General features: G+C 39.7%; 1 pseudogene; it reads right to left on the bottom strand.

The window, feature by feature from the left end:
• Positions 1–21,788: 21,788 nt before the first annotated feature.
• Positions 21,789–60,135, bottom strand: LOC148801317 (uncharacterized; annotated as a pseudogene).
• Positions 60,136–72,089: the final 11,954 nt, after the last annotated feature.

Here is a 72,089-nt window from a genome sequence, read left to right as displayed (position 1 = left end):
ACTAAATATCTTAAATAAAAAAATATTAAAATTAATATTTTAAATCAATTAATAAAATATTTTAAATACTTACTAAATAAATTCCAATTATAATAAATAGATTAAGATTTTAAATATTTAGTTAAATAACTATATATTTTAAAAAATAAAATATTTAAAATAACTAGATTTTAAATAGTTGAAATAAGAAAATTATGTATTAATAGTATTATACTTTTATGGATTATTAAATTCAACAAGTAATTAATATTTTAAAATTTAAATAATGATATTATTTCAATAAATAAGTAATATTGTAAATAACTAATTTCATTTATACCATTTAATAATTCTAGAAAATAACTTTCAAAAAATTAATGTTTATTAATAATACTTTTAAAAACTTAATCTATATTTATTATATATTTATATATACTAAAATTAATATTTATTGTATTTAAGTAATTATTTTTTGTTTTTTGTGATAAATATATTTTCAATAATTATGTATAAATCTATTTTTGTTTTGTTATTTAATAGAAAATTTTCAATAATTATTGGAGTTTAAACTAATGTTATTTAGCTTTTTAAATTTAATTTATTGTGTATTTTCGCTATAAATTTTTAATAATTATTGGAGATTAAACTATTGTTCACGAGTTGGTTCGGTTCAATTGTAGGTTGTTTGGCCAACCAAATTAACCTGGACAGGTTGGGGAGTTGGTCACTTAAGTTATATCGGTTTGGGTCAATTTTCGGTTTGGTTGGTTGGTTCAAAAGATTTAAACTTAAAAAGTTAAATTTAAAAATTAAGTTTAAATATTAAAAAATTACAATGGCTTTATTAAAAAAATAAATTTAAAAGTTAAATTTATGATATAAAATATTTTAGCCCAAGAAATATTGGAAATTTCCCACTTTCCTGTATTAAAATATATATTTAAAATATAAAATATTAATATAAATATATGGTCAGGTCATTTGATTTTAGCTAGTTTACAAATGACTAAAGCAAAACTGATCCGACCTAGTCAAGTTGGGAAATTATTGAACCAAAGCTAACTGGAAATACAAGAAATCGAGTTGGTTAGTTTCATTAGTTTGATTAGGAATGGCAATGGGGCGGGGCGGGGACAAGGAGCCTCTCTTCATCCCCATGCCCACAAAAATCCCTATTCCCGTCCCCGTCCCCATCCCCGTCTCCATGGGGATCCCCACTCCCTGTGATTCTTTATAATGTCAGCCATTATGTTTTTGTTTTTTATTTTATTTAAAATAATAAAAATAAAAATAAAATAATTAAAATTTACAATCCTATTAGAAAATATTTAAACATATTCAACCATATTTTTAAAAATATTAACATATAAACCTACATACCGTATATATACATATATATTAGTGGGGATCCCCATGGGGTAGGGATCGAGGTCCCCGCGGGGTAGGGAGTGCTCTCCCTGTCCCCGCCATTTGGGGCGGATCCCCACGGGGATCAGGGAAATGGGGAAAATTTACATCCGTAAGTTTGATAAACAACCCTATCTAACATTAATTATTGTTATTTTTGTATTGTAAAGAAATTATCAAAAGTAGTATATAAAATATAAGTGATTATTAATTATTATATAAAACAATTGTATACTCTTACATGTTTCTATTGTTTATCTTTAACTTAACAACTCTCGTGCATTACACGAGTCCCTGTTAGTATATATTAAAAGACTATAGTTTATAAATTTTCTCCTTTTTTGATTTTTTATTCCATGTCACTTTTGAAACAACTAATGAGATGCTCTTTCTTCCCATAAAAAATTACCTAAAATCTCTCTCTCTCTCTCACTCCACACATTCCCAATAATGTAAATAATATCCTCTCCTAAAATTTCTTCTAAACTACCTCCCCCCGCTATCCTCTACTTTCTCGTAAATTATCTCTAATTCCTATTTATCCTCTCCCACTAAAGAAACTTTGAATTAAAAAATTATAAATTATTTAAATGTTCTAACTAAGTTACATAATAACATTAAAATATTTATTAAAAACACAAGTAATAATTATAATATATTTAACAATAGACAAATTATTAATTATTTTGTATTTTTACAAAATTTATCATGAAATTATGTACTAACAATATAAATTATGATTTCCCAATTATTCTATTTAATGTTATTCAAATAATAAAAATTTAACATTAAAAAATAAAATTTTATTTAAATATTTCAATAACTAAATATCTTAGATAAAAAACATTAAAAATAACAAAATAATTACATAACAAAATTAAAATAAATAAAATTCAAATAACAAAAAATTTAAATATTTTATATATCGTTTAAATATTTAAATACATAAATATTTCAAATAATAGAATATTAAACATAATTAGATTTTAAATAGTTAAAAAAACGAAATTAGGTGTAACCCTTGGACTGAACCAAACCAGATTTGAACTAAAACTCAAATCGGCAATAACTAGTTTAGTCGATTTGATCAATATATATATATATATATATATATATATATATATATATATATATTGATATATTATAAAATTGTTCTATTATGGATTTTTGAAATCTTGGGCTGAAAATGTGATGGAGATTAAACTCTTGATGGTGGAAAGTTTTGTATACACCGAATTGATTAATTTGATTATGTGGTCTGTAATTTTTTTTCTTTTCTAGAAAGAATGTATTATGTTTTTTCTTATGTAAACAATAGAAAATAGGTCTTATCTATTTTTTTTACATTGTAAAAATCGTTGGAGCTTGTAGAGAAGACAGAGATTGCAGATGGAGATTGATCTGTAGATTGTAGTTTCGTAGGGATGCAGTTTTGTTCGGATTGGATTCAGACCATCACACTATTAGCCCTAGCCATTTATTTTTGATTATTTTCTATTTATTTGCTGATATTATTGTGAATCATAATTGAGAATTATAAATCATTACCTATGTGAATTGATGCATGTTTTGGACACCAAACCCTATGTCGATCTGACCTAGTATTGGTCCTATCTTGTTGGGCTGAAACTATGGTTCTTTGGGGTCTGGTCACAACCCTTGGGTCATTGTTTTAAGTGACCCAAAATCAATTTTAGGCCAGGGGTTTGGTGGCCCATTGCATGGACCAATTCGACCCATACTTGAAAACCTAGCATGGACTACTATATGGGTTGAACTGTTTTGTAGTTTAGCCCATATGGCAAGATAAAATTATTGGATAATTTGATCCATTGATGGGTTGGTCATGTGTTAATCTAAATTGATATGGGTTTTACAAGTTTTGAATTGATATGGATCAATTATGTATGTGTAAGTGGTGCGTTGAATGGATGTGATCCGTTCATGGGCCATAAGTGCTTGGCCCATGTGTAAGTGCGGTGGTTAGGCTATGTAAAAGTGGTCTCCTTAAAAGATAAAGGAAGACCAGAGGCAGGAAGTGGATTAAAAGCTAGGGCAAATGAGAATAATAAGGTGATAACACCGAATGAGTAATGGATTCATGAATCTATTATGAGATGAACCCTCATTTATAAAGAGGGATCTCGAGGCCCCGAAAGGAAGGAGCCAGAAGTGTTTGATTCCCACTAGGAAAGGGAATATTGGATTCGCTATCGGTTATCAAGGAGCACTGCTAGGGTTTCGCCACGTGCCTTATGAGATCTCTCAAGTACTAACTTTTCTTTCATCTGAGGATTCTCATAATCTGCGTGTGCTACTTCCTTTTGTGACCCATTTAACCAAATGGCACTAGTGACGTCATCATTTAGCGGGTACACCTTTATTAGACCCATGTGGAACCTTATCAAACATGTAATTAAAGACGCACGTGTAACCGATATTTATTCCCAGTTTACAGTGATCCTGTGGTCCTGTAATGGTCTCGAATTCATTGCAATTCAACGTGCGTCTAAAGTTCATTGCAAAACTGCGCACATCCGAAGTTCATCGTAGAACTGTGCGCACCTAAAGTTCATCGCGGGTTCACATTAGCCAAAGTTTATCATGACTCGTCTCGAGTACGGGTTTGTCGGGATCGTGCGATGAGTCATATATTCGTCATAGATGTTCGATGAGTTATAAGCTCATCACAAGCAACCGATGATTTGTGAACTCATCACAAGCATCCATGTAGTATCAATTCGGTATCCTCTGTATTTTGATGGCCTGAGTGATCACTACGTACCTACATTAGCCCCCTGCTTATCAGTAAGTGGAATCTTACTGATAAGCATAAGCATTTTGCCCTCAGATTTGCCTTGAGGTTTTGTAATGGGTCCATGTAGAGAGGGGTAAATGGCGTGTTGATTTTTGTGTGTTGGGTCCAATGATCATTCCTGCTTTGATTGGATCTTTTGTCAGCCCCTCTACTTGTTGACAAGCTTGGAGCCGATCAACAGGTAGTCCTGGATTTGGCTTATTGGAAACTTTGGATGGGAATTGGGTCCTCATTTTTGGTTAGCTTTCATCCATTCTATGATTCAGCCCCCCATCTTTTGACAATTTGCTTTCTATCAGTGGGAAATTCTATGCTCAGTTTGTGAGTTTCAACCCCCTACCTAATGGCATGAAGAAAATTGTCAAAAGACAAGTGAGGAATTGTAAGGTATGGGCATTCAGCCCCCCTGTGTATGTTGAAGTGGTGTCTACGCGAATACATAGTGTGAGTTGCCAATGTGGATTTTCACATTTGGCTACCATTGGAGAGACAAAAAGGATATTATGAGCCAATGACATGGCAGTCATCATTAGGACCTTTCCTAACCTTCGTATCTTCATAAATGTGATTTGTTTGTGCGTGTGGCTTGGATAAGAGATGTAATATTTACATTGGCAGTTGATGATGTGGTGCCCCCTTTTAAATTAATGCGCCGTTTTATTCCGCCCATATGAGGGTATAGTAGTAAATTTATATACCTTGCATTTTCGTTAAGCATCATCTGAAAGACTGTAATCATCTCTGTTTGTTTTTCCCGATGCTGTTTGGCATTCTGGACACGTGTGAGGGCTTTATAAAAGGGTGGTACACCTGCCTTCATTCTCTGTTATTCTTGATCGTTTGCCTTCTCTATTTCTGTCTTCATCTCTCTAGTGACCATTCTCTGTTAGTTTCTTTCCTTCTTCTAATCCTTGTTCGCTTGTTCTTTTAGCCATGGTTCCTCGTTAGAAGAAAACTGAGTGTCCATTTGTCGACTTCGTTAGAGTCGTTGATACAGCATAATTGCTGTTTGAGTGAAAGGCGGTCAGGATGGCCAACGGTGGGAAAGGTTTTTGGCTCCCAATGCCAGTAGCAAGGGGTGAAGGTGGGGTTTTTTATGCCATTGACGATAGTGAGCTGATGTGCCTTTACTAGCGCTTAGATCAATCGATGTCGTTCAAGTGTCAAGAACCGAGAACTAATACCTCAAAGTCCTCAGTGAGTTATTCAGATTGGGTGCACTATGTGCTGGAAAACCCAATGTATTGCCATCTACTGCAAGATGCTGGGCTTCTCCATTTCGTGGATTGCTACCTGGATCTTCCCGGTAAAGAGGGGGTAAAGTATGTGAAATCCCTTCTGGAACATTGGTGTTGCTGGACCCACACATTCATGGGGGCATTCGGTGAGTTTACTATTATTGTAGACGTTGTCGCCTTGTTGACATTGCCCGTCAGTGGGTCAGTGTCTGCCCACCACCTACAGTTTCCTAAGTCTCTCCCAATTGATTTATTGGGGCTCTATAAGGAGCTTTTTGGTGAGATCACTGCGTTCAAAGCCCAGGTTGATCAGTCAACTGCCCGGGGTAAGATGCCACTTAAGGCATGGGTGGAGTATTGGTTGAAGACCCATGGTAATGGGGATGTGATGGTATGGGGGGTAGAGAGCCACTGCCATCTTGCCGCCTTTGTTTTGTATATCGCATCCTGTTTTCTCTTCCCTGGGTTGCTCGATTACGGACTGCGCATGACATTGATTCTGCTTGCCATGCTCGCTGCCAGTGCTCATCAACTCCCGTTGGCGTCTATGTTCTTGGGGTATTTATACGAGTAGATGGACGACACAGTCTAGCAGTTGATGGATCCGAGTTGTAAGAGGCGGATCAACTACATTTTTGCCCCTTTTCTATTCATGTACATGTGCGAGCGCCATGACTTTAGCGTTACGCCACATCGTCTCTCTCCCATGCGTGTTACTGTTGTGAACTTGGAAGGGGATGAGATAGAGGATCAGACGGTGGAAGTGCTGGCTTCACGCTAGCAGGCATAAACTATTTGGGGTAAATGAGATTGAGCTAAAGTTGGCATCCCTTGAAGGATTCGTGTAGAGGTCTTACACTCACATTGTTTAACATGCAATGCTGTTCTACGTTGGCACCGTCGTTCCTAAGGATGGTGACCAGTAGTGTGTTGTGGAGGTGACGCATCCTATCGCAGGCATGGCGCATCTTATTCTCTGGCCAGGCGTCATCACATACTTGGGTCATGCCGGTGAAGCCCAAGTTGCTGCCTATCGCCCTGATAAGGTCCTTCGTCAATTTGGTTATGATGATATTGTTAAACAGTGTATGTCCTTAGCTCCAATCAGATTGATGTACTTTTTGACATTTTATTGTAAATGAATAAAGTGCATAATTGATTCATGTTATTATGGTGTGTTTCTGTGTAATACCCTTAAACTAGACACTTAAGAGACTCGTGTTAGTTTAGAATCTACACAGACGTTGGATAGACCTGAGGAGATTTATCCTACCAAGGCTTACACTAATGTGCTGCCATCGATTGGGGTGGCTTGTCTCAGATGCCAGGGTGAGATCTGAAGCACATGTAGTGTGGGTTTGCTTAAAACCCTGAACCAGACCATTTTCCAGTTATGCCTTGGACCTTGGAAACAGATGGGCAAAACTAGAAAGTTACACCTAACCCCTAGACTCGATTATGGTACTGCACTAGAGGTTAGAATGGGTTGTCTTTGATATGCCAATCAGTGAGATCCTTAACAGGGGTCAAAACTTGGCTATGTTGGGGCAGTCTGAGAATTCACCTGAGTGGGTGATCATAGTGACAGAATCAACCCCTTTGTCGGACAGAGTGAATGGTCGGGGAATGCACTCTCTCTAATGGAAACCTAAACTGCTGGCAGTTGATTTCAAACTTGTTGAGATTTGTTTTGCAAAATATATTTATATAGAGATATACATATATATTATGGTTTCACAAATTGTTTGCAAAAGGTTTTAATTCCCGGGATCCATGTGTCCAGAGAGTGCAACACTGTACCTTGCAACTGAGGGAGAGATCCTCTCTTGTCAGGCAGTGTTTGATCATTAAGGGCTGAGAGGTTAAGTGTAAGACCCTTTAAGGCTTTTACCTGATGGGTTAATCTCACTTAAGTCTATAGTCCTTGGGCCTTCATAAGGTGGTTGGACCTAAGGACCATTTAGTGTAAATGTTGTGCCTGCTAAGAGCCCATATTGATGGGATTAGGGGTTTATTGTCTTCAGTAGTGAATTCAGCCAGGCCTTGTAACAGAGGCTAGGCTAAACCCATATAGCTTTTCTGGAGATCAATGTTAAGGTCCCATGCCATACAAAGAGAGCCAAGATAGCAACAATTAAAAGGAAGTGAGCCTGAAAGCTTATTGGGCCTAATGTCCAATTCGAATTGGGTTTAATGAGATTAATTAAAAAGGGGAGAATTTGAAATTAGATATACTTCTAGATCAACAAGAGGATAAGATATGTCTTATCCACTTAGGAGTTCAGATCCAAATAAAGATTTGGATCAAAGAACCCTCTCCTGATATGATTAGGAAGCTGATCCAAGAAGGATTATAAATAGAGGGAGAAATCCTTCTGTTAAACACTTTTTGCAAATCTCAGATCTTCTCTCTGCTCTTGCCGCCTTACCCTATTCGATCTCCAGTTCTTGGATTGATCAAGATTGGATCTTGACATTGTTTCTTGCTGGAAGAAACAATCTTTAATTAGTTCATTCCATTTAATATAAGTGCAAGTGATATAATCATTCCATTTAATTATACCTTATTTGTTTAATTTCCTTTATCATGAACTAATCTATTTGTAGCTAGGGCTGTGGAAAGCCTAACCCCGACCATGGATTGATTTTTATTTAATTCAGCCAAGTTGTTTTTACTTTCATATTGTCTATGAGTTATTATGCGTAATGCAATTAGGAGCTTGGCCACCTCCTAGTTGATTTGGTTTATATGAATGAACCGGAAGGGTAATTCATATAAAAGACTAAATAATTCATAGTGTGAATTGAATGGTATATAGGAATATATATACATGATTCGTTTGATGACGCAGGTTTTTCATAGAACTTAATGCACTTTCTATCTCAAGAACTCTAATCGAGGGATCGAAGGGTTACTTGATAGAAGTAGGTCTGATATATCCTGGGAGGGAATATCAGATAACTTAGGAAAGACTTCAGCTTATGAAAATAATAAATCATCTTGGTTAATTTAATAAATTGATGTTCATTGGGATGGTTAGGTGGACCAATAGTCCTAGCGCTTTCAATTAAATCGTTGCAAGTTCAGTCGTTGATTGCCTTTGTTTTTATTTCTATTCTTTCTTTTTCTATCTTTAATTTTTAGTAGTTTAATGGGTTTGTCAAAGCCCTCAAAATTAGTAATAGTCCCACAATAAGATATTTGCAGTAAAAGTGGTAGTAGGTCGAATCCCACAGGGAGCTAATAGTAATCTCTTAGCTGAATGGATAATTGAGTGGGAAAATTTAATAACTAAAATTAAAAGAATAAAAAAAGCAATACCAAACTAAACAAACAAGAGAAAATCAGTCTTACCGAATTTTGGTTCAAGGGTTCGGGTTGAATCGATTGACCATTGATCCTAGGTACATTTCAGCATTCTTGCAATTCAAACTATTAACCTTAGATTTATTAGGATAGCCATAATAAACCTTGTGTTTTCCTAATTCAGTTGACCAAACCCAGCATTCGATCAACACTTATCACCACTCAACTGGGTACGATAGCGTTCCATGTTAAACAGGATAGCATTAAGATTTGTGAAAACAGTTAAACCAAAATAACAATAATTGAGATAGCTGCAATTACTGAATCTTGTTCCATCGATTCCTTTTAGGTTGAACCATGTTAAAACATTGGTCAAAGGCTGTCACGAACAATTGACCCAAAAAGATATTAACCTAATTGCTACTTGTATCATTATTCGGGACAATTACAGATCACCGAAATCATGGATAAAAGTAGGAAAATCAACATTAATTCAGTTTGTCAATGAATACTTGATTTAGAAAGCAAGAAAATAAATTAACTACAGAACCTCACAATGACACAATCGAACCTCCCCCCTTGAACCAGAAAAAGAAGCTTAGTTGCTCATGATCTGCGCAATCTCCATACTCTGCTTCTCCATGACCGAACTGCTTTATTGAGTTTCTTGATTTTCTTGATGATCTCTTGGATCTTAGAGTGAGTGATGCTAGAGCTGGTCTGCCCCCCTCTTTATATAGCCAAAGGAGAGGGCTTTTTTCCAACTCCTTCTAGGAGATCATCCTATCTTCAGGGAGTCTTGATTTTCTTTGAACTAATCATATCCTATCTCGTATCTAATGATCTATTCTCAATCTTCTTATCTCTCTAGGATTACATTCAAGACTTTAGATCTGATAAGACTCTCTCCTTGGAGATTACATTCGAAATTGGGACTTTTGACTCTTGATTTCGAGTTGGGCTGCTTTGATAACTTGGGCTGTTTCAAGGTACTTCTGGGAGTTGGGCTTCAGTTGTGAAATGGGTTTGGCTGCGAACTTGCTCCGACTTCGGGCTCGTTTTAGTACTCGATTCGGGCTGAATCTGTCAAAACCTAAAACATAAAATTTGTGGGCCTTCCTTTCATCTTTCTAATGCTTCTTGAATTGTCCAATTTGGAGTCCGTAATTGAGAGTTAGGCCCAGATTACTGAATGTCACCGAAACTGTGCAAAATCACCCGATTTGCCCTGTTTTCTTCCAATTGCCTTCTTTATTGCCCTGAATCGAAATACAAGAGTAATGAGTCCATTTAAGTGCTAAAGTAATGTAAAAAGATGAAAATTAGGGGACAAAAATAGGGTTCTTTTCAGTCTCATCATAGTTCCTATTGTTAGAATTCGGTTGTCCAAATAATCAAAGGGAAACTATTGTTTTAGTACTTATTTTGTTAAATCCTCGTGGGAACGATATTTTTATACTACTTGATAACTAGTGCACTTGCTAGGGTTATATAATTATCGCTATCACACAGCCCATGATCCTTCGTACTGTGCTGTGTCGGGCCAGTTCAAAATCGTGTCGGGCTGCCCATGGCCGGGCCCGATTTACACCTCTATGATCCCCGCCCCGTTTTCATTCCTAATGTTATGTTGGGCACTCAAACTGACATTGCTCAAGCCATCAGTGTTGTAAGTAGATATCAATCCACCCAGGACAAGAGCAATGTTTCAAAAGCAAAAGGCACAAGGGCCATTTTGCGCCTATGGCGCAAGGCGATCACACACCTCTTTCAAGCAAGGCGCACAATTTTTTGAAAATCAAAAAAAGAAAAAAAATAAAGGTACAATGAGAAAAACTGAAAAATAATGGGGAAAAGCCCTTGTTTTAATGAGAAAAACTAAAAAAAATAGGGCGGATACCCTATTTTTATGAGAAAAACTAAAATAACAGATGGGGCAGAGCCCCTATTTTTGTGCAAGAAACAAGACTGCAAGTCTGTAAGTCTCTATAGAAAGAAGAAGAAGAAGAAGAAGAAGAAGAAGAAAGAAGGGTGGAGCCCCTGTTTTTGTGCAGGTTGTATACGAAGAAGAAGAAGAATGGAGCTCCACCCTTGATTTAACATTAAAAACAAAAGAGAATGGGGCGACGCCCCTATTTTTGTGCAAGTTGTATACAAAGAAGAAGAATGGAGCTCTACCCCTGATTTAACATTAAAAACAAAAGAGAAAGGGGGGAGCCCCTACTTTACTAAGAAAAACCGAAATAAAATAAATGGGACAAGGAAGAAGAAGAAGAAGAAGAAGAAGAAGAGCCCCTATTTTACTGAGAAAACTGAAAAAAAAGGGGCGTAGCCCCTATTTTTGTGCAAGTTTTGTACGGAAGTAAGTATACATACCTGATATTTATAGCTCTGTTTGATTCAGGCTTGGAGTCTTGGACGAACTTGAGCTTGAACTGGACCTATCGATTCAGCTTCGTTTTCTCCCAAGTTTCCTATTTTGTGTTTTTTTTTTTATTTTTTACTATATTTTTTAATTTGATTTAGTTTGGAGTGACTTATAATTTAGACATCACCCAGGCACTTGCCTGGGCTAAGGCAAACGCCTAGGTGCAAAGGCGAGCGCCTATCCATTGGTTGTGCACCTTAGACTACGCGAGGCGCCCAACCTAGAAAGCGCTTCGCCTCTGTGCCTAGGTGTGCCTGAGGCATGCCTTTTAAAACACTAGACAAGAGCACTAGACAACTATGAAAAACATACTGAAATACCTGCAAAGGACTAAAGACTATTATCCTATCTTCAATGGTAGTTCACTATAGATGATCGGTTATGAAGAGATGAGAGATCCATCCTATGGACGCCCAAAGATTGCGGAATAAGGGGTGAATTTCAAAAATTTCTCTCCCTTCAACTGGGAATCGTATTCCCCATTTAGAAAATCATATTTTCAAGGATCAATCTTGAACCATAAACTGAACCAGATCTGAACCAAAAGGAGTAGGAGAGAATTATACCTGATACGAAGAAGTAGAATCTCCCAACGAAGGTGTTCACGCCCAAGGAAGGATCCAAAGACTGCTCCCATTGAAGATGGCACAGTGCAGGTGGAGCAGAATTAACAGTGTTCTTCTCCAAGAACTCTATCCTACGCAAGAATCAGCAAGATGGTACGTGAGCACAGCTTCCTTTCAATCCTTTCTCAAAGAACTGATGTCAAGATCCAATCTTGACTTCTCCCACAACTGGAGATCGAACTGGCAAACAGGGCAGCAAGAACAGGGAGGCGGCAAGAGAGTATTTGCAGGGAGCAGAATTCTCTTTTCTTTTCAGCACTAAAGAAAACCTCATAATCTGTGTATATTCACTAAAGGCTGCCGCCCCCTTCTTCTTTTATAATCTTAAAGGGATTAGCTCCTAATCAGATTAGGAGTTGCTAATCCAAATCACATTTGGGTTAAAAGTCCCTTTAAGTGATAAGGGATAATCCTTATCTTATCTAGAGATCAGATCAGCCATCTCCTAATCTAATTAGGAGGTTTCCAGATCTAAATCTTATTTAGATCTTGGACTCTCTAAGTGGATAGGGTTTATGCCCAATCCTATTAGCTGATCCACTTCAGAATTCGCCCCTTTATTAACTAAATAAACAACCCAGTTCGAATTGGGCTTTAGGCCCAATAAGCTTATGTGCTCACTTAACCCTCTTAACTGCTACCCAGTTGGGCTTCCTTGTATGGTGTGGGACCCAAGCATTGATCTACACATCAGCCACATGGGTTCGGCCCAGCCTTTGTTACAAGGCCTGGCCGAATACACTGTTAAAGACAGTGCACCCCCCGAAACCTATCAAATGGGCTCTACGGGCCCAACACTTACCCTAAGAGGTCCCTGGGCCAATCCACCTTGTAACACCCAGGGACTGTGGGCAGATGCAAGATTAGCCCATCAGGTATTGTCCTCAATGGTCTTACACTTAACCTCTCAGCCCATAATGATCATACACTGCCCGACAAGAGAGGACCTCTCCCTCGGCTGCAAGGAACAGTGTTGCACTCTCCACTCATATGGATCCCGGGAATTAAAATCTTCTTGCAAACATTTTAGAAACCATAAAATATATACTTTTATATCTTATATAAAATATATTTTGCAAAACAAATCTCAACGGTTGAAATCGGTTGCCGGTAGTCTTGGTTTCCATCAGTGAGAGTGCATCCCCGATCATTACCTTTGCCTGACAAAGGGGCTGATCCTGTCACTATGATCACCCACTCAGATGAATTCTCGGACTGTCCCAACATACCCAGGTTTTGACCCCCGCTAAAGATCTCACTGATTGGTACATCAAAGATAGCCCAATCCCACACCTTGTGTAGTATCATAATCGAGTCTAGGGGTCGGGTGTAACTTTCCAGTTTTGCCCATCAATCTCCAAGGTCCAGGGCAATACTGGAAATCTGGTCCAGTTCAAAGATTCAATTAATCCTACACTGTATGTGCCTAGGGTCTCACCCTGGCAGCTGAGACAGGCCACCCCAACCGACTTGGTGGCACCACAGTGTCAGCCTTGTCAGGATAGGTCTCCCCAGACCGACCCACTGGCTGTGAACATTCTAAACTAACACGAGTCTCATTAAGTGTCCAGTTTAAGGGTATTACACAGAAACATACCAAGGGAACATGAATTAAATATGTATCTTTATTCATTTACAATAAACTCATAAAGTACATCATTCTGATTGAAGCTAAGGGCATACAAAACTGTCTAACAGGTTATACAGATGCCAACTTCTAGTCTAACCCAAACGATAAAAAGTCTACATCTGGATACATCTTTATGTTGGGTCCTATATAGTCAATTGGAGAAGCAACAAACAAGGGTCCACAACAGATTCCATGACCGAGGTTGAGTACATTGCCGCAAGTGAGGCTACCAAGGAAGCGGTATGGATGAACAAATTCATCTAGGAATTAGGAGTCATACCATCCAACACATCACTCATTTCACTTTTATGTGACAACACTGGATTCATTGCTTAGGCTAAGGAGTCAAGAGCCCACTCGAAATCGAAGAACATTGAGAGGATGTATCACATTTTATAGGAGATTGTTGGTAAAGGAGACATCCAAATTCAGAAGGTAACATCAGCGGAAAATGTAGCATACTCATTAGCTAAGCCGTTGGCATAGAAAAGTGTTTGAAGGGCATGTGGATAGTATGGGACTGAGGTGTTGGACAATGTATGCCCTTAGCTCCAATCAGAATGATGTACCTTATGACATTTAATGTAAATGAATAAAGTACATATTTGATTCATGTTATTATGGTGTTTTTCTGTGTAATACCCTTAAACTGGACACATATGAGACTCGTGTTAGTTTAAAATCTTCACAGCCATTGGATAGATCTAGGGAGATTTATCCTGCCAAGGCTGACACTGATGTGCTGCCAAGTTGGTTGGGGTGGCTTGTCTCAGCTGCCAGGGTGAGACCTGAGGTACATGTAGTGTGGGTTTTCTTGAAACCCTAAACCGGACTAGAATTCCAGTATTGCCCTAGACCTTGGAGATTGATGGGCAAAACTGGAATGTTACACCTGACCCCTAGACTCGATTATGATACTGCACTAGGTGTTGGATTGGGTTGTCTTTGATATGCCAATCAATGAGATCCTTAAAGGGGGTCAAAACCTAGGTATATTGGGATAGCCTGAGAATTCATCTGAGTGGGTGATCATAGTGACAGGATCAGCCCCTTTGTCGGACAAAGGTAATGATCGGGGATGCACTCTCTCTGATGGAAACCAAAGCTGCCAGCAGCCAATTTCAATCGTTGAAATTTGTTTTTGCAAAATATATTTATATAAAGATATACATATATATTACGGTTTCAAAATGTTTGCAAAAGGTTTTAATTCCTGGGATCCATATGAGTAGAGAGTGCAACACTGTTCCTTGTAGTCGAGGGAGAGGTCTTCTCTTGTCGGGCAGTGCTTGATCATTATGGGCTGAGAGGTTAAGTGTAAGACCATTGAGGGTAATACTTGGTGGGATAATCTTGCATCTGCCCACAGTCCTTGGGTTTTTATAAGGTGGCTTGACCCAGGGACCACTTAGTGTAAGTGTTGGGCCCATTAAGAGCCCATGGTGATGGGCTCAGGAGTTCACTGATTCCTATAGTGAATTCGGCCAGGCCTTGTAACAGAGGTTGGAGTGAACCTATGTGGCTGATGTATAGATCAATGTTTGGGTCCCATGCCATACAAGGATACCCAACTGGGCAGCAGTTTGGAGGCTGAATGAGCACATGGACTTAATGGGCCTAAAGCCCAAATCGAACTAATTTAATTTGATTAATTAAAGAGGGGCGGTTCTGGGATTTGGATCAGCAGATAGGATAGAGAGTTATCCCTATCCACTCAGAGAGTCTAGATCCAAATAATGATTTGGATTAGGAAACTCCTAATTAGATTAGGAGGGCTGATCTTAATCTGCAAATAAGATAAGGGTTTATCCTTATCTCTTAAAAAGAGTCCAGATCCAAATACAGATTTGCATTAGGAAACTCCTAATGAGATTAGGAGCTGCTCTCTTTAAGGCTATAAATAGAGGAGGAGGGCGAACCCTACTTCACCCAACAAGATCTCAGATCCAAGAGAGAAGACAACCCTAGTAAGACTGACGCCATCTTCTACTCTTGCCTCCCTCTATTGTTGCCGCCATTGCGAGTTCGTTCTCCACCAGTAGGAGTGATTAAGAAGTGTTCTTGATATCAGTTTTTGGAGAAAAACTAATCTGAAGTCGTGCTCATTCGCCATCCATCAGATTCTTGGTGAAGAATCAGGTTCTTGCTGAAGGACCACCCTGCTGATTCTGCTCCACCCTACAGTATGTCATCTTCAGTGGGAGCAGTTTTTGGAGATCTCCTTGGGCGTGAACACCTTCATTGGGAGTTACTACTACTCTGTATTAGGTATATCCCTCTCCTACCTTTTGGTTTCAGATCTGGTTTGATTTAGGGTTCAAGACTGATCCTTGAAAATGTAGTTTTCTAAGACAGGGAATGTGATTTTCATATGGGAGAGAGAGAAAATTTTGAAATTTTGCCCTACCTTCCTGTAGGGTTTGGCTATCCATGTGATGGATCTCTCATCCCTTCATGAGGCTAATACCCAATTGGACCAAAGTGCAAGTGGGAATTGTTAGACAGTGTATGTCCTTAGCTCCAATTAGATTGATGTACATAAACATTTATTTGTAAACGAATAAAGTACGCTATTGTTTCATTTTCATATTGGTCTTTTTTGTGAATTAACCCTTAAAGTGGACACTTAAGAAACTCATGTTAGTCTAGAATGTTCCCAGCCATTTGATAGACTTGTGGAGTTTACCCTGACAAGGCTAACACTGGTGTGTTGCCTAGTGTGTTGCCAAACAGTTGGAGCAACTTGTCTTAGCTGCTAGGGTTGGACCCCAAGCACAACCAGTGGGTGTTTATAAGAAACACAGAACCCAAACAAATTTCTAATTATGCCCTAGATCTTGGAGATAGATGGGCAAGACTAGAAAGTTGCACTTTACCCCGTACTTGATGATGATACTATGTAAGTGTTGGATTGAACTGTCTTTGATATGTCAACCAATGAGATCCATCAAGGGTCAAATACCTAGGCATGTTGGGACAATTTGGAAAATCACCTGAGTGAATGATCATAGTGATAGGATTAGCCCCTTTTTCAGACAAAGTGAATATCAAGGTTTACACTCTCTCTAATGGAAACCTAAAATACCAATAGTAGATTTCAACTATATTTGAAATTTGATTAGCAAAATATATTTTTATGTTATATTACTATTTTATGAAAAAAGGTTTGCAAAAGGTTTTAATCCCAACAGAGAGTGTGACATTGCATTTTGTAATCAGGGGAGAGGTCCTTCCCTATGGGCAGTGTTCTGATGATTAAGGGACAAGAGGTTAAATGTAAGAGACCATTACAGGGTTGATTACCTGATGGACTTTATCTTATATAAGCCAATTATCCTTGGATCTTCATAAGGTGGTTGAACCCAAGTTCACTGCCCTGAACAGTGAATTCAGCCTAACCTCTTTCAGGGATAGGGCCAAATTCTTATGGACTTGTGTAAGACTTTTGTAGGGTCTCACGCCATACAATATTCAGGCCCAAAGTGGCCATGCAACACAAAAGGAGGTAAGCCATTGGAAAAAATGGGCCTTAGGCCCACTACTAATATAATTAATTAAGTGATCACATGACAACTTAAGTTGTCAAGTGACTTGGGTTGAAAATGGGCATAAATCTGGGTATGGAGCACCTATCCTCCTAAAAGGATAATGCTTATCAATTAAAGATAGAGTCCTGTTGGGTCAACTCCTAATTAGATTAAGAGAGTGCTCTATATAAAGGAGAAAGAGGGGAGAGTCCAATTCAGCTAATTCTCTCCTCTTCTCCCTTGCCTCCTAGAAACCCTAGCACAACCTAGCTATTGCAAGAACTGAATTTTTTTAGTTTTTTCACTTTGTTTTTGCAAGAAAAGCATTGGGGAAATCAGGCTCACAAATACCATTCAATCCAAGCAAACTGGATAGCAGTTTTGTTGAAACGGTTTTACTGAATCGGTTTCTTATACACACTACACCATTTTCAATTGGAGGCAGTTTTGGGACTGATATTGGGCGTGAACTACCACTCTAAGAGCTGTGATTTGTGGACTCCGTATCAAGTATAATCAGTTTTGATTTCCATTTCAAACCTGGTCTAGTTCAATGTAAGATCAATCCAGAAATTTCATATTTCAAAATCATTGGGAAATCGGTTCCTTGGTTGGGTTAGAAATTTTGATTTCTAACCCTACCAACACTTCTGAACCAACACCTCTTCCCCTGACAACACCCCTTCCTTTGCTAAAACCTCTTCCGTGAAGTCTGTTTATTTATCTCCCATATCACCAGCAACTGGAAAACAGCTCGATAGGTTCTCAACAATAGTGCCTCTTTCATTTTTTTCTTTCTATACACTCTTTTAAATTTTCTACTTGGGCCTGCACTTGTGAGCCCATCTTTCAGCCTAGAGGAGACTTTGTTAATGTGAATTAGATGCCCAGTAAGTATACATTTAAAAAATGTAATACATCTCTTTTAATGCAAGTTGTTAAATACTAATTAATGATAGCAAGAAAGAGGCAACATGTAATGTATATACCTCAGCCTCGGCCTTTTGAAGGTCAAAACATCTCTCTCAAGTCTTTGTTTGTACATCAATCCTATTCTCCTAAGTGAATTAGCTCCTTGGACAAATAGTGTGCATTGTGAGCTGAGATCATCCAACCTGAAGGGCAAACCAACATACGGCATTTTTTAACTTTGATCAAGTAAGTTCAATCTAAATGTGTGCATATGGAAATTAAATTCAGAGGAAAAGAAAATTCACGGGTCACTACATTGGATGTATATCATGTGAAAAGTGCTACTGCAAGAGGTAGATAAATTTGCAAAACCAAATAAGTAGAAAATAACGAAGAAATGTAAATAAAGGAACAAAGAATGAAGACCCATCCATCAAAATAGGGTTACCTAGGTGAGTCATGTTTGATGCTTGACAAGATTGCATGTGAAGAGAGGTTGGTCAAACTCAAGATTGTAGATAAACAGAACACTATGCAATAGATTCGAGAGCCCAAAAGTAAGCTCATCAAGTTCTCTCAACCACTACCTCTTTAGAGTTCTTTGACAATCTCTAAAGTATAAATGGTGGTATAGGACAAATTATCTGACCTGGACAACCATTGACCTAGGAGATTGGGTGTAGGTAAGATAAGCACAAACTTTAAACCTAGAATGCATCTTCTCAAAAATCAGGCAAAAAATATTTTGATTTTAAATAATTATCAAAAAATATTTTGTTTTTAAATATTCTCAAGTTAGATTTATAAATGGAAAGTTGGAAACAATATTTCATATAAGTTAATGGGAAAGTACCGTAGGTTATTCCTTTTGACAGTCTCTGCTACTTCGTGTTCAAAATCGGCAATAGATCTTGATATTGCTTCAATAGACATGATTGTGTATTCCATTTGCTTCTTGTGCTCTCTTTCTTTTGTTTTAACCATTGCTATAACATCTTGGTTCTCTTCAATAGTGGCATGAAGAATACTTCTCTCTTCATCTGCTGCACTTAGTTTTTCCATTGCTAGCTTAAGGTTTTGATCTAGCTTTTCAATTTCTTCCCAATATAAATCCAATTGCTCCAAAGCCTCCTTCAATTTCTTCTTCATTGTATTTGATTCCATCTTATTGTTGGAAATCAATCTCTCTTTGTGACTCATTTCATCTCTTAGTCTATTGAGCTCTTGCAAGACTTGGTCATATTGCTCCTGCACCTCCATCAATGTAGACTCTGCTTTTGTTGCCAGTTTCTCCTTATCTGTCACCAAAGCTGACAATGATAGTATCTCTTTCTTCATTTGTTCCTTTTCTTCAAGATTTAAACTTAGGGCCTTTTTAATATCTAGTACTGTTGCTCCAAGGGATATTACTCTTTCATTTCCCTCAAGGAGTCTCATCTTCATGGAATTCATTGTAGCTTCAGCATCCTTAACAGCTCCTCTGAAAATAATTTCACATATTTCACATATTTCTTTAGTCTCCTTGGAGATCATATCCAACTTCAAAATGATCTCTGACATCTTTTTCCTCAAGACATTAAACTCCTTACGCTTTCTCAAGTATGAAGAAGAATTCCTTTCTTTGAGAATTTCCCGCAAGTATTTGTAATACATCTCTGTTTCTTCCTACAACCAAGATTCATGATCTCTCTTCATCTTGATCAACTCATCTATCAGATCATCCTTTCACAGGCGCTTTAACTTCACCGGATCTGTAATGTAAGGCATTCTTCTTTTGGGCTCCTCATGTTCAGCACTTTTCTCATTAAGGGAAGCAGGCAGTCTGATGTGGTTAGTCAATCCCTTCTGATGGAAATCATGAGAGGATAGTTGCCCCACTTCAAGCCCAGAAAACATTTTAATCATGGCCTCTAATTCTCGACATAAACTTGAAATCTCGCTGATCTTTGTCAATTGGTTTATGTTTTGTCTATCACAAACTTGAGCATTTTGTAACCTCAACTTTGCTTCAAATTCCTCCTGCAAACTCCTAACTGAATTCTGAATTACCATTACTTCAATTTCTTCTTGAAACTCACGCTCCTACTGCCACTCATGAAGTGATGCCTTAGATAAGTAAATTATATCATCAACCTGTTCAAAGACAGTTTCTAATGTCTTCTTCAACATCTTGAGGCTTTTATCCATTGTCATCCATTTTCTCTCCTTTACATTTTCTATTTCGGTTGCCAGCCTCTGAAACTGCTCTTCTTCCACTATTCTTAGATTATCCAGATGGCTCTCTATACCATCACTTTCTGCAATGCATGGAAAGCTTGAATATTGAACATGCTTTCTCCTACTAGGAGCATTCTCCATTCTTGAAAGCCTCAGTCCATCAATTTTGTCCATATCTGATTTGCAGAATTGCAATTTTTTGTTCAACGACTCCATCTCCTTCACTTTCAGAACAAGTTTCTCAGAAACCTCTTCCATGGTTTCGTTAGCCATACCTTTGATGACAATGTCTGATGAGAATGCAAAATATCATATTTTTCTCCCTTAATGTTTAGTCTTTTATACTTATTTAGTGCCTAAATTGACTCATTATTCTTATGTTTTGATTTAGGGCACAAATGGAGGCGTTAAGTGAAAAACGGAGTTAATTGGACAATTCTGGATAGTTTTGGCATCGCTTCATAATCTGGGCATAATTCTCTCATCCGACCTCCGATTGAGATGATTCAAGATGCTTTGGAACGACAATCTATAACTTTCATGTTTTGAGTTTTGAGAGATACTAACTACATTGAGGTCGAAATCAGGCGCGAAGTAGCTGCAACCGCACTGCTGACGTGCTGGAAATGTTCCTTAGCCTACAAGTTTTCATATGCGGAAATCGCCACTCTCCCACTTGCATTAGAACTTTGTTTTATCTTATTTTTAATATTTTCTTGATAAGTCAGACTGGGAGACTGTTATCTAGAGAGAAATTTTAGGAGATTTTGTAGGCTTCTCTTGGGGAATGAGAAGTAGAGAGAAAAGAAAAGAAAAGAAGAAAAACAAAAAAAAAAAAGAAAAAAGAAAATAATCAGACCTGAGCTACCGCACCTCTTTTCTTCTTTTCCAATTCTTCCTTGAGTTTTCATCATGACCATGTGTGGCTAAATTCTGATACTTGGTCGAAGGAAACAGAAACCTCAGAATCAGCAAAACTGTGAGATTTAATTTAATTTTTACTATTTGATTTATGCTTTGAATATCGAATGTTCTTCTATGCTTATGTTCATGACTGTCTCGTCTAATCGCTAGGAGGCCTACTAGTTTATTATTTGTTGCAATCTACTATTGTGTTAGATATCAGATCTATAATTGTTTGATCCCTCTAATCTGAGAAGCAACTAAGGTTTAATGATTTATTGCGTCATAAATTGTTAGATCTTAGGAAGAACACTCGACTACATTAAATGCAATCGCTTGTGCTTGTGTTGTTTAGCTTCATCGATCTCCAATTCTTAAGGCTGCTACTGGATTAAATTCTGAACGCTTGTTTCGAGTTGTTTAGTAGTAAGGGTTAAGTAGATCGCTTGTTTTCTAATTAACTGCAAAAGGAAATATAGGAAAATAATTCCTACAGTAAATATTCAAGGTGTGAATTGATATATTTTTGCATCGATGATCAATAGTGAAATTCTGATGGTGGATGTTGACTTAAACCAAGATTTGTTCTTTTGATTAATTTTGGTACTTTAATTTGCATCACTCCTCATTTGATTTTCTTTCTTTTTAAATCTGATTTTCGTCACACTCAACCCCCCCCCCCCCCCTTCCATCTTTATTCACACAGCACAAAACTAGGCTAGATACTCTCTATGGGAACAATCCCTACTCGCACTACTGCATGTGTTTTTAGGAGTATAGATTTTATTTTGGGTGCTTACGACAGCACACCAATGTCACACACCATACTTGAGATAGTCAAACAGTCGGCCATTTCATCAAAATAAGAATCACAATTAGAAACGATCCCATCACCAATATTCTCACTCTCCTTACTACTCGGATGCCTTGACTTGTCATTTAACAAGACGATCTCCCAATTCCCAAAACCATCCAAAATCCCTGGATCCTCCATAGTAATTGATATTACTCCAAAGCCACTCCTAAAGGAGCATTAAAGAAGTTCCCCAATCAATACAATTCAAAGCAGAAGTCAACAAACTCAACTCAACTGGACAACCTACATAACCCAACCCAGAACCAAGCAGTGAAAAACTAGCAAAACTCGCGTGAATCACCAAACCAAAGTCTTACTTCTTTTCTACTGCATCTTACAGACTGGCTAATCCTAATCCAGAAGCAGAAACGAAAACCACCTTAACCAAAAAAACCGGAGTTTAATTCTCCAAACTGTTGACTCCAACCACAACAGCACACAGATTTACCTGCATATCAACTTCAATTTGTACTTCAAATTAGTGGAAAAAGGATGGCTTACACTTAATGGATTGAAAAACGCAATAGACAACTACTCAAAGATGTAAAGTCATCTCCGACCTTGTCCCCGTCCCCAACCGTTGCATTGCTGAAATATTTGCAGAGCCGACCGTTGAAACGTTTGAATTCTCCCGCTTCCCGCCAAATTTTCTTTCGATTTTGGCGGCAGAAAAGAGTTCTTTCCTCAAAGTTTGAACAACAAATCTTTGCCTCTCTTTCCCTCTGAGAGAAAGGATAGGCCGTGTAGTAGGAGGGAAGCGCAGAAGAAAAGAATCAGTTGAGCGGGAGCTTGAGGAAAGACTAAAAGGGGGCCCACGGCCCAGTGCCAGAGAAGAAAAGCTTGATTTTCAGAAATGCCCTTATTTGATTTCACACTTTTAAATGTGTCCTTGTGTTAATTTTCCTGTAAGGCTGTAAGCCCCTGATGACTTGATGAGTGATGATATCATTAACCATTGTTGGATAATCGAAAAGATTGGAGTTACCAAAAAAATGTATCACGTGGGGCCCGTTTAATCAGGCTGCAACAATTTTGTTTTGGGCACGTTATATACTTATGAATAATCATGATGTAGCTCCTAAAGGGCATGACGGAAATAGTGGGCCATTGATTACCCAAAATAATAGTGGAGCCCATGGTTGGAAGTGTCTGAGCAAATAATATAATTCATCAATTTAGATGAACATACAATAATATGGTAGAGGATGAAATTTGCTAAAAAAATAAAAGAATGAATCTCATTTGATTTGAATCAGGTTATCTTGCTTTTATTTTCATTTTGGAGCAGTGTGGGATTGGAAAATTATTCAATAATTGCACTGTTCTACATTTCACATTACTTAGAGAATGAAAACGAAGGTGTTGCTTTCACCTATATAAGGTTTTATTTAGGATGGCAATTTTCATATTTAAAATGATTTTATTTGACACAATATATATATATATATATATGCGAGTAAAAACGGGTTTAAAGTAATAATCCCAAGCTCGGCCCTGAATTTTTTGGGCTAGATACAGACCCGGCCAAATTGAATACAAAAAATCTAGGCCCAAGCCCAAAACTTTGTGGGCTTGATTGGGCCAAGAATGATCACCCCAACACTCGCTTTTATACATCACGTGGCAGCATCCGATCTGGAAGACTGGAACTTGGCATCTAATGGGTCCCATGGAAAAGAGATCTCATAGCAAAAAGATGATTACAATCAGATTATCAATAATCCACTATATTCCTTTTAGATGGTTGATAATTGCCCAAAAAACGATCTCAAAGATTTCGTACTTAAGAAGGCCCACATTTTGAGATGCAATAGTGAGAACTAATTTACAATAACACTCTCTTTTACTTTTTATCATTAACAATTGTTATCATGCTAACCAGGATTAAATGTTATTAGTGGGTATCTGTACGATGTACGGGTTTTATTGAGTGAAAGTGAAATAATGAAAATACATAATAATAAATACATTTTTTCTATTTTCCATTGTAACAATATGGACTAATATCATCATATGCAAGGATTATAATGTTTAAATTATATAATTTATAATTTATATAAAAAATGTATTTTAAATACACTATGAACCAATTACATTTATTTCTTGAAGATTATTGATAAAGCTTTTTTATCAAAATATAATTATTTAAATGTAATTTTCTGATATTTTCAGAAACATTGGTACTTTATTTTTGGTTATTTTCTTCACTAAAACTAATTTATGACAATTTTTGGTAATTAAATGTAATTTTCTGAAATTTAAGCTTAAACTATAATTACTGTTAATTATAGTTTATTAAAAATACTGTAATTATTAAAATACTGTTAATTAATAAATACTATAATGAATTAAATACTATAAATTAATACATACTTTATTAAATGAAAATACTGTTAATTGATAAATACAGTATTTATTAAAATACTATAATTATTTAAATGTAATTAAATACAACTTTATGATAATTACAGTTTAAAAATAAATATTGTAATTATTTAAAAATACCGCAAATGATTATAAAAAATACTGTAATGATTAAAATACTATTAACTATTAAAATTACTGTTCATTAATAAATACTGTAATTAATAAAATACTATTACTTATTAAAAATACTGTAGTTATTTAAAAATAATTTAATTGTTTAAAAATACTATAATTAATTAAATATTGTTAGTTTATAAGTACTGTAATTAACTAAATACTGTATTTATTGAAAATACTGTTAATTAATAAATATTGTTAATTAAAAAATAGTGTACACGTTAATTATTAAAAATACTGTAATTATTTAAATGAAATTTTCTGATATTTTCAGAAATTTTGGTACTTTATTTTGGTTATTTTCTTGGTAAACTAATTTATGACAACTTTTGGTAATTAAATGTAATCTTCTAAAATTTATAGGTTAAATTATAAATACTGGCAATTATAGTTTATTATTATTATTATTATTATTATGGAAATAAAATTGCAACAACAAATTGAAAATAGCAAAAGAAAATTTAATTACACAACAATCACATAAATAACATAAATAATCCAAACATTTTCAAATAGATGGCATATCAAAAACACAAAGTATTTAACAAAATTGCAACAAATTGAAAACACATCAATCATGTAAATGACATAAATAAACCAAAAAATTTCAAATAGATAGCAACAAAAAAAAACACAAATAATCTACAACATTTTCAAACATTTTAAGTACAATACTGTTAATTAATAAATATTGTTAAATAAATACTATTAATTTATAAATACCGTAATTAACTAAGTACTATATTTATTGAAAATACCGTAATTAACTAAGTACTATATTCAATAATTTTCAAAATTTTTTAATAAAATTTTGTTAATTTTACTTTTTTTTCATTATTTTCAGTATTTTAAATAACTTTTAGGTTTTTCATAATTTTTGGTATTTTTCAATATAATTCAGTAATTTTCAGAATTTTTTTTGCATTTTAGTATTTTTCATTAATCTTTAGCATTTTTTGGTATTTCTAGATGTGGTTGCAATGGTGATTGAAGTTGGTAAGACACATTAATTCAAGTACAAAGATGAAATTTTAGTGAAACGAGAAATCACTATATCTGATTCGAAGTACTTATGCTAAACTATAAATTATTGATTTCTTTTTATTACTAACACTGTACTCATTACAATTTCTCTAATAATTGATATGGTTCAAAGTCTGTTTTGTTGATACTATGGGGGCAATATGCAAAAGTAGAAGGTGCATTACTATTAGAAACTCTACCACACAAGCCAATAGTTGCATTCACATCTTTAATTGCTACAACATATGGAGGTAATAATCTTTTATAGTATAATTTAAATAAAATAAAACACAAATATATACACTTAACTCTTTCTTCTTATATTATAAGCGGTTCACTTTCTACAACATTTGTGACAACAATGCAAGTTAATCCAAGCATTCCTGAAGTAGAAAATATACGAGAATTGTAATATAAGCAAAATTTAGCATACTATTTTATGTAGTTTTAAAAGATAAACATCTATATATGCAAGTGCAAAACAATATGTCCTCAAAAAAATAATACTTTGTTGAATACAAAAATGACTTTGCTCAAGCAATCAAAAGAAGTTAAAATAAAGGACTTTATAGAATGTCATACATTTCAGGTAACTTGACAACTGTAGAAAAGCTTACTCATTTATACCTTTTATTTAAATAACACATTATTAAATTAAAGATCTACTATTTGTAGGTAAGTTACTTTTCAATCAAGCCAATAATAACTGATATCCTCAACTCTGATGAACCCTGGTACAATGCATGTGACAATTGCAATAAAAAGGTTGAGCTAACAGAAAAAAGAGCATATTGTGACAAATGTAAAGAAAATGATGTCAAGTACTCTAAGAAGTATGTGATAAATTAAAATATATCATTTAATAATAATATATTAAAAAGTTATTATTAGTAACCAAATCATATCGACACAGATATATATTCAAAATCAACATATCAGATGACACTGAGAAGGGTATTGTCACATTATTTGAAAAAACTGCTGAGATAATTGGATGTTCGGTATCAAAATTTATAAAGCTTTAAAGAGAGGTAAAGATTTTGTTATTAATTAATATTAATACTACAAATTAATTTAATACTAATACAATTCATATCATATTGCAGGGAAAATGTGACAAGTACATAGCTTGTCTAAAAGAGCTAAAAGGAAAGGTATACTTCATCATCATATGAGTTGATAAAAAAGGAAACATGGGTCGTAGATCTAGCAAATTTGTAGCAACTAACATGACCAAAGTAGATAGCTCAACAACATGGATAGAAAACGTCGACTCATTCGAGGACAAAAAAATTGAAAATGATTAAGATTGAAAAAGAATGAAGAAGTTTGGAAACCTTCAAAAGTCATGCAGTATTGCAAATAAGTCGAGAAAGATGTCATCATAGAAGACATTGCAATTATTTTCTTTTTAGTTCCATGTAATTCCCACATTAATATGAACTATAACCAATGAAACTTTATTTTTATTCATATTATTACTTTTCTTAATTTTCAAAATTTATTTTAAATATGATATATTCAAAATTTAATAAATTAAGATCGAGAGGATCGAGAGAATTTCCTTACGTGCAACGCATGTGCTTCATTACTTGTATATATATTTAATTTGTACTAAGGGTAAATTACAAAGATGGTCAATGACAAAGACCCTTTATATTTAATTTGTAACAAAGACCTTCTAAACTTTGACCATTAGAAAAAACCCCCTAACCGTTTAATTAAATAATAGAACATGGTAAATTATCAAAATACCCACTTAAACTTTCTTTATTTTCTTTTCATTGCCATTCTCTTAAACCCTAATCTAAGCTACCTTCGTTGCAAAGTGCATTAATTAGTAAGTTCCTAATTTCTTCTTGAAGTTGATATTCTATAATCCATATTGAGATTTTGAAGTATGAATACAATACCGACTTTGCCTTCTCAAAAGAAATCCAGTGCGTTAATTCCGAATTTGCATATAAAATCTCATCAACCTGTGTTTGTACTTGCATAAACCATTTTCGGTGCAACTATAAATGTAAATTTCTTTGAAAAAGGAATATCTTGAGAGCAAAAACCGTTTTAGTGTTGGACAGTTTTGTATGCCCTTAGCTTCAATCAGAATGATGTACTTTATGAGTTTATTGTAAATGAATAAATGTGCATATTTGATTCATGTTCCCTTGGTATGTTTCTGTGAAATACCCTTAAACTGGACACTTAATGAGACTCGTGTTAGTTTCGAATGTTCACAGCCAGTGGGTCGGTCTAGGGAGACCTATCCTGATAAGGCTGACATTGTTGTGCCACCAAGTTGGTTGGGGTGGCATGTCTCAGCTATTAGGGTAAGACGCTAAGCACATACAGTGTAGGATTGTTAGACAGTTTTGTATGCCCTTAGCTTCAATCAGAATGATGTACTTTATGAGTTTATTGTAAATGAATAAAGATACATATTTGATTCATGTTCCCTTGGTATGTTTCTGTGTAATACCCTTAAACTGGACACTTAATGAGACTCGTGTTAGTTTAGAATGTTCACAGCCGGTGGGTCGGTCTGGGGAGACCAATCCTGACAAGGCTAACACTGTGGTGCCACCAAGTCGGTTGGGGTGGCCTGTCTCAGCTGCTAGGGTGAGACCCTAGGCACATACAGTGTAGGAATAATTGAATCTTTGAACTGGACCAGATTTCTAGTATTGCCCTAGACCTTGGAGATTGATGGGCAAAACTGGAAAGTTACACCCGACCCCTAGACTCGATTATGATACTGCACTAGGTGTCGGATTGGGCTATCTTTGATGTACCAATCAGTGAGATCCTTAGCGGGGGTCAAAACCTGGGTATGTTCGGACAGTCCGAGAATTCATCTGAGTGGGTGATCATAGTGACAGGATCAGCCCCTTTGTCGGACAAAGGTAATGATCGGGGATGCACTCTCACTGATGGAAACCAAGACTGCCGGCAGCCGATTTCAACCGTTGAGATTTGTTTTGCAAAATATATTTTATGTAAAATATAAAAGTATATATATATGGTTTCTAAATTGTTTGCAAGAAGGTTTTAATTCCCGGGATCCATATAAGTGGAGAGTGCAACACTGTTCCTTGCAGCTGAGGGAGAGGTCCTCTCTTGTCGGGCAGTGTATGATCATTATGGGCTGAGAGGTTAAGTGTAAGACCATTGAGGTTAATACCTGATGGGCTAATCTTGCATCTGCCCACAGTCCTTGGATGTTACAAGGTGGCTTGGCCCAGGGACCTCTCAGGGTAAGTGTTGGGCCCGTAGAGCCCATTTGATGGGTTTCAGGGGGTGCACTGTCTTTAACAGTGTATTCGGCCAGGCCTTGTAACAAAGGCTGGGCCGAACCCATGTGGCTGATGTGTAGATCAATGCTTGGGTCCCACGCCATACAAGGAAGCCCAATTGGGCAGCAGTTAAGAGGGTTAAGTGAGCACATAAGCTTAATGGGCCTAAAGCCCATTTCGAACTGGGCTGCTTATTTAGTTAATAAAGGGGCAAAATCTGAAGTGGATCAGCTAATAGGATTGGGCTTAGACCCTATCCACTTAGAGAGTCCAAGATCTAAATAAGATTTAGATCTGGAAACCTCCTAATCAGATTAGGAGATGGCTGATCTGATCTCTAGATAAGATAAGGATTATCCCTTATCACTTAAAGGGACTTCTAAACCAAATATGATTTGGATTAGCAACTCCTAATCTGATTAGGAGCTGATCCCTTTAAGACTATAAAAGAAGAAGGGGCGGTAGCCTTTAGACACAATACACACAGATCATCAGGTTTCTTTGGTGCTGAAATCTAGAAGATAGAATTCTGCTCCCTGCAAATACTCTCTTGCCGCCTCCCTGTTCTTGCCTCCCTGCTTTCCAGTTCGATCTCCACTGGTGGGAGAAGTCAAGATTGGATCTTGACATCAGTCCTTTGAGAAAGGATTGAAAGGAAGCTGTGCTCACGTGCCATCCTGCTGATTCTTGCGAAGGACAGAGTTCTTGGAGAACACTACTGATTCTGTTCCACCTGCACTGCGCCATCTTCAGTGGGAGCAGTCTTTGGATCCTTCCTTGGGTGTGAACACCTTCGTTGGGAGATATTACTTCTCCGTATCAGGTATAATCCTTCCCACTTCTTTTTGGTTCAGATCTGGTTCAGTTTATGGTTCAGAATTGATCCTTGAAAATATGATTTTCTAAATGGGGAATACGATTCCCAGTTGAAGGGAGAGAAAAATTTTTGAAATTCGCTCCTTATTCCGCAATCTTTTGGGCGTCCATAGGATGGATCTCTCATCCCTTCAAGGATTAGTTGAATCTTTGAACTGGACAAGATTTCCAGTATTGCCCTGGACCTTGGAGATTAATGGGCAAAACTGGAAAATTACACCCGACCACTAGACTTAATTATGATACTGCACTAGGTGTCGGACTGGGCTGTCCTTGATGTACCAATCAGTGAGATCCTTAGCGGGGGTCAAAACCTGGGTATGTTGGGACAGTCTGAGAATTCATCTGAGTGGGTGATCATAGTGACAGGATCAGCCCCTTTGTCAGACAAAGGTAATGATCGGGGATGCACTCTCACTGATGGAAATCAGGACTGCCGACAGCCGATTTCAATCGTTGAGATTTGTTTTGCAAAATATATTTTATATGATATAAAAAGTATATATATTATGGTTTCTAAAATGTTTGCAAAATGTTTCAATTCCCGGGATCCATATAGGTAGAGAGTGCAACACAGTTCCTTGCAGCTGAGGGAGAGGTCCTCTCTTGTCGGGCAGTGTTTGATCATTATGGGCTGAGAGGTTAAGTGTAAGACCATTGAGAGTAATACCTGATGGGCTAATCTTGCATCTGCCCACAGTCCCTGGGTGTTACAAGGTGGCTTGGCCCAGGGACCACTTAGGGTAAGTGTTGGGCCCATAGAGCCCGTTTGATGGGTTTCAGGGGGTGCACTGTCCATAGCAGTGTACTCGGCCAGGCCTTGTAACAAAGGCTAGGCCGAACCCATGTGGCTAATGTGTAGATCAATGCTTGGGTCCCACGCCATACAAGGAAGCCCAACTGGGCAGCAGTTAGGAAAGGCTAAGTGAGCACATAAGCTTAATGAGCCTAAAGCCCATTTCGAACTGGACTAATTGAATAAGTTAAATATGGGCGAATTCTAAGATGGATCAGCAGATAGGATAGGGTCTTTACCCCATCCACTCAGAGAGTCCAGATCTGAATATGATTAAGATCTACAAACCTTCTAATGAGATTAGGAGAAGGTTGATCTAATCTGCAGATAAGATAAGGGTTTATCCTTATCACCTAAAGAGATGTTTGATCCAAATATGATTTGGATCAACAGCTCCTAATTTGATTAGGAGCTGATCCTTTAGGGTTATAAAAGAAGGAGGGGGCGGCAGCCTTTAGAAGACACACATACTCACATCATCTTCAGAGCTGAAATCACAAAAGGAAGAATTAAGCAACCCTACAGAATTCCTTCTTGCCACCTCCATGTTCTTGTCGCCTAGTTTGCCAGTTCGATCTCCAGTTGTGGGAGAAGTCAAGATTCGATCTTGACATCAGTTCTTTGTGAAAGAATTGATAGGAAGCTGTGCTCACGTGCCATCCTGCTGTTTCTTTCGAAGGACAGAGTTCTTGGAGAAGAATATTGCTGATTCTGCTCCATCCTACACTGCGCCATCTTCAGTGGGAGCAGTCTTTGGATCCTTCCTTGGGCGTGAACACCTTCGTTGGGAGATATTATTTCTCTATATCAGGTATAATCCTCTCCTACTCCTTTTGGTTCAGATCTGGTTTAGTTTATGGTTCATGATTGATCCTTGAGAATATGATTTTCTAAATAGGGAATACGATTCCCATTTGAAGGGAGAGAAAAATTTTTGAAAATTGCCCCTTTATACCGCAAGATTTGGGCGTCCATACGATGGATCTCTCATCCCTTCTGTGGTATCAGAGCCATGGTTCAAATCTTGAACCATTTTGTTTCAGATCTGAACCTGCGCAAATGGGCAGAAGGCGTTCTACCCAATTTGCGTAGATATGGGTTTTGGGAAATTTATTCCCAAAATTATGGGCAAATAATCTGAAATTATTTTCATATAAATCTGATTATTATTTAGAATTGTTCTTTATGATTTTCTGGATTTATGGGCTGTTATTACATTTGGTCTGTAAAATAATTTTTTTTTTTATTTATTTTTTAGACTAAATGTATAGGTATTCGATCTGATGTAATTATTAATAGAAATTAGGATTTCTATTTATTTTTTTTGGATCGAAGGTGGCGGCGCAAGGAAGGAGATTTCGCAGATGTGAGAATCGCAATCTGCGATTTGTAGTTTATGAAACTGCAAACTGTGATCTAACCTCTGTTTTGTAGGATGGATTGTGCGAACAACCCAGTTTGACTGATTCTTGATTTTCTTTTCTCAGTATTTAATTTCAGATTATTTTCTTGAATTAAAGATTTAATTAAAGATCAAACCCTAGACCCATTCAAACCAAGACTGGTTCAAATTGTTTGGACCAAATCTAGGGTTCGATCAAGCCTGAAAGTCAGCCCTAATTTTCCCACTAATGGGCCTGATGATTGATATTTAATTAAATGGTTAATTCGGCCCAACCTATAAAGACCCAGTTTCAAATGGTTAAAACTGCTAAAAGCCCAGTATGCGGATAAAGCTATATGGGCCGAACCCATTAACCCTAATTCGGCCCATATACCTAGATAATATTAATGGTTAATATTATGGATTCAAAATGGGCTTCAAATGGGCTTTACAGATAATTAATTGATTGGATCAATTTGTCTTTGCATGTGATGTATGGATGTGTGATGTGCTACGTACATGGGCCATAAGTACTTGGCCCATGCTCGATCGACAGTGGCTCTTGAGCACACCATGGGTGAATGCACATCATTGCGCACACCTCCCTCAGTGGTGGGCTCCACACCTCATCGAGAGGTTACGTGCGGAACCCTAGCTGATTTAGGCCCATCGAAATCTGGCTTTATGAAAGTCAGTGGGAGCCACTTTGGTTTGACCAAGATCAAACTAGGGCGTGATTAACTGTTCCCTCCAGCTAATATGAGTGCATGTGATAGGGAGATTCATATGATGAACTCTCTAAAGGCCTTCCATCATTAGCATGAGGATGGCTCCTTCAGTAATGAGGAAACACACCAGAAAATGGGCTATCTATTTGTTGTTGAGCTTGTCTGAGTGTTTCATAAGATGATAGGGGCGTCATAGACCGATGTGGGAGGGGCTTCACCAGAAAATGGGAACTCTCTCACGGTACCTTGGAGTTCACGAATATGATGGGTAAGCACTCACTGGACAGAAAGGTTTACCTGAAAACTGCTCTGAACCTTGTCTGATAGAGGCCAAAGGGAAAACTCATATGATGAGTGGATATGATCCTTCACAGAAAGGTGGTGGGGTTATGCAGCCGAAACAGTTAGCTCCATGCACCCTATGTGATTTCCCACATTTCCAGAGACAACCCACAGTCTCTGTCACTGAGAAAGGAGCGAAATCTCAGAGACGAATAAATGGGAATGGAACGTAGATTAAAATCCATATCTATGTAATGAACATGAATCAAATTAGGTTGTGGACTGATGTTTGCTCTTTTATCAGAAAATGGCAAACGGACAATTTGCAAAGTTGCTTGATGACAACAAGTTGAAGGGCCCAAACTATGCCGACTAGTGCAGGAACCTTATGCTGGTCATAACTTCTAAAAAGTTAGACAAAGTGGCAAAGAATCCTGCCCCAGAGCGTCCGGGTGATAGGGCTTCTGAGGCCCGAAGGAGAGACTATCAAGAATGGGAGGAGAAAAACTCCCTTGCCCGGTGTTACATCATTGCCTCCTTGGACAACCCAATATGGAGGCAGTTCGATCAGATCGAACTTGCCAAGGATATATTTGACAGTCTCAGGACGGTGTATGAAGAGCAGAATTGTTCTACTCTACAGAAGGTCTTGAAACAGTTCATGACCGCACAAAGGATGAGCCTGTAGCTATGCTTGTTGAAGCTGAATGTCAGTTTGCAAGAGCTCAGCAATATGTTGCAAAGAGGTGAAGAACTGATTAAAAAGGATGAGCCTGTAGCTATGCTTGTTGAAGCCAGCAAGACAGGCAAGAGAAAGAGGAAGACAAAGAAGCCTCAGAAGAAAGCCACTAAGGACAAGAAGCAAAAGAAAGACAAAGCATCGGATGCCTGTCAGTTCTGCAAGAAGACCGGCCACTGGAAAATGAACTGTCCTGCATACCTGGAATCCAAGAAAGGTAATTTAGAAACTTGTGTTATAGAAACCAATTTATTGGTAGCTTCTGTGTCCTAGTGTATTGACTCTAGGGCTTCAACTCATGCGTGTAACTCACTGTAGGGGTTCAAGGTAAGCAGAAGGCTGAGTGAAGGAGAAGTCACGCTCTACCTGGGGACTACTGTGGACTACTGCAACTGTTGCAGCCGCGGCCATAGGAACCGTGGAATTACTTTTTAGTGAAGGAGAAGTCATGCTCTACCAGATTTCAATTCAAAAGCTACCTCAAGAGTGGGATATGTTATACATAAGGGCTGTTGGTTCATAATCGGTGCAGCCAACTCCCTTAATATCTTCTCTCTATCAGCCATTCTTTCTTCTTTTTCGAAAATGGATAGATCACAAGCTGGTAAATCGCAATCTGAGTTCACCCTTTTAGGTGAACGATCCTTCCTTTGCTTTGCCTCCTTCCTTAAACAACGGGTGGTCCTCTTAATTTTGGGGTTGTACTCGAGTTCACCTCGTTGAGAAGCACGAGTCATAAAACAAGAAAGTTAACAAAAATAAGGTAATAACTAAGAAATTAAAGTAGTTCACCGGTAGTGGCACCAAAATTTTGATGGGTTGTCGAGGCCCTCAAAATTAGTACTAGTTCCACAATAAGATATTTGCAGTAAAAGTGGTACTAGGTCGAATCCTACAGGGCGCTAACAATAATCTCTTAGCCGAATGGATAATATTACTGAGTGGGAAAATTAAATACTGAAATTAAAAGAAGAAATAGGAAACTTAAACAAACCAGAGAAATCAGTCTTACCGAATTCTGGTTCAGGGGTTCGGTTTAGCCAATTGGCCATCGTTCATAGGTATCCCTGGAAATCTTGCAATTCAAGCATTTAACCTTAGATTTATAAGGATATCCACAATAAACCTTGTGTTTTCCTAATTCAGCTGATCAAACCTAGCATTTGATCAACACTTATCACTACTCAACTGGGTACGATAGCATTCCATATTAACCAGTGATAGCATTAAGATTTGTGATAACAGTTAAACCAAAACAACAATAATTGAGATGGTTGCAATTATTGAATCTTGTTCCATCGATTCCTTTTAGGTTAAACCATGTCAATACATTGTTCAAAGGCTATCACGAACAATTGACCCAAAAAGATATTAACCTAATTGCTACTTGTACCATTATTCGTGACAATTACGGATCACCGAAATCATGGATAGCAGTAGGAAAATCAACATTAATTCAGTTTGTCAGACTAATTAACATTAACATCCAACGAAAATATGCACAAGAATCAATGAATACTTGAATTAGAAAATAACTTAAATTAAATACAGAACAATGACTCAAACCTCCCCCCTTGAACTAGAAAAGAGAAGTTTAGCTGCTCATGATCTTCGAACCCTCCATGCTTTTCTTCTCTGTGACCGAACTGCTCTCTTGGTAGCTTGAGTTGCTTGGAGATCTCTTGGATCTTGGAGTGAGTGATTCTAGAGCTGGTCCGCCCCCCTCTTTATATAGCCAAAGGAGAGGGTTGTTTTCCAACTCCTTCTACGAGATCATCTTATCTTCAGGGAATCTTGATCTTCTTTGAACTAATCCTATCCTATCTCTTTTCTAATCCCCAACCTTATTATCTTTATAGGATTACATTCAAAATTTAGATCTAATAAGACTCTCTCCCTCCTTGGAGGTTACATTCGAATGAGGACTCTAGGCTCTTGCATCCGAGTTGGGCTTCTCTGATAACTTGGGCTACTTCCTGGTTCTTCTGCGAGTTGGGCTTCAGTTGTGAAATGGGCTTGGCTACGAACTTGCTCCGATTTTGGGCCCCGTTTCATACTCGATGCGGATCGAATTTGCAAAAACCCAAAACGTGAACATTGTGGACCTTCCTTTAATCTTTCTAATGCTTCTTGAATTGTCCAATTAGGAGTCCAGAATTGAGAGTTATGCCCAGATTACTGTCTATTGCCGAAACTGTGCAAAATCACCGGATTTGCCCTGTTTTCTTCCAATTGCCTTTTTATTGCCTTGAATCAAAATACAAGAGTAATGAGTCCATTTAAGTGCTAAAGTAATGTAAAAAGATGAAAATTAGGGGATAAAAATAGGGTTCTTTTTAGTCTCATCACTTAACTAATTCCATATATGGATCGATTGAGTTTACCTACCACATGTTCCTGACCCGCAGCTATGAAGCCTTGTGGTTGCTGCATATAGATATTTTTAGTAAGATCTCCATTCATGAATGTAGTTTTGACATCCGTTTTCCAAATCTCATAGTCATGGTATGCTGCTACAGGTAGCAGGATCCTAATGGATTTAAGCATGGCCACAGGCAAGAAGGTTTCCTCATAATCAATTCCCTCTTTCTGAGTATACCCTTTTGCCACAAGACGAGCCTTGTAGGTCTCAACTTTACCATTGGGGCCCTTCTTCCTCTTATAGATCCATTTGCAACCAATTGCCTTTACCCTAGGGGACGGATCTACTAGAGTCCAGACTCCATTGATCTCTATGTTCTACATCCTTCTCTAGAAACTAACATAACCGAAACTACGTCGGCTGAAATCCCCAAGAAGAGAGCTCGTGATACAGTTAATCCCACGTGTCTGTGGAATTACCGACTTGGCCACATCGGTGTTGACCAAATCACAAGGTTGGTAAATGATGGTCCTTTGGATTTTGTAACTGTAGAAGATCTTCTCACCTGTGAGCCTTGCCTACAAGTCAAGATGACGAAACGGCCATTTAACGGTAAGCCTGAAAGATGTACAGGCACACTTGACCTAATACATACCGATGTATGTGGTCCCCTGAGTGTTAGGACACGCAATCAACATGTGTATTTCATCACCTTTACAGATGATTTTTCATGATATGGTTACGTGTACTTAATGAGACACAAGTCTGAATCTTTTGAAAATTTCAAAGAGTTCAGTCTGAATCTTTTGAAAAGCCCTTCGATCAGATCGAGGTGGCGAGTATCCCTATGATGAATTCAGGGACTACTTAAAGGACAATGGGATATTATCACAATTAGCTCCTCCTGCTACACCACAACTTAACGGTGTTTTAGAGAGGAGGAATAGGACCTTATTGTATATAGTCCGGTCACTTCTCATACACTCAGAGTTACCCACATCCTTTTGGGGTTACGCATTAGAGACTGCGATTTACGTGCTGAATCGGGTTCTAACCAAATCGGTTCCGAACACTCCATATGAACTTTGGACCGGAAAGAAACCAAGTGTCAGACACTTGAAGATTTGGGGTTGTCTAGCACATGTTAAAAGAACAAGTGCAGACAAGTTGGAATCCAAGACCAGCCGTTGCCTAGGCTACCCAAAAGGCTCTGTAGGTTACCTATTTTATGACCCAAGTGAGCAGAAAGTGTTCTACAGCCGAAATGCACAATTCTTGGAAACCGATTACATCTTGGACACCCATCATCAGGAAGTTGTTCTTGATGAGGAGAGCTCAGGAGCAGTGGGAGATGTCCCACAAGTTCCAGGTAGTGACCAACCTATAAGATCCACTCGGGTATCCAGGCCACCAATCCGTTGTGGTTATTACCAGGATAGTTACCTGGTGGAAACCTTGACTAGTGAGGAGGATCCCGTGACTTACGCGGAAGCTATGTTGGACATAGATTCCCAGAAGCAGGTGGAGGCCATGAGAGCAGAGATGGACTCAATGGAGACCAATGGAGTCTGGACTCTAGTAGATCCGCCCTCTGGGGTAAAAGCAATCGGTTGCAAATGGATTTACAAGAGGAAGAAGGGCCCCAATGGTAGGGTTGAGACCTTCAAAGCTCGTCTGGTGGCGAAAGAGTACACTCAGAAAGAGGGCATCGATTACGAGGAAACCTTTTCGCCTGTGGCCATGCTTAAATCCATTTGGATCCTTTTAGATTTAGCAGCATACCATGATTATGAGATTTGGTAGATGGATGTCAAAATTGCATTCCTGAATGGAGATCTTACTGAAGATATCTATATGCAGCAGCCGCAAGGCTTCATTACTGCAGGTCAGGAAAACATGGTATGTAAACTTAATAGATTCATTTATGGACTTAAGCAAGCTTCTAGGAGTTGGAACATCTGTTTTGACTCTGCTGTCAAATCGTTTGACTTCAAGCAGAATTTGGATGAACCCTGTGTCTACAGGAAGTATAGTGGGGATACGGTTATTTTCTTGGTTCTATATGTAGATGACATTCTACTCATTGGGAATGATGTAGGAATGTTAACTATGGTGAAAGTATGGCTTTCACAGCAATTCTCCATGAAAGATCTTGGAGAAGCCTCCTATATACTCGGTCTTCGACTATATAGAGATAGATCGAAGTGGATAATAGGATTGTCCCAATCTGCTTACGTTGACAAAATAGTCAAAAGATACAACATGGAAAACTCCAAAAAAGGAAATGTTTCTTTTAGGCATGGAGTCACTCTCCCCAAGAAAATGTCTCCCAAGACTTCTGAGGAGATTGATGGCATGAAAGGCATTCCCTATGCCTCTACCGTAGGGAGCATCATGTATGCCATGCTGCGCAGTCATCTTGACATTGCTCAGGCAATGATAGGATCATGTGTTGTTTGCTGGAAATGCAGCAAACAGGGGTCAACTACAGACTCCACAACCGAGGCCGAGTACATTGCCGCAAGTGAGGCTGCCAAAGAAGCCGTGTGGATGAAGAAGTTCGTTCACGAGTTGGGAGTAATTCCATCCAGCACATCACCCATCCCGTTGTTGTGTGACAACAATGGAGCCATTGCTCAGGCTAAGGAGCCACGAGCCCACTCGAAGTCGAAGCACATCAAGAGAAAGTACCACGTTCTGCGAGAGATTGTTGGTAGTGGGGACATCCTGATTCAGAAGGTAGCGTCAGCGGAAAATGTAGCAGACCCACTGACAAAGCCACTATCACAGAAAGTGTTTGAGAAACACGTAGAAAGCATGGGACTCTGGCTTGTACCTGATTGGACCTAAGTGCAAGTGAGAGCTGTTGGACAGTTTTGTATGCCCTTAGTTTCAATCAGAATGATGTACTTTATGTGTTTATTGTAAATGAATAAAAGTGCATATTTGATTCATGTTCCCTTGGTATGTTTCTGTGAAATACCCTTAAACTGGACACTTAATGAGACTCGTGTTAGTTTAGAATGTTCACAGCCAGTGGGTCGGTCTGGGGAGACCTATCCTGATAAGACTGACACTGTTGTGCCACCAAGTCAGTTGGGGTGGCCTGTCTCAGCTGCCAGGGTAAGACCTAGGCACATACAGTGTAGGATTAATTGAATCTTTAAACTGGACAAGATTTCCAGTATTGCCCTCGACTTTGGAGATTAATGGGCAAAACTAGAAAGTTACACCCGACCCCTAGACTTGATTATGATTCTGCACTTGGTGTCGGACTGGGTTGTTTTGGTGTACCAATCAGTGAGATCCTTAGCGGGGCTCAAAACCTGGGTATGTTGGGAGAGTCTGAGAATTCATCTGAGTGGGTGATCATAGTGATAGGATCAGCCCTTTTGTTAGACAAAGTTAATGATCGGGGATGCACTCTCACTGATGGAAACCAAGACTACCGGCAACCGATTTCAGTCGTTGAGATTTGTTTTGCAAAATATATTTTATATGAGATATAAAAGTATATATATTATGGTTTCTAAAATGTTTGCAAAAGGTTTCAATTCCCGGGATCCATATAGGCAGAGAGTGCAACACTGTTCCTTGCAACCGAGGGAGAGGTCCTCTCTTGTCGTGCAGTGTTTGATTATTATGGGCTGAGAGGTTAAGTGTAAGACCATTGAGGGTAATACCTGATGGGCTAATCTTGCATCTACCCACAGTCGCTGGGTGTTACAAGGTGGCTTAGCCCAGGGACCACTTAGGGTAAGGGTTGGGCTCATAGAACCCATTTGATGGGTTTCAGGGGGTGCACTGTCTATTGCAGTGTATTCGGCCTGGCCTTGTAACAAATGCTGGGCCGAACCCATGTGGCTGATGTGTAGATCAATGCTTGGGTCCCACACCATACAAGGAAGCTCAACTGGGCAGTAGTTAGGAAAGACTAAGTGAGCACATAAGCTTAATGGGCCTAAAGCCCATTTCGAACTGGACTAATTTAATAAGTTAAATATGGGCGAAATCTGAGATGGATCAGCAGATAGGATAGGGTCTTTACCCCATCCACTCAGAGAGTACAGATCTGAATATGATTCAGATCTAGAAACCTCCTAATGAGATTAGGAGAAGATTGATCTAATCTGCAGATAAATATGTTAGGACCCACCTACCTAGGCCCCAAGTGCCCAAATCCTATGAAGAAATTGATGATGCCACAGGCTTCTATATTTCTCAATTCTTTCCTTTTAGTTTCGATTTCACTCTCTAGCTATAGCATTGACAGTGTATTTCTTAAAGGCTTTCAATTGGATCATCACATTCAACAGTATACTTTCCTCTCGGTATTCCCAAGATTTGGTTTCTATGTCCTGGTTTGCCCTTTGTTATATACAAGTGAGTAGTGAATGACCCCATACTAAGTAAGGGGAATCAGTGATGTTAAATTTACATTATGGAATGATTTAAATAATTATTAAAACTTAAAGAAATATTTATTTCAAAAAATAGTTTTTCAATAATTATTAGAATATGGTTAGTTTTATTTTGGTAGGATATGTAGAGGATTAATGATTAAATGAGATTGATAGAATATAGGCAGAAGTGGTTGTGCATAACCACTTTTGCATTTTCAGCATTTTTTTAGAATTGGATTGAAAATGGTGGTAGTGGGTTGTGGGCTTTAGCAGCAATTTCTCAGAAAATGTCACATGTCAAGCTTTCCAGAAAAATGAGAAGCCCATGTGTCTGAATGGTGGGAGACTATAGCCTGGTAGAGGATTGTGGGCTTTAGCAGAAATTTCTCAGAAATTGCCACGTGTCTAGCTTTCTAGAAAATGAGAAAGCCACTTGCCTGAATAGTGGTAGTTGGCTGTGTCTACCTTTCTAGAAAATGAGAAAGCCACTTTCCTGAATGGTGAGAGTTAGCTGTGGGCTTTAACAGCAACTTCTCAAAAATATGTCTAAAACAGTGGTGGGTGTCGAATCCAACCAAAGATAAAAAGTCTTGCTCTAAGTGAATAATTTGTATATAGTGATGAGCAAGGTCGTCTCCACAGGGATTGGGTGGAATTATTTCCAAGTAATCGAAGTAGGGGGGTTGTGTAGATAAGGAAAATAAGATGAAATAAGGAAAATAATAGGAAATACCAGAAAGCAAGAGATCAAATCGATGGGAGGTAGCTTCCAGTTGAAGGGACAAGTTCAGCTTTGATTCTTATCATCGATCATCAATGCAAAGATAGATTCATATGTTTATGAATAAATTGGTTATAGTCATTAACAAGCACTAACAGCCAGCCTCTACTCGTATTATTCGACAACCAAAACAAGCTCTTTGATTGCTTCTCTTATTAATAGACAGTCCTAAACAAGCTCTTAGGATTTAATATATTAATAGCATTAAGAGGGGAGAGACCCAATTCTGGTCAGCGATTTCACAAGCTCGGACCGTTTAAACCAAATCATACATTTTCCTAACATAGATCGAAAACTTTTTTGCAATCAATTTCTTTTAGTTGCCACCATGATCAAACCTACCAATAATATACGAAACCGGAGGATCAATCGGCCATAGATTATTTGCATTGAAAGAGCAAGGGGCCCTTCTTGCTTAATCAATAAAAATAATCCTCACAGTTAATCGCAGAAAACATATGAATACCTTTAAACAATGAACTAAAATAAAAATCAATTAGATCTCACAATGTTTATAGAATCAAAGCTTCCCTAACCCTTCAACCAGAAATAAAAACCTTATAGACACTTCATGATGAAATCGCAACTTCCAGATGAGAGGGGGCGAACACTTCTTCTTCCTCCTTGGTTGTTGATTTCTCTTCTTGAAGGCTGAAGCTCTCTTGGAGGATTTGATGATGGCCTTGGGTGCTAGTCCGCCCCCCTTTATATAGAATTAGGAGGGAGCTGTCTCCTTCTCCTCTAAGGAGTTCTTTCTCCATTGGGAGATCAGTTCTCTAATAGATAATGCTTAGATTAGATCTAATCTACTCCTTTCTTTTAACTGGTAATCCTAATCTCTTTTATGTTTCTAAAAATACAACAGAAAATTGAATTTGCTTAGACTTCGGACCCGATTGTGACCTCGATGCAGTCCAAATTTATCAAAACTCAAAACATGAAAGTTGTAGAGTTTTTCCTTATCTTTCCAATGCATCTTGAAGCTTCTCAGTCAGAGTCTGGATGTGAGAGTTATGCCCAGATTATCTCGCTGTGCCGAAACTATGTAAAATTACCCGATTAGCCTTGTTTTTACCCCAACGCCTTCTTTCGTGCCCTAAATCGAAATACAAGAATAGTGAGTCCAATTAGGTGCTAATTAAGTATAAAAGACTGAATATTGAGGGATAAAAATATGATAATTTTTATTTTCATCAAAAAGCCATTTGTCTGAATGATGAGAGTTGTAGCCTGAAAGCCTTCCTTTAATATATATATATATATATATTAGATTTCTACGAGGTCTCAAATTGCCACAACATTTCCTGCCTTTGCAAAAGACACATGATTTAAACCTTAACCCATCACTAGATACAAGGACTGTAGCTATGATTTCTGTACATGATTCTTCATCAATTACCCTCTCAATGGATCATATAAAGATGACAACACAAGTATTTTTTTTATAATGTTAAATTGTGCTACACAAGACGGGGTAGCACGCCCCCAACAGTCTGCCATACAAATAGAACGGAGATTAGGAGGGAGAGAATGAATACTTAAATTGAGTTGAATATTTGAAGAGTGAAGAGCCTCATCATGTGCCAATCAATCCGTCGCTTGATTTGAAGTAGGCACTTTTGGCAACAATGCGTCCGCAGGGTGGAGGTCGGCACCCAGCATTGGACCAATGGCGCGACCACACGTGGTGAGCTCAGATAGCTGCCCGCCCAGGGCTGTGCCGCATCTTGACCATCTGTGTGGTCCGCTGTCAAATGACCTCAAAGATAAATAGGGCGCTCCCCCTTCCAAGTAAAGTATCCGAAACTTGATCCTAGATACTCCTCTCCAAGCTCTACAGCTCTCTAGTTTCCTAGTGACCTAGTTCGAGCTCCTCGGACCTCGTCCCCCCTTTTTCTTTTTTCTATGCCCCTACTAACTAGACCATCAGAGTCCTCGCCTCAACCGGCCTTAGGTAGACTTCACCAGCCCTCGGCCATAGCACACCTTGGTCTTGGCAGACCTCAGCATCAGCAGCTGGTGGGTGTCGAATCCAACCAAAGATAAATGTCCTCCTCAAATTAAATATTTGTATATAGTGGTGAGCAAGGTCATCCCTTGGAGGATTTGATGATCCCCTTGGGTGCTAGTCCGCCCCCTTTATATAGACTTAGGAAGGAGCTGTCTCCTGCTCCTCTAAGGAGTTCTTTCCCCATTTGGGAGTTCAGTTTTCTAATAGATAATGCCTAGATCTAATCTACTCCAATCTCTTAACTGGTAATCTTAATCTCTTTTATCCTTCTAGAAATACATTAGAAAATTGAATCTGATAGGACTCTTTGATGTTTCTTATTCTTGCATTCGTATTGGGCTTCTTCAACGAATTGGGCTGCTGCAAGGCTTCTCTACGAACTGGGCTTCATCTGCGAACTGGGCTTCTCTACGAATTCACTTAGACTTCGGGCCCGATTTTAATGTTGACACAGTCCGAATCTATAAAAACACAAAACATGAAAGTTCTAGAGGTTTTCCTTAGCTTTCCAATTCATCTTGAATCATCTCAATCAAAGTCCGGATGGGAGAGTTATGCCCAAATTATCACGCTGCGCCGAAACTGTGCAAAATTACCCGATTAGCCTTGTTTTTCACCTTACGCCTTCTTTCTGCCCTAAATCGAAATACAAGAATAGTGAGTCCAATTAGGTACTAATTAAGTATAAAATACTGAATATTGAGGGATAAAAATATGATAATTTTTATTCTCATTAGCAGCCCCCAGCTTCTTTAGCTAGCCAGCTCGTTAGGAAGCAGAACAAAATTACCTTGTTGTCCTCGACCTACCCGAGCATCAACAACTGGCGCCATCTATGGGAAGGATTATTAAGACTTCCCCCCAGCACTACAACTCAGCTTCCAGCGGAATGGCTAGAAAGAAAAAGCTACCCAAAACTTGGTCACAAGGGACCAACTTTAAGCAGTTCTCGACCAGCTTGACGACCTCTCGAAAAGACTGGAAGAGGTGGGGCGACTGGCAGGAGGCCGCCCATAGGGTGGCTGCCCCGCTGGAAGCCTAGGGTACCACCGCAGATGCTCCTCACAAGCTTGCCTGCCCAATACCCTGTCAGACCTTCCTAGGCCAACCCCTCGACATCTAGCAAAAGCGGCTGAAGTGTGAGTCAGCCGTCGAGGACCCCCCAACCTCTCAGCCGAAAGGGAGAATGAATCTATATAGTCTTGCGACCACCGCTGAAGCCAAGGACACCACTGCCGACAAGAAGCACCACCTCCACCTTGCGCCTCAGACCTCCAAGACTACCTCAACGATAGACGAGCCAAAAGGAATCATGAAGCATCTGCATCCGCCAACCTAGCAAGCAAGGCCAGCCCGTCCCACTTCCAAGGAGACCTGGATAAGGCCGAGATGCCTATCGGCCAGAAGATCGTCGAACTGCATGTGCAGCTCGGTGTGGTAAAAGACAAAATTTGGCAAGTAAGGGAGAGCCGAGGTGACACCTCGGCAGCTCAGTATGCATCTAATAGGTTGGATGCCTTCACGACCACCATCACCTCAAAACCCCTTCGACATCATTCCAAAGCTCCTATGCTAAAGATATACGTTGGTACCTGAAGGGATGAGAGATCCATCATATGGATGGCTGAACCCTGCAGGAAGGTTGGGCGAAATTTCAAAAATTTCTCTCTTCCATGTGGGAATCATATTCCCTATTTGTAGAAAATAGAGAATTGAGTGTTATACCCAGATTATTGTCTGTCATCGAAACTGTGCAAAATCACCCGATTTGCCCTATTTCCTTCCAATTGCCTTCTTTATTGCCCTGAATCGAAATACAAGAGTAATGAGTCCATTTAAGTGCTAAAGTAATGTAAAAATATGAAAATTAGGGGATAAAAATAGGGTTCTTTTTAGTCTCATCAAATCCCCCCACACTTAAACTTTGCCCGTCCTCGGGCAAGGCAAAACTCAAGCAAAACAAGAGAAACTAACTATTGAATCTCTCTTCTTTTTCTCTATATGAGGCCTTGTCCATTGCATGCTTCAGTCCAGTCTTGGTAACCTTCCCCCTTTCATCTCTTTCTCCCCTTCTTCTCGTCCAAGAGTGATCGCAAATCACCATTGAAGGGATGAGAGATCCATCCTATGGACGCCCAAAGATTGCGGAATAAGGGGCGAATTTCAAAAATTTTTCTCTCCCATCAACTGGGAATCGTATTCCCTATTTAGAAAATCATATTTTCAAGGATCAATCTTGAACCATAAACTAAACCAGATCTGAACCAAAAATAATGGGAGAGGAATGTACCTGATACAGAGATGTAATATCTCCCAATGGAGGTGTTCACGCCCAAGGAAGAATCCAAAGACTGCTCCCACTGAAGATGGCGCAGTGCAGGGTGGAGCAAAATCAGCAACGTTCTTCCAAAAGAACTTGACCCTTCTCAAGGATCAACTGGACGACTTGAGTACAGCTCCAACCAATCTTTTCCCTAAAAGATTGAAATCAAGATCCAATCTTGATTGCTCCCAAGAACTGGAGATCGAACTGAAGGAATGGCAAAAGCAGGAAGGTGGCGGCAGGAGAGAATTCGCAGTATGCAGGAAATCTCTCAATCTCTCTTTCTTCAAAGAGAAGAATGCTATGGATGTTGTTGTTTAGTAGGCTGCCGCCCCCTTCCCCTTTTATATTCTCAAAAGGGATCAGCTCCTAATCAGATTAGGAGCTGCTAATCCAAATCATATTTGGGTTAGAAGTCCCTTAGTGATAAGGGATAACCCTTATCTTATCTGCAGATAAGATCAGCTGTCTCCTAATCTAATTAGGAGGTTTCTAGATCTAAATCTTATTTAGATCATGGACTCTCTGAGTGGATAGGGTCTAAGCCCAATCCTTTTAGCTGACCCACTTCAGAATTCGCCCCCTTTAAATGATTGATCAAATCAGCCCAGTTCGAAATGGGCTTAAGGCCCATTTAAGGTTATGTACTCAAAAGGCTTCCAAATTGCTGCCCAGTTGGGCTTCCTTGTATGGCGTGGGACCCAAGCATTGATCTACACATCAGCCACATGGGTTCGGCCCAGCCTTTGCTACAAGGCCTGGCCGAATACACTGTTAATGACAGTGCACCCCCTGAAACCCATCAAATGAGCTATATGGGCCCAACACTTACACTAAGTGGTCCCTGGGCCAAGCCACCTTGTAACACCCAGGGACTGTGGGCAGATGCAAGATTAGCCCATTAGGTGTTATCCTCAATGGTCTTACACTTAACCTCTCAGCCCATAATGATCATACACTGTCCGACAAGAGAGGACCTCTCCCTCGGCTGCAAGGAACAGTGTTGCACTCTCCACTTATATGGATCCCGGGAATTAAAACCTTCTTGCAAACAATTTAGAAACCATACATATATACTTTTATATCTTATATAAAATATGTTTTGCAAAACAAATCTCAACGGTTGAAATCGGCTGCCGGCAGTCTTGGTTTCCATCAGTGAGAGTGCATCCCCGATCATTACCTTTGTCCGACAAAGGGGCTGATCCTGTCACTATGATCACCCACTCAGATGAATTCTCGGACAGTCCCAACATACCCAGGTTTTGACCCCCGCTAAGGATCTCACTGATTGGTACATCAAAGACAGCCCAATCCGACACCTAGTGTAGTATAATAATCGAGTCTAGGGGTCTGGTGTAACTTTCCAGTTTTGCCCATCAATCTCCAAGGTCCAGGGCAATACTGGAAATCTGGTCCAGTTCAAAGATTCAATTAATCCTACACGGTATGTGCCTAGGGTCTCACCCTGGCAGCTGAGACAAGCCACCCCAACCGACTTGGTGGCACTACAGTGTCAGCCTTGTCAGGATAGGTCTCCCCAGACCGACCCACTGGCTGTGAACATTCTAAACTAACACGAGTCTCATTAAGTGTCCAGTTTAAGGGTATTACACAGAAACATACCAAGGGAACATGAATCAAATATGTATCTTTATTCATTTACAATAAACTCATAAAGTACATCATTCTGATTGAAGCTAAGGGCATACAAAACTGTCTAACAGCTCCCACTTGCACTTAGGTCCAATCAGGTACTAGTCGGAGTCCCATGCTTTCCACGTGTTTCTTAAACACTTTCTGTGATAGTGGCTTAGTCAATGGGTCTACCACATTCTCCGCTGATGCTACCTCTTTACACTATCCTCCCGTAGGTCCAGCGTTGTCATACAACAGTGGAATGGGTGATGTGCTGAATTCCAAATTCAGGAATGAACACCTTCATTCATAAGGCAGCCTCACTTACGGCAATGCTTTCGGCTTGGGTTGTGGACTATTAATTTGCTACTTAGGACCCCTGTTTGCTGACATTCAGAAAACAGCACACGATCCTATCGTGAAAACATATCCAGATGTAGACTTTCTATCATCTGGGTCTGACTGGAAATCGACATCTGTAAACCCCTGGATCTGTAGTGAGCTACCGTCGAACACCAGACAAAACTCTTTTGTCCTTCGAAGGTACTTAAGTATGTTTTTCACAGCAGTCCAATGCTCCTGCCCTGGGTTGGCCTGAAATCTGCTTACTACACTCACTGCCTGAGCTATGTCAGGACGAGTGCACAGCATGGCATACATGATGCTCCCTACGGCTGAGGCATAAGGAACGTCTTTCATGCCATCAATCTCCTCAGAAGTCTTGGGAGACATCTTCTTGGAGAGAGTGACTCCGTGCCTGAAAGGAACATTTCCTTTCTTGGAGTTTTCCATGCTGTATCTTTTGACTATTTTGTCAATGTAAGCAGATTGGGATAATCCTATTATCCGCTTCGATCTATCTCTATAAAGTCGAAGACCCAGTATATAAGAGGCTTTTCCAAGATCTTTCATGGAGAATTGCTGCAAAAGCCATACTTTCACCGTAGTTAACATTCCCACATCATTCCCAATGAGTAGAATGTCATCTACATACAGAACCAAGAAGGTAACCTTATCCCCACTGTACTTCCTGTAGACACAGGGTTCATCCGGATTCTGCTCGAAGTCAAACGATTTGACAGCAGAGTTAAAACGGATGTTCCAACTTCTAGAAGCTTGCTTAAGCCCATAAATGGATCTGTTAAGTTTACATGCCATGTTTTCCTGACCTACAGCAATGAAGCCTTGCGGCTGCTGCATATAGATATCTTCAGTAAGATCTCCATTCAGGAATGCAGTTTTGACATCCATCTGCCAACTCTCATAATCATGGTATGCTGCTACAGCTAGCAGGATCCTAATGGATTTAAGCATGGCCACAGGCGAAAAGGTTTCCTCATAATCGATGCCCCCTTTCTGAGTGTACCCTTTCGCCACCAGACAAGACTTGAAGGTCTCAACTTTACCATCGGGGCCCTTCTTCCTCTTGTAAATCCATTTGCAACCGATTGCCTTTACCCCGGAGGGCGGATCTACTAGAGTCCTGACTCCATTGGTCTCCATTGAGTCCATCTCTGCCCTCATGGCCTCCACCCACTTCTGGGAATCTATGTCCAACATTGCTTCCGCGTAAGTCACGGGATCCTCCTCACTAGTCAAGGTTTCCACCAAGTAACTATCCTGGTCATAACCATAACGGACTGGTGGCTTGGATGCCCGAGTGGATCTTCTAAGTTGGTCACTACCTGGAACTTGTGGGACATCTCCCACTGCTCCTGAGCTCTCCTCATCAAGAACAACTTCCTGACGATGGGTGTCCAAGATATAGTCGGTTTCCAAGAATTGTGCATTTCGACTGCAGAACACTTTCTGCTCACTTGGGTCATAGAAAAGGTAACCTACAGAGCCTTTTGGGTAGCCTACAAATAGGCAACGGCTGGTCTTGGATTCCAACTTGTCTGCACTCGTTCTTTTAACGTGTGCTGGACAACCCCAAATCTTCAAGTGTCTGACACTTGGTTTCTTTCCGGTCCAAAGTTCATATGGAGTATTCAGAACCGATTTGGTTGGAACCCGATTCAGCACGTATATCGCAGTCTCTAATGCATAACCCCAAAAGGATGTGGGTAACTCTGAGTGTATGAGAAGTGACCGGACCATATCTAATAAGGTTCTATTCCTCCTCTCTGAAACACCATTAAGTTGTGGTGTAGCAGGAGGAGCTAATTGTGATACTATCCCATTGTCCTTTAAGTAGTCCCTGAATTCGTCAGAGAGATATTCGCCACCTCGATCGGATCGAAGGGCTTTAATTTCTCTCCCTAACTGTTTCTCGACCTCTTGTCTAAACTCTTTGAACTTTTCAAAGGATTCAGACTTGTGTCTCATTAGGTACACGTAACCATATCGTGAAAAATCATCTGTGAAGGTGATGAAATACACGTGTTGATTTCGTGTCCTAACGCTCAGGGGACCACATACATTAGTATGTATTAGGTCAAGTGTGCCTGTACATCTTTCAGGCTTACCGTCAAATGGCCGTTTCGTCATCTTGCCTTGTAGGCAAGGCTCACAGGTGGGAAGATTTTCTACAGCTAGAAAATCCAAAGGACCATCCTTTACCAACCTTGTGATTCGTTCAACACCGATGTGGCCAAGTCGGTAATGCCACAGACACGTGGGATTAATTGTATCACGGGCTCTCTTCTTGGGGTTTTCAACCGACGTAGTTTCGGTTATGTTAGTTTCTAGAGAAGGATGTAGAACATAGAGACCGTTCTCCAGTTCCCCGTATGCGATGAATCTGTTGTTTCTTATAATAGTAATCGTATTACTAAAGAAGATAGAATAACCATCTGCACACAGTTTTGAGACAGAAATCAAATTTCTTCTTAAATTTTGTACATAAAGGCAATCTTTGAGTACAATTATTCCTTCTCTAAAACATAATTCCACGGTTCCTATGGCCGTGGCTGCAACAGTTGTAGTAGTCCCCAAGTAAAGTGTTACTTCTCCTTCACTCAGCCTTCTGCTTACCTTGAACCCCTGCAGTGAGTTACACGCATGAGTTGAAGCCCCGGAGTCAATACACCAGGACGCAGAAGCTACCAACAAATTGGTTTCTATAACACAAGTTTCGAAGTTACCTTTCTTGGATTCCAGGTAGGCAGGACAATTCCTTTTCCAGTGGCCGGTCTTCTTGCAAAAATGACAGGCATCTGATGCCTTGTCCTTCCTCTGTTTCTTGGGTTTGGCAGCCTTTTTCTGGGGCTTTCTCTTTGCCTTCATTTTGTTGCCCGATTTGCCAGTTTCAACAAGCATGGCAATGGGCTCATCCTTTTTAATCAATTCTTCGGCCCTCTGCAACATATTGCTGAGTTCCTGCAAGCTGACGTTCAGCTTGTTCATGTTGTAGTTCATGATGAATGGATTAAAGGATGGAGGTAGAGAGTTGAGAATAGCATCGATCTGAGTTACCAGATCCAGCCCGGATCCAAGAGCCTCTAGTTCATTGATATACCCCATCATCCGGAGACAATGGTCGTGAACTTGTTGGCCCTTGGTCATCTGCGCGGTCATGAACTGTTTCAAGACCTTCTGCCGAGTAGAACGATTTTGCTCTTCGTACATTGTCCTAAGACTGTCCAATACGTCTTTAGCAAGTTCGATCTGATCGAACTGCCTCTGAATTGGATTGTCCAAGGAGGCAACGATATAGCAGCGGGCAAGGGAGTTTTTCTCCTCCCATTCTTGGTATTCTCTTCTTCGGGCCTCAGAAGCCCTATCTCCCGGACGGTCCAGGGTAGGATTATTGGCTACCTTGTCCAATCTCTCAGAGGTCAAGACCAACATAAGGTTCCTGTACCAGTCAGCATAGTTTGGGCCTTTCAACTTGTTATCATCAAGTAGCTTTGCAAATGATCCGTTTGCCATTTTCTGATAAAAGAGCAAACATCAGTCCACGACCTAATTTGATTCATGTTCATTTCATAGATATGGATTTTAATCTACGATCCATTTCCATTTATTCGTCTCTGAGATTTCCCTCCTTTCTCAGTAACGGAGACTACGGGTTGTCTCTGGAAATGTGGGAAATCACATAGGGTGCATGAGGCCAACTGTTTCAGCTGCATAACCCCACCACCTTTCTGTGAAGGATCATATCCACTCATCATATGAGTTTTCCCTTTGGCCTCTGTCAGACAAGGTTCAGAGCCGTTTTCAGGTAAACCTTTCTATCCAGTGAGTGCTTACCCATCATGTTCGTGAACGCCAAGGTACCGTGAGAGAGTTCCCATTTTCTGGTGAAGCCCCTCCCACATCGGTCTATGACGCCCCTATCATCTTATGAAACACTTAGACAAGCCCAACAGCAAATGGATAGCCCATTTTCTGGTGCGTTTCCTCATTACTGAAGGACCCATCCTTGTGCTAATGATGGAAGGCCTTTAGAGAGTTCATCATATGAATCTCCCTATCACATGCACTCATATTATCTGGAGGGAACAGATAATTGCGCCCTAGTTTTATCTTTAGGTCAAACCAAAGTGGCTCCCACTGACTTTCATAAAGCCAGATTTTGGTGGGCCTAAATCGGCTAGGGTTCCGCACGAGACCTCATGATGAGGTGTGGGGCCCACCACTGAGGGAGGTCATCCAATGACCAAAAGGGACACCATGGCAATGATGTGCATTCAGCCATGGTGTGCTAAAGAGCCACTGTCGATTGAGCATGGGCCAAGTACTTATGGCCCATGTACGTAGCACATCACACATCCATACATCACATGCAGGGATAAATTGATCCAATCAATTAATTATCTGTAAAGCCCATTTGCAGCCCATTTTAAATCCATAATATTAACCATTAATATTATTCAGGTATATGGGCCGAACGGTTCAACCCATATAGCTTTATGTGTTAAGTGGGCTTTTAGCAGTTTTAACTATTTAAAACTGGGCCTTTACAGGTTGGGCCGAATTAACCATTTAATTAAACATCAATCCTCAGGCCCATTAGTGGGAAAATTAGGGCTGACTTTCAGCCTTGATTAAACCCTAGATTTGGTCCAAACAGTTTGAACCAATCTTGGTTCGAATGGGTCTAGGGTTTGATTTCTAATTAAATCTTTAATTCAAGAAAATAATCTGAAATTAATTACTAATAAAAGAAAAACAACAATCAGTAAATCAGGGCTGTTCGCACAATCCATCCTGCAAAACAGAGGTTAGATCATAGAATGCAGTTTCACAAACTGCAAATCGCAGATGGCGATTCTCCCATCTGCGAAATCTTCTTCTCTGCGAAATCTCCCTTTCTGCGCCGCCATCTTCGATCCATAATTAAAATAAATAGAAATCCTATTACAACAGATCGAATACCTATACATTGAGTCTAGAAAAAAAAAATATTTACAGACCAAATGTAATAAATAAATCAAGAAACTGCAAATCTTGCAGGTTCCCTGCGCAAACCAAGATTTCGATCTCCTCTTGTACGAACAGCCCATAAATCAAGAAAATCATAAAGAACAATTCTAAATAATAATCAGATTTATAAAATTAATTTCAGATTATTCGCCCATTATTTTTGGGAACAAAATTTCCCAAAACCCATATCTGCGCAAATCGGGTAGAACACCTTCTGCCCATTTGCGCAGGTTCAGATCTGAAACAAATTGGTTCAAGATTTGAACCATGGCTCTGATACCACTGAAGGGATGAGAGATCCATCCTATGGACGCCCAAAGATTGCGGAATAAGGGGCGAATTTCAAAAATTTTTCTCTCCCTTCAACTGGGAATCGTATTCCCTATTTAGAAAATCATATTTTCAAGGATCAATCTTGAACCATAAACTAAACCAGATCTGAACCAAAAATAATGGGGGAGGAATGTACCTGATACAGAGATGTACTATCTCCCAATGGAGGTGTTCACGCCCAAGGAAGAATCCAAAGACTGCTCCCACTGAAGATGGCGTAGTGCAGGGTGGAGCAGAATCAGCAACGTTCTTCCAAAAGAACTTGACCCTTCTCAAGGATCAACTGGACGACTTGAGTACAGCTCCAACCAATCTTTTCCCTAAAAGATTGAAATCAAGATCCAATCTTGATTGCTCCCAAGAACTGGAGATCGAACTGAAGGAATGGCAAAAGCAGGAAGGTGGCGGCAGGAGAGAATTCGCAGTATGCAGGAAATCTCTCAATCTCTCTTTCTTCAAAGAGAAGAATGCTATGGATGTTGTTGTTTAGTAGGCTGCTGCCCCCTTCCCCTTTTATATTCTCAAAAGGGATCAGCTCCTAATCAGATTAGGAGCTGCTAATCCAAATCATATTTGGGTTAGAAGTCCCTTAGTGATAAGGGATAACCCTTATCTTATCTGCAGATAAGATCAGCTGTCTCGTAATCTAATTAGGAGGTTTCCAGATCTAAATCTTATTTAGATCATGGACTCTCTGAGTGGATAGGGTCTAAGCCCAATCCTTTTAGCTGACCCACTTCAGAATTCGCCCCCTTTAAATGACTGATCAAATCAGCCCAGTTCGAAATGGGCTTAAGGCCCATTTAAGGTTATGTACTCAAAAGGCTTCCAAATTGCTGCCCAGTTGGGCTTCCTTGTATGGCGTGGGACCCAAGCATTGATCTACACATCAGCCACATGGGTTCGGCCCAGCCTTTGCTACAAGGCCTGGCCGAATACACTGTTAATGACAGTGCACCCCCTGAAACCCATCAAATGAGCTCTATGGGCCCAACACTTACACTAAGTGGTCCCTGGGCCAAGCCACCTTGTAACACCCAAGGACTGTGGGCAGATGCAAGATTAGCCCATCAGGTGTTATCCTCAATGGTCTTACACTTAACCTCTCAGCCCATAATGATCATACACTGTCCGACAAGAGAGGACCTCTCCCTCGGCTGCAAGGAACAGTGTTGCACTCTCCACTTATATGGATCCTGGGAATTAAAACCTTCTTGCAAACAATTTAGAAACCATACATATATACTTTTATATCTTATATAAAATATGTTTTGCAAAACAAATCTCAACAGTTGAAATCGGTTGCCAGCAGTCTTGGTTTCCATCAGTGAGAGTGCATCCCCGATCATTACCTTTGTCCGACAAAGGGGCTGATCCTGTCACTATGATCACCCACTCAGATGAATTCTCGGACAGTCCCAACATACCCAGGTTTTGACCCCCGCTAAGGATCTGACTGATTGGTACATCAAAGACAGCCCAATCCGACACCTAGTGTAGTATCATAATCGAGTCTAGGGGTCGGGTGTAACTTTCCAGTTTTGCCCATCAATCTCCAAGGTCCAGGGCAATACTGGAAATCTAGTCCAGTTCAAAGGTTCAATTAATCCTACACGGTATGTGCCTAGGGTCTCACCCTGGCAGCTGAGACAAGCCACCCCAACCGACCTGGTGGCACTACAGTGTCAGCCTTGTCAGGATAGGTCTCCCCAGACCGACCCACTGGCTGTGAACATTCTAAACTAACACGAGTCTCATTAAGTGTCCAGTTTAAGGGTATTACACAGAAACATACCAAGGGAACATGAATCAAATATGTATCTTTATTCATTTACAATAAACTCATAAAGTACATCATTCTGATTGAAGCTAAGGGCATACAAAACTGTCTAACAACCATTCCCCATGGTCCCAGGTTAAATTGATAGTCAAGGAGACAAGCCTTCCCGGGCTGAAACTCCTTGGACTGTACAGGTGCTCATTGCTTTTAACAAACCAATTCAGCCAGACTCAATTACCTTTCTTTAAATCAAAACAAGGTGTGCTTATTGCCATAAGCTTGCTATGTATCACATCTCCACCACTTAGTATGAATTCCAAGGATCTGAAGGTGAGAACGGGGTTGGGGTTCTAGGGTGAGTGCATTTTATGCTCCATCTCACCCTTGCTTTTGTTTCTAGATGTGAGTGCATTTTATGCTCCATCTCACATTAGTCACAATTTTATTTTCTCTCTCTCTCTCTCTCTCTCTATATATATATATATAAATTTTTTTTTTGCACAAGAATCACAGGGTCTCGCCGCCTGATCCATAAATTCATTGATCATGGTCTCAATATGCCTAACACAGCAAGTTCTAGAATAACCAAACCATGTTTGACAAATATTTATATGGAAATCAATCAAACCTTTATGCATCTTGCCTATTGATCGATTAAAATCATGAGGTACCATATGCAGCCAAGAACAATTCAGTTAGTCATGCTTGCATCCTATCCCATCTATTCAGCTTAGGCACATGATTCCTGATAAGTTGAAACCGTTCAAGGATAAGCTTCTAGGGAGCAGAAATTTCAAAAGGCAAGGTTAAAAAAAGTGATGATCGAAGCATGCTAGGGTTATCCAAATTCCATCAGATTTCCCTAATCCCCCCACACATAAGTTGTACATTGTCCCCAATGTATGTGATTATGCATGAAGTAGAAGGATTTGGGGGTACTTCCCTGTTCGTCTTGTTGGGTTCCTACTAAACACAAAAATCAAAACTAAACAAAATAACAAAACTAACTGAACACAATGGGTTTCCTCCCACAAGCGCAATTGTTTAACGTCGTTATGCTCGACGTTCTCCTCTACTCCTTTAATCCAATGAATACCGAGGAATGTCCAACGAGATGTCTACCGTAGAGGTGACATTTGCATCCTCGTGGAACAACTTCAATCAATGCCCATTCACCTTGAAGATCTTACCTGTGTCGAGACTTTTGATCTCTACTGCACCATAAGGAAATACATTAGTCACAATAAATGGACCCATCCACCTGGAACGTAGCTTACCTGGCATGAGTTGGAGTCGAGAATTGTACAATAAGACTTTTTGTCCAATTTTAAATTGTTTTCTTAAGAGTACATTGTCATGGAATAATTTGGTCTTTTCTTTGTAGATTCTTGAATTTTCATATGCCTCTAGCCTCAACTCTTCCAGCTCTTGCAACTAGAGCTTCCTTTCCTTCCCTGCTTCTTCCATATTCATGTTGCATCGCTTGATTGCCCAATAGGCCCTATGTTCAATTTCGACCGGCAAGTGGCATGATTTGCCAATAGGCCCTATTGGGGTCTTGTAAGCTGTTCGATATGCCCAGAGAGCATCATCTAGACGTAGGTTCCAATCCTTCATTCCCGGATTCACCATCTTTTCCAAGATGGACTTTACCTCTGTATTGGAAATTTCAGCTTGCCCGTTAGTCTGCGGGTGATAGGCAGTGGCGATTCGGTGATGTACCCCATACCTTCTCAACAAGGCTTCGACGGTTCTATTGCAAAAGTGGGTCCCTTGATCGCTTATGATGGCTCGAGGAATGCCAAACCTACTGAAGATGTTAGACTTGATAAATCCTACAACACATTTAGAATCATCAGTCTTGGTGGCTTTGGCTTCCACCCATTTTGAGACATAATCGACTGCCAAAAGTATATAAGAAAAACCACAAGAAGGAGGAAAGGGTCCCACGAAATCAATACCCCAAACATCAAATATTTCACATATAAGAATGGGGGTTTGGGGCATCTCATTCCTGCGAGATAGTGTACCTGTTTGCTGATATCTTTCACAATTTTTACAGAACAAGTATGCATCTCTAAATAGGGTTGCCCAATACAGCCCACTATCCAAGACCTTTCGAGCAGTCCTCTTTGGCCCAAAATGGCCACCACAAGCATAATTATGACAAAAAATTAGAATTGACATCTGCTCTTCCTCAGGGACACACCTCCTAATCATTTGATCAGAACAAAATTTCCATAAATAGGGTTCGTGTCCCATACATAATATTTTGCCTCATACCTGATTTTGTTTTTCATGGATTTGCTAAGGTCATTAGGCAAGAATCCAGTGACCAAGTAGTTCACAATATCAGCATACCATGGAACCATACCTCTCATGTGAAACAACTGCTCATCAGGAAACAACTCACAGATGGGTGAGGAGTCCTCATCTTTCACCAACCTACTTAGGTGATCCGCCACCGACTTTTCAGCTCCCTTTCGATCCTTGATCTCTAAATCAAACTCTTGAAGCAAGATTATCCACCTTATCAGCCTCGGTCTTGACTCCTTCTTCGCTAGTAGGTATTTCAAAGCTGCGTGGTCAGAAAATACAAGTACTTTAGAACCAAGAAAATATAATCTAAATTTTTCTAAAGCAAACACAATAGCTAGTAGCTCCTTTTCAGTAGTTGTGTAGTTGCTTTGGGCAGCATTCAACATTTTGGAAGCATAGTAAATGACGGGGCTCTTCCCATCTATTTGTTGACCTAGAACAGCCCCTACCGCGTAGTTGCTTGCATCGGTCATGATCTTAAAGGGCAAGTTCCAATCGGGTGGTTGAATAATGGGTGCAATTGTTAATAAATTCTTAAGATTGTCAAATGCTTCCTTGCACTCATCACTAAAATCGAAAGGCACATCCTTTTGCAGCAAATTGGACAATGGCAGGGCAATTTTTGAAAAATCTTTGATAAACCTGCGATAAAGGCCTGCATGTCCAAGAAAAGAACGAACCTCCCTAATATTTGTAGGGTAGGGTAAGCTCACAATCGAATCAATTTTGGCCTTGTTGACCTCTATTCCTCTAGCTGAAATTACATGTCCCAACACAATGCCTTCCTTCACCATAAAATGACATTTTTCATAGTTTAAGACAAGATTTGTTTCCACACACCTATTTAGAATTTTACTTAAACTATTTAGGCAGTCATCAAATGAATCACCATAAACAGTAAAATCATCCATGAACACTTCAATGCATTTTTCAATAAAATCAGAAAATATACTCATCATGCATCTTTGAAAAGTGCCCGGAGTGTTACACAAACCAAAGGGCATTCATCTGTAGGCAAAGGTGCCGAATGGGCAAGTGAATGTTTCTTTCTCTTGGTCCTCTTGCGCAATAACAATCTGATAATATCCTGAGAACCCATCGAGAAAACAAAAAAAAGCCTTACCTGCTAATCGCTCTAGCATCTGATCGATGAAGGGTAGGGGAAAATGGTCCTTTCGAGTGGCTAGGTTAAGTTTTCGAAAATCTATTACCATTCACCAACCACCTTGTACCCTCATGGGAATTAATTCATTATTTTGATTTTTTACTACAGTAATCCCAGTTTTTTTAGGTACAACATGAATAGGACTTATCCATTTACTATCTGAAATTGGATAAATTATCCCTTCATCTAACAGTTTAAGCACTTCTTTCATTACTGGGTTGAGTTTTCTTTGTGGTTCTCTAACCGGTTTGGCACCATCTTCCAAAAGGATCCTATGCATGCAAATTGAGGGGCTGACCCCCTTTATGTCAGCTAGGGTCCAGCCAATTGCCGCCTTATGGTCCTTTAGGACTTTGATGAGCCTCTCCTCTTGCTCCTCAATCAACCCTTTTGCAATGATCACGGGCAGTGTCTCTTTTTCGCTCAAGTATGGATATTTCAGATGATCAGGTAGGGTCTTCAGTTCCAACTCCGGAGCCTACAAAACAGAAGGCAGCAATTTTGTGTGAGAAATTTTTGATGGAATATCAGAAGTACTTACCTCTTGTTCCGGTTCCGGAGTATCACAGGATGCATCAAACTCCTCCTCCCTGTTCGATTGTGCCTTGTAATCTAGTTCATCATCCATGTCCTCCTCTCCAAAGACTTCCTGCACAATCGAATCAATGGTATCAATAGAGCAGATCGAATGACATTCACTAGGATATTTCATTCCTTCAAAAATATTAAATTTTACAATCTCTCCGTCGAATTCGACGGAGAGGGTACCCTCATCCACATCTATTTTGGTTTTGGCCATTTTCATGAATGGCCTGCCTAATAGAAGTGGGGCTGAACTTGTGGCTGTGTCCTCCTCCATCTTCAGGATGTAAAAATCAGCTGGAAAGATTAAATTGTTAACCTGCACCAATACATCCTCAACAATCCCTTTTTTGGTAGGCATTAGAACGGTCCGCTAATTGAATAACAACTCTAGTCTCCTTCAAAGGACCTAGTCTCAATGCACAGTAAATCGAGTATGGCATGACATTAATAGATGCACCTAAGTCTAGCATGGCATGCTCGATTCATTTATTGCCAATCACAGCTGAAACGTTCTCTCCAACTCTTACCTTCTCATCAATTCGCAGCCTTCTCTTGTTAGTGCATAATTCCTTCAAAAATTTTGAATATTTTGGGATTTGTTTTATTGCATCTAACAAAGGAATGTTGATCTCCACCTTCCTAAAGGTTTCTAGCACTTCTTGCTCATATTCCTCTTTCTTAGACTTTTCTAACCTGCTCGGAAAAGGTGGTACAACAGCATTAGTAACTTTAGGGAGAGGGGGGTCGGATTTTACCTTAATGGGGTTGTCGTTTGACCATTGTCTTTCCTCTTCCTTGGCTGCCTTCGATGGTGAGCTCGGTTGGGGCTGCAACTCTCTTCCACTTCTCCACTCCACCGCACTTGCATTCTCTTTTGGGTTAACTACCATTTGTGAGGGTAGTTTCCCGGAGCTCTGCGCCTCCAACTTGCTAATGGATGTGGCAAGTTGACTGATTTGGTTCCCCAAATTCTGAATGCTGGCTCTTGTTTCCTGCTGAAATTGCTGAGTATTAGTAGCTAGAGCCTTGACTATATCATCTAATGACATACCTGAATTCGGGGGTTGGCCTTGTGCTGTGATGGGTGTTGAAAACTAGGGTTGTCGACTAAAAAAGTGGGGCTGATATTTCTGCTGTCCTCCTTGGTTCCCATAGCTTAGATTTGGATGATCTCTCCACCCTGGATTGTAGTAATTGGAGTAGGGATCATACTTTTGTTGGGGCTGGCCCGGGAATCCTCCTACGGCACTTACTTGCTGCATCGATCCATCTTGTAGTGATGAACACATGTCCCCGTAGGATGTCCAGTGATCGAACAGATACCACACACCCTAGCTGTTTGTAATTGTCCTGCAGGGAGTTGCCTAACCAAAGCAGTTAAATCTGAAATCTGATTTTCTAAATTAACATGGCTTACCTCATTAACTCGTTTAATGGTACCATCTGTCCTTGCACCAAACTGCTGTGAATTTTCGGCCACGTTGGAAATTAATTCCCTGGCCGCTTTGGGTGTCTTGTTTACTAAAGTTCTTCCACTAGCTGCATCGACCATACTTCTATCCATGGGCTGGAACCCTTCATAGAAGTACTGGATTAACAGTTGTTCGGGTATTTGGTGGTGTGGACAGCTAGCAACAAGTTGTTTAAATCTTTCCCAATATTCATATAGTGTCTTACCACCAAATTTCCGAACTCCACATATTTCTTTTCTTATGTTTGCAGCCCGGGATGCAGGAAAATATTTATCCAAAAATATCATATTCATCTCATCCCATGTGCATATTGAACCGGGAGGAAGAATATACAACCAATCCTTTGCTTTATCTCGTAAAGTAAATGGAAAGGCTATGAGTTTTACCTGGTCCTCGGTCATACCTTGGGGCTTCATGCTCGAACAGACGACATGGAATTCCTTTAGATGCTTATGAGGGTCCTCACCTGGAAAACCATGAAATATAGGCAATAGTTGTATCAAACCAGATTTCAATTCAAAAGTTACCTCAAGAGTGGGATATGTTATACATAAGGGCTGTTGGTTCATAATTGGTGCAACCAACTCCCTTAATGTTTTCTCTCTGTCAGCCATTCTTTCTTCTTCTTCGAAGATGGATAGATCACAAGCGGGTAAATCGCAATCTGAGTTCACCCTTTTAGGTGAACGATCCTTCCTTTGTTTTGCCTCCTTCCTTAAACGATGGGTGGTTGGGGTTGTACTCGAGTTCACCTCGTTGAGAAGCACGAGTCATAAAACAAGAAGGTTAACAAAAAGAAGGTAATAGCTAAGAAATTAAAGTAGTTGACCGGCAGCGGCGCCAAAATTTTGACGGATTGTCGAGGCCCTCAAAATTAGTACTAGTTCCACAATAAGATATTTGCAGTAAAAGTGGTACTAGGTCGAATCCCATAGGGAGCTAATAATAATCTCTTAGCCGAATGGATAATATTACTGAGTGGGAAAATTAAATACTGAAATTAAAAGAAGAAATAGGAAACTTAAACAAACCAGAGAAATCAGTCTTACCGAATTCTGGTTAAGGGGTTCGGTTTAGCCAATTGGCCATCGTTCATAGGTATCCCTGGAAATCTTGCAATTCAAGCATTTAACCTTAGATTTATAAGGATATCCACAATAAACCTTGTGTTTTCCTAATTCAGCTGATCAAACCTAGCATTTAATCAACACTTATCACTACTCAACTGGGTACGATAGCATTCCATATTAACCAGTGATAGCATTAAGATTTGTGATAACAGTTAAACCAAAACAACAATAATTGAGATAGTTGCAATTATTGAATCTTGTTCCATCGATTCCTTTTAGGTTAAACCATGTCAATACATTGTTCAAAGGCTATCACGAACAATTGACCCAAAAAGATATTAACCTAATTGCTACTTGTACCATTATTCGTGACAATTACGGATCACCGAAATCATGGATAGCAGTAGGAAAATCAACATTAATTCAGTTTGTCAGACTAATTAACATTAACATCCAACGAAAATATGCACAAGAATCAATGAATACTTGAATTAGAAAATAAGAACTTAAATTAAATACAGAACAATGACTCAAACCTCCCCCCTTGAACTAGAAAAGAGAAGTTTAGCTGCTCATGATCTTCGAACCCTCCATGCTTTTCTTCTCTGTGACCGAACTGCTCTCTTGGTAGCTTGAGTTGCTTGGAGATCTCTTGGATCTTGGAGTGAGTGATTCTAGAGCTGGTCCGCCCCCCTCTTTATATAGCCAAAGGAGAGGGTTGTTTTCCAACTCCTTCTACGAGATCATCTTATCTTCAGGGAATCCTGATCTTCTTTGAACTAATCCTATCCTATCTCTTTTCTAATCCCCAACCTTCTTATCTTTATAGGATTACATTCAAAATTTAGATCTAATAAGATTCTCTCCCTCCTTGGAGGTTACATTCGAATGAGGACTCTAGGCTCTTGCATCCGAGTTGGGCTTCTCTGATAACTTGGGCTGCTTCCTGGTTCTTCTGCGAGTTGGGCTTCAGATGTGAAATGGGCCAGGCTACGAACTTGCTCCGACTTCGGGCCCCGTTTCGTACTCGATGCGGACCAAATCTGCAAAAACCCAAAACATGGACGTTGTGGGGCTTCCTTTATTCTTTCTAATGCGTCTTGAATTGTCCAATTAGGAGTCCGGAATTGAGAGTTATGGCCAGATTACTGTCTATCGCTGAAACTGTGCAAAATCACCCAATTTGCCGTGTTTTCTTCCAATTGCCTTTTCATTGCCCTGAATCAAAATACAAGAGTAATGAGTCCATTTAAGTGCTAAAGTAATGTAAAAAGATGAAAATTAGGGGATAAAAATAGGGTTCTTTTTAGTCTCATCACTTAACTAAGTCCATATATGGATTGATTGAGTTTACCTACCACATGTTCCTGACCCGCAGCTATGAAACCTTGTGGTTGCTGCATATAGATATCTTCAGTAAGATCTCCATTCAGGAATGTAGTTTTGACATCCATTTGCCAAATCTCATAGTCATGGTATGTTGCTACAGGTAGCAGGATCCTAATGGATTTAAGCATGGCCACAGGCAAGAAGGTTTCCTCATAATCAATTCCCTCTTTTTGAGTATACCCTTTTGCCACAAGACAAGCCTTGTAGGTCTCAACTTAACCATCGGGGCCCTTCTTCCTCTTATAGATCCATTTGCAACCAATTGCCTTTACCCCAGGGGGCGGATCTACTAGAGTCCAGACTCCATTGATCTCTATTGAGTCCATCTCTGCTCTTATGGCATCTACCCACTTCAAGGAATCTATGTCCAACATAACTTCTGAATAAGTCCCAGGATCCTCCTCACTAGTCGTGGCTTCCACCAAGTAACTTTTTTGGTCATAGCCGAAATGGACTGGAGGCCTGGAAACCCGGGTAGATCTCCTAGGTTAGTTATTTTCTGGAGTTGGTGGGACATCTCCCACTACCCCTGGGCTCTGCTCATCAAGAACTACTTCCTAATGATGATTATCCAGGATCTAATCTTCTTCTAAAAAGTGGACATTTCGACTGTAAAACTCATTTTTCTCTTTTGGATCATAGAATAAGTAACCCACAGAGCCTTTGGGGTAGCCTATAAATAGGCAACGACTGGTTTTGGATTCCAATTTGTCAGCACTTGTTCTTTTAACATGTGCCAGACATCCCCAAATCTTCAAGTGTCTTACACTTGGTTTCTTGCCAGTCCAAAGCTCAAAGGGTGTCTTCAGAACGGATTTGGTTGGAACCCGGTTCAGCACATATATCGTAGTCTCTAATGCATAACCACAAAAGGATGTGAGTAACTCTGAGTGTACGAGAAGTGATTGGACCATATCCAATTAAAGTCTGGTTCCTCCTTTCTGACACACTGTTTAACTGTGGTGTAGCAGGAGGAGATAGTTGTGATACTATCCCATTGTCCTTTAAGTAGTCCCTGAATTCGTCAGAAAGATACTCGCCACCTCGATTTGATCGAAGGGTTTTAATTTCTCTCCCTAACTATTTCTCGACTTCTTGTCTGAATTCTTTGAACATTTCAAAAGATTCAGACTTATGTCTCATTAGGTACACGTAACCATACCGTGAGTAATCATTGGTAAAGGTTATGAAATAAACATGCTGGTTACGTGTCCTAACATTCAGGGGACCACATACATCAATATGTATAAGGTCAAGTGTGCTTGTGGATCTTTCAGGCTTACCGGTAAATGGCCGTTTCGTCATCTTACCCTAAAAGCAAGGTTCACAAGTTGGAAGATTTTCTATAGTTAGAAAATCCAAAAGACCATCCTTTACCAACCTTGTGATACGATCTACATTAAAGTGGCCAAGTTGGTAATGCCACAGGCACGTGGGATTCATTGTATCACGGTTTCTCTTCTTGGGGATTATTTCCTTCGTAGTTTTGGTAAGGTTTGTTTTCTAGAGAAGGATGGAGAACAGAGAGACTGTTCTCAAGTTCTCCATATGCGAGGAATTTGTTATTCCATTTAATAGTAATCACATTACTGAATAAGATAGAATAACCATCCATGCACAATTTTGAGACAGAAATCAAATTTCTTTTAAATTGGGTACGAAAAGACAATCTTTAAGTACAATAGTTATTCTCTGAAAACTGATTCTACAGTTCCTATGGCTGTAGCTGCAACTGTTGTAGAAGTACCCAAGTAGAGCGTCACTTTTCCATCACTCAGTCTTTTGCTTATCTTGAACCCCTATAGTGTGTTAGACAGTTTTGTATGCCCTTAGCTTCAATCAGAATGATGTACTTTATGAGTTTATTGTAAATGAATAAAAGTGCATATTTGATTCATGTTCCCTTAGTATGTTTCTGTGTAATACCCTTAAACTGGACACTTAATGAGACTCATGTTAGTTTAGAATGTTCACAGCCAGTGAGCCTACAAGGCAAGAAGATGAAGCGGCCATTTAACGGTAAGCCTGAAAGATGTACAGGCACACTTGACCCAATACATACTGATGTATGTGGTCCCCTGAGTGTTAGGACATGAAATCAACACGTGTATTTCATCACCTTCACAGATGATTTTTCATGATATGGTTACGGGTACCTAATGAGACACAAGTTTGAATCCTTTGAAAAGTTCAAAGAGTTTAGACAAGAGGTCAACAAACAGTTGGGGAGAGAAATTAAAGCCCTTCGATCAGAACAAGGTGGCGAGTATCTCTCTGACAAATTCAGAGACTACTTAAAGGACAATGGGATAGTATCACAGTTAGCTCCTCCTGCTACCCCACAACATAACGGTGTTTTAGAGAGGAGGAATAGGACCTTATTGGATATGATCCGGTCGCTTCTCATACACTCAGAGTTACCCACATCCTTTTGGGGTTACGCATTAGAGACTGTGATTTATGTGCTGAATCGGGTTCCAACCAAATCGGTTCCGAATACTCCATATGAACTTTAGACCGGAAAGAAACCAAGTGTTAGACACTTGAAGATTTGGGGTTGTCCAGCACACGTTAAAAGAACGAGTGCGGACAAGTTGGAATCCAAGACTAGTCGTTGCCTATTCATAGTCTACCCAAAAGGCTCTGTAGGTTACCTATTCTATGACCCAAGTGAGCAGAAAGTGTTCTGCAGTCGAAATGCACAATTCTTGGAAACTGATTACATCCTGGACACCCATCGTTAAGAAATTCTTCTTGATGAGGAGAGCTCAGGAGCAGTGGGAGATGTGCCACATGTTCCAGGTAGTGACCAACCTAGAAGATTCACTCGGGTATCCAGGGCACCAGTCCGTTATGGTTATGACCAGGATAGTTACCTGGTGGAAACCTTGACTAGTGAGGAGGATCCCTTGACTTACGCGGAAGTTATGTTGGACATAAATTCCCAGAAGTTGGTGGAGGCCATGAGAGTAGAGATGGACTCAATGGAGACCAATGAAGTCTGGACTCTAGTAGATCCGCCCTCCGGGGTAAAAGCAATCGGTTGCAAATGGATTTACAAGAGGAAGAAGGGCCCCGATGGTAAGGTTGAGACCTTCAAGTCTCATCTGGTGGCGAAAGGGTACACATAGAAAGAGGGCATCGATTATGAGGAAACCTTTTCGCCTGTGGCCATGCTTAAATCCATTAGAATCCTGCTAGCTGTAGCAGCATACCATGATTATGAGATTTGGCAATTGGATGTCAAAACTGCATTCCTGAATGGAGATCTTACTAAAGATATCTATATGCAGTAGCCGCAAGGCTTCATTGCTGCAGGTCAGGAAAACATGGTATGTAAACTTAACAGATCCATTTATGGACTTAAGCAAGCTTCTAGAAGTTGGAACATCCGTTTTAACTCTGCTGTCAAAACGTTTGACTTTGAGCCAAATCCGGATGAACCCTGTTTCTACAGGAAGTACAGTGTAGATAAGGTTACCTTCTTGGTTCTGTATGTAGATGACATTCTACTCATTGGGAATGATGTAGAAATGTTAACTACGGTGAAAATATGGCTTTCACAGCAATTCTCAATGAAAGATCTTGGAGAAGCCTCCTATATACTGGGTCTTCGACTCTATAGAGATAGATCGAAGCGGATAACCCATCTACTTACATTGACAAAATAGTCAAAAGATACAGCATGGAAAACTCCAAGAAAGGAAATGTTCCTTTCAGGCATGGAGTCACTCTCTCGAAGAAGATGTCAACTAAGACTTCTGAGGAGATTGATGGCATGAAAGACATTCCTTATGCCTCAGCCATAGGGAGCATCATGTATGCCATGCTGTACACTCGTCCTGACATAGCTCAGGCAGTGAGTGTAGTAAGCAGATTTCAGGCCAACCCAGGGCAGGAGCATTGGACTGCTGTGAAAAACATACTTAAGTACCTTCGAAGGACAAAAGAGTTTTGTCTAGTATTCGATGGTAGCTCACTACAGGTCCAAGGGTATACAGATGCCGATTTCCAGTCAAACCCAGATGATAGAAAGTCTACATCTGGATATGTTTTTACAATAGGTTCGTGTGTTGTTTGCTAGAAAAGCAGCAAACAGGGGTCCACTGCAGACTCCACGACCGAGGCTGAGTACATTGCCGCAAGTGAGGCAGCCAAAGAAGCCGTGTGGATGAAGAAGTTCGTTCACGAGTTGCGAGTAGTTCCGTCCAGCACATCACCCATCCCATTGTTGTGTGACAACAATGGAGCCATTGCTCAGGCTAAGGAGCAACGGGCCCACTCGAATTCGAAGCACATCGAGAGGAAGTACCACGTACTGTGGGAGATTGTTGGTAGAGGGGACGTCCTGATTCAGAAGGTAGCGTCAGCGGAAAATGTAGCAAACCTGTTGACAAAGCCACTATCACAGAAAGTGTTTGAGAAACACGTGGAAAGCATGGGACTCCGGCTAGTACCTGATTGGACCTAAGTGCAAGTGGGAGCTGTGAGACAGTTTTGTATGCCCTTAGCTTCAATTAGAATGATGTACTTTATGAGTTTATTGTAAATGAATAAAAGTGCATATTTGATTCATGTTCCCTTGGTATGTTTCTGTGTAATACCCTTAAATTGGACACTTATTGAGACTCGTGTTAGTTTAGAATGTTCACAGCCAGTGGGTCGGTCTGGGGAGACCTATCCTGACAAGGCTGTCACTGTGGTGCCACCAAGTCGGTTGGGGTGGCCTGTCTCAGCTGCCAGGGTGAGACCCTAGGCACATACAGTGTAGGATTAATTGAATCTATGAACTGTACCAGATTTCCAATATTGCCTTGGACCTTGGAGATTGATGGGAAAAACTGGAAAGTTACACCCGACCCCTAGACTCGATTATGATACTGCACTAGGTGTCGGATCGGGCTATCTTTGATGTACCAATCAGTGAGATCCTTAGCGGGGGTCAAAACCTGGGTATGTTAGGGCAGTCCGAGAATTCATCTGAGTGGGTGATCATAGTGACAGGATCAACCCCTTTGTCGGACAAAGGTAATGATCGGGGATGCACTCTCACTGATGGAAACCAAGACTGCCGGCAGCCGATTTCAACTGTTGAGATTTGTTTTGCAAAGTTTATTTTATATGAGATATAAAAGTATATATATTATGGTTTGTCAAATGTTTGCAAAAAGGTTTTAATTCCCGGGATCCATATCAGTGGAGAGTGCTACCCTGTTCCTTGCAGCCGAGGGAGAGGTCCTCTCTTGTCGGGCAGTGTATGATCATTATGGGCTGAGAGGTTAAGTGTAAGACCATTGAGGATAATACCTGATGGGCTAATCTTGCATCTGCGCACAGTCCCTTGGTGTTACAACATGGCTTGGCCCAGGGACCACTTAGGGTAAGTGTTGGGCCCATAGAGCCCATTCGATGGGTTTTAGGGGGTGCACTGTCTTTAATAGTGTATTCGGCCAGGCCTTGTAACAAAGGCTGGGCCGAACCCATGTGGCTGATGTGTAGATCAATGCTTGGGTCCCACACCATACAAGGAAGCCCAACTGGGCAGCAGTTAGGAAGGTTAAGTGAGCACATAAGCTTAATGGGCCTAAAGCCCATTTTGAATTGGGCTATTTATTTAGTTAATTAAAGGGGCGAATTCTGAGATCGAGTAGCAGATAGGATAGGGTCTTAATCCTATCCACTCAGAGATTTCAGATCTGAATATGATTCAGATCTAGAAACCTCCTAATGAGATTAGGAGAAAGCTAATCTAATCTGCAGATAAGATAAGGGTTTATCCCTATCACCTAAAGAGAGGTCTTATCCAAATATGATTTGGATAAGCTGCTCCTAATTGGATTAGGAGCTGATCTTTTAGGTTAACAAAAGAAGGGGGGGGGGGGGGGGGGGGGGGGGGCGGCAGCTTTTATGAGACACACAACATAAGATTTTCTTTAGTGCTGAAATCAAGAAGAGAGAATTCTGCACCCTGCAAATACTCTCTTACCGCCTCCCTGCTCTTGCCGCCCTGTTTTCCAGTTCGATCTCCAATTGTGGGAGAAGTCAAGATTGGATCTTGACATCAGTTCTTTGAGAAAGGATTGAAAGGAAGCTGTGCTCACGTACCATCTTGCTGATTCTTGCGAAGGACAGAGTTCTTGGAGAAGAACACTGCTGATTCTACTCCATCCTGCACTGCGCCATCTTCAGTGGGAGTAGTCTTTGGATCCTTCCTTGGGCGTGTACACCTCCATTGGGAGATATTACTTCTCCGTATCAGGTATAATTCTCTCTTACTCCTTTTGGTTCAGATTTGATTTAGTTTATGGTTCAAGAATGATCCTTGAAAATATGATTTTCTAAATAGGGAATGCGATTCCGAGTTGAAGGGAGAGAAAAAATTTTGAAATTCGCCCCCTATTCCGCAATCTTTGGGCGTCCATAGGATGGATCTCTCATCTCTTCATAGTGAGTTACACACATGAGTTGAAGCCCTATAGTCAATACACTAGGAAGCAGAAGTGACCAACAAATTGGTCTCTAGGATAAAAGATTCAAAATTACCTTTGCAGAAGTGATAGGCATCCGATGCTTTATCCTTCTTCTTCTTCTAGGTTTTTTTACTTTTCTTCTAAGCCTTTGCTTTAGCCTTCCGCTTTCTCTTGCCTGATTTGCCACCTTCAACAAGCATGGCTATCGGCTTATCCTTTTTAATCAATTCTTCAGCCCTCTCCAACATATTGCTGAGTTTCTAAAGGCTAACGTTTAGCATATTCATGTTATAGTTCATGATAAACTGATTGAAGGAGGGAGGCAGGGAATTAAGGACAACATCAATTCTGGTGTCATTTTCTAGCCCTGACCCGAGAGCCTCCAGTTCATTAATATAACCCATCATCTTTAGACAATGGTCATGAACCTATTGGTTCTCGGTCATCTGTGTGGTCATAAACAATTTTAAGGCCTTCTGACGAGTAGAATGGTTATGCTCCTCATACATAGTCTTTAGACTATCCAATATATCCTTAGACACTTCATTCTTATCGAATTGTCATTATATCGGATTATCCAAAGAGGCTATAATATAACACCGGGCAAGAGAATTTTTCTCCTTCCATTCTTGATACTCTCTTCGTCTGGCCTTAGAAGCCTTGTCACCCGGACGATCCGGAGCAGGGTTTTTAGCAATTTTGTCCAATTTCTCGGACGTTAGGACCAGCATAAGGTTTCGGAACCAATCAACATAATTAGGGCCCTTTAGTTTGTTGTCATCCAACAGTTTGGTGAAGTTTCCATTTGCCATTTCTGATAAAAGGCAAGGCAGATTTGTAAGTCCACAACCTAATTGATTCATGTCATCACATAGATATGGCTTTTAATCTATGTTCCATTTCCATTTTGGGCATCTCTGAGATTCCCTTCAACCTCAGTGACGGAGACAGTTGTGTCTATGGAAATATGGAAAACCACATAGGGTGCATGGAGCCAATTGTTTCAGCTGCATAACCCCACCACCTTTCTGTGAAGGATTTTATCCCTTCATCTTATGAGTTTTCCCTTTGGCCTCTGTCAGACAAGGTTCATAGCCATTTTAGGTTAAACCTTTCGGTCCATTAAGTGCTCACCCATCATGTTCGTGAACGCCAAGGTACCGTGAGAGAGTCTTCCATTTTAGGATAGGCCCCTCCCACATCGGTCTATGACGCCCCTATCATCTCATGAAGCAATTCAGCTAACTGCATTAGCAGATGGATAGCCTAATTTTATGGTGTATCCCCACCCATCAATACAGTCAACCTTCATACTAATGATGGAAGGCCTTTAGAGAGTTCATCATATAAATCTACCTATCACATGCACTTATATTTTCAGGAGGGAACGAATAATTACACCCTAGTTTAGTTTAGGTCAAACCAAAGTGGATCCCATTGGCTTTCATAAAGCCAGATTTAGATGGGCCCTAAACGGCTAAGGTTCCACATGGTTCCTCTTGGGGAGTAAGCTAGTGTGGAGCCCACCATGTAGGGAGATCATCCAATGATCTTAAGGACACCATAGCAATGATGTGCATTCAGCCATGGTGTGCATAAGAGCCACTATCAAATCAGCATGGGCCTATTGCTTATGGCCCATGAACGTAGCACATCACACATCCATACATCACATGCATGAAATTCATAATTGATCCAATCAATTAAATAACTGTAAAACCCATAATTAAAGCCCATTTAATTTCATAATATCACCACTTAATATTATGAATTGGGATAAAGTAGTTTTAATAGATAAAAACTGGGTTTTACAGATGTGGCTCGAATTGCATCTTGCAATTAACCATCAAACCATCAGCCCATATGGAAAAATTTAGAGCTGAGAACAGATTCGGTACAACTAGTTTGGTCCAATCTGGTTTGAATAGTTCTAGGATTTGATGTTTAATTTAAAGATTTAATTCAAGATGATGATCTGAAATTAAATAACTGATGCAAGACAATCAAGAATCAATAAGAGGGTTGTTTGTAAGACTGTTACCCTACAAAACAAAGATTAGATCGCAGTATGCAGTTTCCAAAATTGCAAATCACAGATGGCTGAACCCAAATCATCAAAAATTTATCCTCTACATTTTCTGCTTCATTGATGAATGAAATAAAATAGAAAACCCATTTTTCTATTAATAGTACATCAGATTTAAATTCCTATACATTCCGTCTAAAAATTAAAAATAATTAATTACAGACCAAGAATGAATAGAATAGCAGGTGCGCACATTTCTTGCGCCATTAAACAATTCAATCTCCACCATACGAACATCCCAAAAATCAAGAAAAATATATAGAATAGTTCTAAACATTAATCAGATTTATAAAGATTTAATTTCAGATCAATCGCCTAAAAACTGGGAACCAATTTCCCAGAAAAATGTTAACTGCGCAAATCGGGTAGAACGCCTTCTGCCCATTAACGCAGATCCAGATCTGGTTTAATTTGGTTCAAGATTTGAACCTAGCTCTGATACCACTGAAGGGATGAGAGATCCATCATATGAACCCTGTCGGAAGGTTGGGCAAAATTTCAAAAATTTCTCTCTCCGATGTGGGAATCACATTACCTATTTTAGAAGAAAACTGCATTTTCAAGGATCAGTCTTGAAACAAAACTGGACCAAATCTGAAACCAAAAGGGAGGAGAGGGATATACCTGATACAGTGTAACAGTAACTCCCAACGAAGGTGTTCACACCCAAGGAGAAAACCAAAGACTACTTCCACCGAAAATGACACGGTGTGACGTGAACAAAAATCAGCAGGACAACTCTTCAGCAAGAACCGAATTCTTCAACAAGATTGTGATGGAGGGCCGGTGAGCACAACTTCAGATTGCCTTTTCTAGAAAAAGGCAATATCAAGAACTATTCTTGATCACTCCCACAGGTGGAGATCGAACTGGGTAGGGGCGGCAAGAACAGGAAGAAAAGAGCAAAAGACAGGAGCAGTCAAACTATGTGTTATCTTCTCTCTTGATTTAGCAGAATGTGAGTTGTGCTTGGAGGTCCGCCTTGCTCTCCTATTTATAGCTTTAAAGAGAGGACCACC

Source organism: Nelumbo nucifera, chromosome 3 (genome assembly GCF_055504915.1).
Source record: "Nelumbo nucifera cultivar China Antique chromosome 3, China Antique-T2T, whole genome shotgun sequence".
In the NCBI taxonomy this organism is placed as follows: Eukaryota; Viridiplantae; Streptophyta; class Magnoliopsida; order Proteales; family Nelumbonaceae; genus Nelumbo; species Nelumbo nucifera.
This window is presented reverse-complemented; position numbering and strand designations above follow the sequence as displayed.